Below are 70973 nucleotides of genomic sequence, written 5' to 3' on the forward strand. Positions count from 1 at the left end.
AATAATAATAAAAAAAAGACAATATACAAGGGAAAAAATTTACATAATAGAAAGGTAAAGAGAGAGAAAATAATAATATAATAATAAGAAGAAGAACTGTTCAAAATAAGTGGCAAGTTATAAACAATTTGCAGTGTGTAGGGGACCGAAAAACCAGATACAACAGGTGAGTAATAACGTGCAGAATGTGTTGTGTATGATTTGAGTGTCATTTGGTGTTTAAGGTCCGTATGGCCTGAGGGAAGGAGCTCCTTCTCGGCCTCTGAGAGTGATGCGTTCGGCGCACCGGATCACTCTATGGAGGGCTTTCCTGTCCTGGGAGCTGCAGCATCACACCAGGCAGTGATGCTTCCAGAGAGCACAGACGCTCCTGTGGCAGAGGAGAAGATTTCAGCAGCACAGTGGAGATCTTGAATTTCCTCAGCCGCCTGAGGTGATGCAAGCGCTGCCTTGCCTTCTTCACTAGGCTGGTGATGTGTGGAGACCTTGTCAGGTCCTCTGAGATGTGAACTCCAAGGTACCTGTAGCTACTCACTTTCTCCACCGGGGTCCCGTAGATCGTGAGTGGTGTGTAGTGGATCCTCTGCTTCTCCCTCCTGAAGTCCACCACCATCTCCTTGGTCTTTGAGACATTCAGGTCCAAGTTGTTGTCCTTACACCATGATGACGGCAGCTCCACCTCTTCCAGATAGGCTGCCTCGTTGTTCTTGGAGATCAGGCCTGCCACCACCGTGTCATCCACAAATTTCATGATGATGTTGGAGCTGTGAGAGGCTAAGCAGTCGTAGGTGTAAAGGGAGTAGAGCAGAGGACTCAGGACGCAGCCTTGGGGGGTGCCGGTGCTGAGGGTTCGGGGGCTGGAGATGCGGGTTCCAACCTTCACCACCTGTGGTCTGTCAGTCAGGAAGCTCTGAACCCAGGAGCAGAGAGAGGGGCTCAGCCTGAGCTTGGTGACCAGTCTGAGGGGAACTATAGGGTTAAACGCCGAACTGTAGTCAATGAACAGCAGGCACACATAATTCCCCTTGCCAGCGTCCAGGTGGGAGAGGGTGGAGTGGAGTACGTGGGAGATGGCGTCGTCAGTGCTCCTATTAGGCCGATAGGCGAACTGAAGGGGGTCTAATGAGCTGGGCAGAGATGAACAGATGAAGTCTTTGATGAGTCTCTCAAAGCACTTCATCACCACGGAGGTCAGTGCTACAGGGTGGTAGTCATTTAAGCAGGCGGGGTTGGTCTTCTTGGGTACCAGGATAATAGTGGACGTTTTGAAGCAAGTGGGGATGACAGAATGGGCCTGGGCCAGGTTGAAAATATAGGTGAACACAGGAGCGAGCTGGTCAGCGCATGATTTTAGCACCCGCCCGGGGATGCCATCTGGGCCGGCTGCTTTCCTGCTGTTCACTCGTCTCAGAGCTCTCCTCACATCGTGCTCTGAGACGGAGAGTGGGCGGTCCTCCTCGCCGGTGAGGTCGCCTGCTTCAATTGCACTCGCGCTAGCAGCAGTGCTAGCACTGTCGTGCTCACATTGCTGGCCTCGAAGCGTGCATAGAAGGTGTTTAAATCTTCCACCAGTGAGGAGTCCACGTCAGCCGAGGTGTGCATTCGTTCTCTATAGTCCGTGATTGTCCGAAGGCCTTGCCACATGCGTCTGCTGTCGCGGTCGCACACTTGAGCCTTCACTTTGTCCCTGTATCACCTCTTAGCTACTTTCAGCGCTTTTCTGAGCTTGTAGGACGCCGCTTTGTACGGTGACATGTCTCCAGAGCTGAGCCCTTCGTTGTAGGCAGCATTGCGTGCGTGCGTGCGTGCGTTCAGAGCCTCATGGATAGTTTTGTCAACCCACGGTTTCTGATTAGGAAAGACCTTAACAGTCACCACAGGAATTATATCATCTATCAGCTTGGAAATGTAGCACGTCACCACTTCCGTAAACACATTCACGTCATCAGAGCTCGCCCTGAACATGTCCCAGTCTACGTCACTCAGCGCGTCCTGCAGTGTGGCCTCTGATTGGGCATTCCAGCGTCTGACCTCTCGCGATACTGGAGGTTCCTGTCTCAGCCTTTGTTTATATTTTGGAATGAGGAAGATGGTGGCGTGGTCAGACTTACCAAAAGCTGGGAGAGAGGTGGCTTTGCAACCGTTCTTGAAAGGAGTGTGACTGTGATCCAGTGTATTTTCACCCGTGGTTGGACATGTAACGTGCTGGAAAAAGTTCGGCATAACCTGTTTGAGGTTCGCCTTATTAAAGTCACCAGCCATGATGAGGGCTGTGTTTGGCGTAGGGTTTGTTGATTGTATCATGTAATATGGTGAGAGCGGTGTCCGTGTCCACCTGTGGTGGAATATAAACGGCAATGGTGATGACCATAGAGAACTCCTGGGGCAGGTAGAAAGGGCGACAGAGGATCGCTAGGTGTTCAAGATTGGGCGAGCATGAGCGCGGCAGAACAGAGACATTCCTTGGATCACACCAGTTGTTATTGGTCATGAAACACACCCCACCACCTTTTGATTTGCCGGATTCCTTCATCCTGCCCATGCGAGACAATGAGAATGTTTCGGCTGATTGAACGGCATGATCTGGCACCTCCGGGGAGAGCCATGTCTCCGTGAAACAAAGGATGTTGCAGTTCCGCATGTCCCGTTGGAAGTGGATCCGGGCCCTGATGTCATCCAGCTTGTTATCCATGGATTGAACATTTGCAAGCAGGATACTGGGCAGGGGTGGACAGTGTGGTCCCGCTCGCAGCCTGTTTCTGACCCCGGCCTGTTTCCCTCTGTGTTTCTTCAGAAAACATTACACAAGAAGATAGTTAAAATCATTTTTAAGAACTTAGTCAAGAAACATCTTTTCACAATATAAATTTAATACTTACATGGCGAGTAAATAATATCTAAAGTATCAAAGGGTGAAAGAAGAGTACACTGTAAACAATTGTCCCGTAAATTAACAGTAAAATACTGGCAGCAGTGGTTCCAGTATTTTACTGTAGAAAGCAAACATCACCAGAAAAGATAACAGGTAGGCTATTTCAACTTACGTATTGTATGGTGATAGTGGATAGTACAAGTATACCCAACAGAAGAGTCCAGAAATGGCTTCTCGGCATGTGCCTCTTGAAATACTGTACTGTACCGTATGTTTACCGTTTATTCAAACATCACTCCCAAAATGCAATGCTATTAACGGTATGTTACAGTATTTTATGGGAAACAGTACAATGCCCAGAAATATTGCCCAGAATGCATTGTTTTCTGCAGTATATTACTGTTTTAAGTGAAAACAGTAGGGCTGCTAACGCAAGGCTGCTGCCCCCACCATCCGGACATGGTTAAGCAGAGGACGACAAGACGAGACGACAAGACGAGACGAGACGAGACGAGACAAGACTTCAGTTGAAAACCATTTTACTCAAATATTAAAATTGATGGCAGTACGATGGTGCAGTGATTCTTTTTATTCACCAACACCATGTCAGGTAGGTTAACTGGAGACTCCAGAATGATCACAGTTGGGAGAGGTTGTCCACATACAGAATGAACTGTTGAATTTGCATGTTGACTAGAACTGGTAGCAGAGACCAGGTCTCTCCTGGACTGCTTCTCTGCATGGCTCCCTGTCAGATTCAGAACAGAATTTAAAATTCTCCTTCTACCATCAAAGTCCTCAACAGTCAGGCTCCTTCATCCCTGACAGAGCTCCTAGTCCCCTATGATCCAGCTAGAACCCTTCACTCCCAGGATGCAGGGTTCCTGCTGGTTCCTAGAGTTCTAACAGTAGAATGGAGCAAGAGCCTTCAGCTATCAGGCTCCCCTCCTGTGGAACCGTCTCCCAGTTTCAGTCCAGGACCCAGACCCCCTCTCTAGGTTTAAGAGCAGACTTAAGACCTCCTTGTTGATCAGGCTTATAGTCAGGACTGCTTAGGCTGGCCCTTAGATCTGCTGCTCTAGGCTCAGACTGCTGGGATCTCCCATGATGCACTGGGCTTCTCTCTCCTCCTCCTGTCCTCAGACGTGTTACTGACTCCTCTTCTTCTCCCCTCATCCCAGATCCTGGTGCTGCTGGAGGAGGCTCCAGACCTGGAGAGGCTCCAGCTGCCACCCGTAGCTCCACCTGCTCACGTCCCCGTCTGTCCATCAGTCTCTCCTCCTTTCTCTCTCTCTTTATCTCTGTCCCTCTCTTTCCTTCTGTCTTCCTCCATTCTCTGTCTTTGTCTCTGTCCATCAGTCTCTCCTCCTGTCTCTCTCTCTTTATCTCTGTCCCTCTCTCCTTCTGTCTCTCTGTCTTCCTCCATTCTCTGTCTTTGTCTCTGTCCATCAGTCTCTCCTCCTTTCTCTCTCTTTATCTCTGTCCCTCTCTTTCCTTCTGTCTCTCTGTCTTCCTCCATTCTCTGTCTTTGTCTCTGTCCATCAGTCTCTCCTCCTTTCTCTCTCTCTTTATCTCTGTCCCTCTCTCTCCTTCTGTCTCTCTGTCTTCCTCCATTCTCTGTCTCTGTCCTGCTCTCCAGCTCGCTCTCCGTCCCCACTGATCCTGGATCTGCTCCACCTTCCTGCTGGTAAAGGAAGGTTCTGGTGGCTGCTGTTGCAGGATGTGCTGCTGATGGAGAATTGTTGGGTGGAGGTTCATTGATAACATTTTTGGTATTTGGCGCTATGGAAAAAAATTGACTTGACATGACTCAATTGTCCAGTTTGATCCCCCTTCTCACCTGAAATAGTAACACAACCCCCAACCCTGGAAAAGGATAATTCCATTGCAGTGGATGGATGAAAGATGGATAAATAATAGATAGATGGATGAATAATGTAAAAATGGATGGATTGATTGATGGATGATGGATGATAGATGGATTGATGGATGATGGATGATAGATGGATTGATGGGCGGATTGATGATGGATGGCTGGATGATATATTGATCATGGATAGATGGATGGATGATTAAAATAATATAATAGCAAAGTGTTTGTGTGGCTAAAATGTTCTTGTTGGCTGAATGTTGCAGCTTCTTCGTGGTGTTTGACAGTAAAACAGACACCCAGAGGCACCGTCACACTTAAGTCAATAAGTTTGAGCATTTGGACGATGTTTGATTTTTTTTTCATCATTGTCATTACTCCGCAACGCGCTGTCGTTCCTCTACACATTCACGCATGTGTGGAACATTAATTTCATACTTTTAGAGTCGAATATGAGGCGTTTCACCGTGATTCCTTGCCAACAGCACGCGAACGCATCCCTCGCCTGTAATTGGTCAGAGATCGTTCCTGATGCTCATCTCCCTTGCCGATTGGCTGCTTCTCGCGCCACTAAAACACATTTCCCGCCCCAGAGCGGGGTTAGCGTGTGTGTACGTGTATGTGACGTAATGAGCAGATCGTTAATGCCATGATGGCGGCGGAGCGGGGCGTCGGTCCTGGTTCTTCACCCGGTTGCCCGTCTGAAGCGGCAGATTATTCGGTGCTGGTGGTGGTCGGAGCCCTGCGGACCGCCGGGCTGCTGGAGCGGCTGTTGCGGCAGATAGACTCCGGTGAGTTGGGTCTTGTTCCGGCGCCAGAGATCGAGAGTTACTGAGCGGCAGGGCGGGAGGTCCGCTCTGTCCTTCACAATAAAACCGCGGAAGAGCCGTTGGCGGCGCTGCTGCCACCGGCCCCGGGCTCCCTGCGCCGTTTCGCCGCGCTGCTTTTGGTCTCATGTGATCAATCATTGATGATGTCGTTGGCACTAGCATGCTAACAGACGCTAACGTGGCTCCTCAGCTCCTCATGGGTGTGACACACACTCTGCCCTCGGGCAGCTGTCGAGGTTTGCCGGACAAATGTAACGGTGTTATCTGCGGGCTCCGGCGGTACATCAGGTTCATCGCCGAGGTTTCGGGTGCAACGAGGCTGAAACTCCTATCAGCTCCTCCATCACATCAAGTGAGTGGTTCGAGAGTGAACGTACAAAAATATTATAAGAACTCGTCAAATTTGTTGGTTACATGTGAAAATGCCATTAGTCCCTTAATTTAACTTGAAAACCGGATGTGGGATGTGGTGTTTCGTTAAGCTGTTTTCACTAAAAGTAGGTTAGCTGCGGAAAACGGTATAAAACTGTTATAATGTTCTAATGTAATGTTGCGATAGATCAGAACTTGTTGTCAATGCTGGAATCGTCTGACTCGTCTCATGATTATTTATTTGAACAGAAAATAAGCAGCTACTCCTTCACTAATTAACTTTGAGAGTAAAATGGCCACCATCTTGCTCCAAGCGGTCACATGTCACATGGTGAAACACTTGATGCAATTTTTAATCAAACAAGTGACAACGATTATTAATGAAAATACGTTTTGTCAACATCTGTCACCTGCTGTCCCACAGTGGGCCGTTACCTGACCATCAGGTGAACCGCCAGCAACTTGGCATGTCTGACTGGAAAGGACAAACACAAGCAGCTACTGACCAATAAAAGAGGAAGTCAGTCACATCCGTTTCTTGTTTGCTTCGTAGGAAACTGACTCTTGACAGACATGGAAGACATCTCACTCTCTTTAAAACTCCTCCCAGTTTCCTGTGAGATGTCAAAATTCATACGGGGGATTAGGACACTGTTCAGGTCATCAAATGTGACAAGCCGATCTTTGGTTCAAGTTTGACCTTTGTTGCCAGGTCAGATGAATGCAGGAAACAGCTGCTACTCCATGATATCATGGCGCCCAGCAGCCGTGATGTTTCCTGACCTTTGAATGAAGCCTGTACAGCCAACGTCCTTCTTTGTTACACAGCTGAAGGTATTAAAAAGTGTGCGTGTGTGTGTGTGTGTGTGTGTGTGTGTGTGTGTGTGTGTGTGTGTGTGTGTGTGTGTGTTTTTCAGGCATGCGGTGTTGGCCCATTGATGTGGATGTTTCAGTTCTGGATCAGCAGCTGAAGCTTTTTGTCTCCAGACACTCGGCCTTCCTGTCAGAGGAGGTCAGAGGTGAGAAACTCATGAAAGATCAACGTGTCTGAATCATCATGGCAACCCTGAGTCAGGAGTTCACTCTGAGGCCATATCTTGGCTCACCATGTCGGTGTTTGGAAGAAGCCATTTTTGCTGTCTTGGTGCTTGCGGAGAGGGTGGCGGGTTCAGAGTCAGTATGATCTGTTAGGTACTTGAATGTTGGGGGGTTAACGAACACATGACGAGGATGAAGACAGACATTATGTTATCAAGTTTGGATAAAAACACTGTCTTTGTGTGATTAAAAAAAGCCTAAATAAATGATAATTTTCTGATCAATGATGATGACGACAATGATTTAAAACCTTGGTCTCTCAAATGACAACAACCATAAGTTTATGGATTGTTTAATTATAACTCATTTGCATATTTGGAAAACACAAACTCAAACTCCAAACTTTAATTCATTCTATTTGTCTAACAGAAAAACAATGATGTCAACTGACTTCGCATATGTGGTTGGCTGATTCAACCATAGCGGCAATGGTTAAAGATGGTGGTCTGATGGTGGTTTCTGCCCACTTGTTAAGCGGATCAGTTGGTTGATCATTTTATTGTGGAGAAACTGAATGTTTATTTATTGCCAGTAATCAGCTGACTTGTGTGACTGGCATCAGTGTGATCAATTGTAACTGCTTTCTGACCCCACAATGAAAACAAGCCTGAGCTGGAAAGGTTAGAGTGAAGCCTCTGATGGGATGACATCATCTCACTGTCGGATTGGGAGAGAAGCCCTTTTTAACAGCGCGAGACACAAGCACGTTTGTTTGATCCAAACACAAACACCATCAGCTGAGAGTCTGCTGAACAGCCTGCAGAAACACTCGCGTGTGTGTCAAGTGAACTGATGTTTCTTCAGCTGCTGAGCCTAAATCCACATCTGAACACTGAGAAAAAAACAAACTGAATTCAACACCAGGCTGATGCGAATCAGTAGTACTTTCTTTTTTTGAAACAATTTGCAGAAGTGATGCCAATATTTCCGTTATAAACACAGACACAGCAGGTCAGGTCTTCACTGGATTAGAAACATTCTGAGCAATCAGTTGGTCGTGGTTGACATAATAAAAGACCCTTAAGATGTTTAGAATAGATCCTTACTGGAACAGCAGAGCTGCAGCCCACCAGCAGCAACTGGTGGCTGTCGGTGAGCCGTTGCTTGTTGCACCTTGTCAAGGCAGCACTGAAGGTCAGATGTCGGTGCTGCTGCTTGTGGGTGCTCATACAGACACGAAGACATTCATAAGACCACCCGTCATAAAAATGAGGAAAAAGTGTTTTAGAAATCTTTTTTGTTTAAAACCATTTGGCAAATAACTAGCCCTAACAACTAAAGAGTCCTTTTCACACAGAATAAATAGAAACTAATAGTAACTAATGTTCCGTGTGGCCTCCTTTGGTCTTGATAGCAGCTACGTTCTTGCTGGCTTTGTTGTCTGAACGTTCCAATAGTCTCTGTTGTTGCTGAGCTCCAGATAGTTTCTAGCTGATCCCTCAGACTCGCTTTAGAGCAAACCTCTGTGCCATCAGTCTTTGAATCTAATGGCTTCCGTTAGTGTGGGGGATCCCAAGGTTCTTGCAGCTTTCCTGAACATCTGCTGCCTTCTGGTAGTTCAGCCCATTGGTTCAGATCATCTTCACTCTCTGGTCCAGTCTCAATCACATTCTGATGCCTCTGCTGTAGATCCTGATGATGTGGATCATTAAGCTCATTCCTGCCTACAGCTGGATGTCATCGTGTAGAGGAGGAGACTGGCTACTGATCCGGTTCTGAAGTGGATCCACCACCAGTCTTAGTGGTGATCTGGCTGAGGGGTTCAGGTCTTTGCAGAGCAGCAGCAGGGGTGGTGCATCGCCTTGGTATATAAAACACCTGATGGTCACCTGTGCAGCTTAGGGTTGTTCTCAAGAGCTCCATTGATTTCTTGATGAAGGTTCTGAGGTTCTGTTGATGTTGGATGTTTCCCAGCTCTCCAGTACCATGTGAGTGTCACTGAGTCAGAGGCTCTAGTCCATCCAGGTGGTGCCCAGGTTGGTCTGTCTGGTCCAGCAGTCTTGGGGGTCCGCACTATCCACCAGGAGCTGGTGCTGGGCTCCCCTGGTACTGCTACCAGTTCCTTTGTCGGCCCCTCATGTTTTGGGTCATGTACCTTTTCTGGGAAATGGTGCGTATGTAAATGCATGTAATTATAGAAACCCAGTAATGCCTTGTTAACTAACCTTGTCAAAGAACAGGGCTAGCAGGAAGATTCACTCACACAGGTCTGAGTTGTCAGTCTCTTGGAAAATTGACAGTTATTGATTGATCAGTTTGTTGTTTTTTAATCAATTTGGGTTTGTTTGTTTTTTTTAATGCCCTTTGGAAGTATGTTTCTCCTCAATGAAAGAAGAAACTGCAATCCAACCACAATTCTGATAAACAATCCAGAATTGTGGCTGAGGTTCAACATGACTACTGAGGTTCTTCGTGAGAGCAAGGAGCACAGAATATGAAATATGCAGCATTGCATTTCACAATCAGTTCAGTTTCTTATCGGTGAAATGATACAGGAAATGATGATGCCATTTCATTCGTGTGTCTGTCTCTGCATATGTTGTGCTTCAAGAGTCTGTCTGTTTAAAAACTGTTGGGTGCCAACTAACTCTGTAAAATTGTTTTTCCTGCCTGTTCTGGAACATTTCTAGAGAAGAAGCTACAGGATATAGTGTTGGGTTTTTGTTTTTTAAACCCATACACTCCTGCAGTTGTTCCTGTCAGAAACATTGTTTTCTGACCATTTTGGTACAGCATTATCTTCTGAATCTGACTTTTCATGGTTGTCCTCCTCGACCTTTGTAATTTGCTGCAATGAAGTAAAGCTGGACAATATGGCAAAAATGTAATTTTCTATCAATTTCTTCATAATCTCTGTATTTTCATGAGTCTTTAGTTTTTCATTTGGGTAAAAAAAAACACCTCTTATAAATTATAGCAAATTCAGGGCCACAGTTTTGCTTACAAACATGGGAGGCTTGTATTTGGTTTCTTGATTTGACAGGTTACATTTTAATGACATGTAGAGTAACTGCATTTTGTTAACCAACTGCTGCAGGCTCAGCAAAATCAAACAAATTAAAAATATTTCGTTAAACACTTAAGGGGAATTTGCTTGACGCTGTGTCGTGACAGACAATCAGTGATGATATTTTCCTGATGTCACTGATGTCCCATCTTTAAATCAGACATGGCAGTCAAACCAGCAACGTGTGAATCCTCTTAGCTCCTAAAACACAATTTTTAGGGCCTGAGCCAGTCCCTGGCGAAGACCCTGTTATGTTTCGAAGTCACACTCGCCACTTCAAAAGTAAATTTGACCCCCTAAACATGCATGAAAACTCACCAAATTTGGTAAGCACATCGGGTGCGGCGAAAAATTCGATAATTAAAAAAAAAAAGAGGCCTCAATAGCGCCACCTACATACACATAAAACCACGCCACAGACTGTAGGAATGTCCTACAGACATGGGACAAACACCACTGAACTCGTCTCATCAAGACGGATAAATCATACACTCACACCCCTGACCTAACTGTAACAGGATGTCCACAATTTGGACACGAATGTCTAATTTTTGACAATTTTGCGCCCCGAACAAAATCTATCTCCTCCTAAACCGTAAATGCCAGGGCTTCCAAACTTTCACACATTACTCTCCCAACTGTGCTGATTAAAAGTTGTTCAAGGTTAATATACTACGCGCTCGGTTTGGATTTTATGAGCCGTCAAAGTGGGGGAGACACTTTTCGCCTTACAATGGAAGTCTATGGGGAGAGCGTGTCCTCTCAGGGTACATACTCTCAAACAAATGCTTCTCACATCTACACCATACATTCCACAGCTTTTAAAAACACACCACTGTATTCCTGACAAAAATCCCTATAAAAATATGGTATTTTGTGTGACTTTTGACCAACGTATGCTGACTTATTCACCTTTTACACACTACATTTCTCTTAATCCTCCGCTCTCTCCACTCCAGCACAGATCAGACACAGTGCAGCGGGGGAGGGGTTCTTAAAGGGCCAGCTGGCAGCTCTGCTCTCAGCTCTGCTCTCAGCTCTGACACAGATGGCAGAGAGCGAGCAGAGAAGGGAGGGGCTCTTAAAGGGCCGGCTCTCAGCTCTGCTCTCAGCTCTGACAGAGATGGCAGAGAGCGAGCAGAGAAGGGAGGGGCTCTTAAAGGGCCGGGTCTCAGCTCTGCAGTCACACTGTGCAGCGCACTGAGGCTCGTATCTCCTAAACTACAAGGCCTAGGGATTTGCCGATTACACCGTTGGATTCGGGCCGGTGTCAAGGACGCGGCCATAGGCCGCGCGGGGGCTCAGGCCCTAACAACACTGCTTGCAGCTTTAATTTTTAATTGTTTCTTTATTAAAGTTCACAGTATAGCATACATATAATCTTCATGGGTTACATTCTTTTGTTTTTCATTTGTACAGTCTGATCAATGCTATTTATTTATTTTGAATATATTTTTTCCTTTTTTTTCCTTTTTCTTCTCTCATATGTTTCTTCGTGAAGTATCAATACTTATCTTATAACAACGTAAATTAGAATAGAACATGGGGTGTCATATAAAGATACAAGAGAAAACAAAAAACAAAAATAACAATACAAAAAAAGACTAAAAAAAAAAAAACCTCTTAAACATAAGCCAGACCTTTTAGGGAGATATACGTTTTCCACTTCTTCCAAATGTCCTCAAATGTACTGTCCTGGAGCCTCAAACAAAAAGTAATTCTTTCCATTACATAGATTTCATATGCAATATCACACCATTCCTTAACAGTTGGGGTATCTGGTTTAAGCCATTTCTTTGTGATAGCTTTTCTAGCAGCTAGACTCAGTATTCCAAAGAGTTTCCTATTTCTAGTGTTTGTGGTTATTGATGTCAAGAGTCCGAAAAAAAGTTCATCCCAGTTGAAAGTAATTTTTTTCTCAAATATGATTTCTAGTTCAGAGTGAATCTTATGCCAGAAAGGGAGTACCTCTGGAGAGTCCCAAAACACGTGATAGTGATTGGCATTCTGAGAACCACACTTCCTCCAGCAGGTGGAGGTTCCTGAGAAGTGAGATGACTGGACAGGAGATTAAAACACAATTTTAAACACCACAGGATCATGTTATGAACACACATGGCATAAATAAATGACATTTCTAGGTCTTCCAAAACTGATACAGAGCAGAAATTCTGATTTATATCTGTAGAAAATGGCAAGCCCTCCCCCTTCCTCCTGACACCAACACTACTAGCTAAAGCTAATGTCTACTTTCAAGCTTCAAGGAAAGTAAGGAAACACCTTTACAGATAAAATTCTTCCTTTGCTGTCTGCAGTGAATACCAGATGGTATAATATTTAAGAATATAATAGATAAATAATAGTACCCAATAAAGGCAATTTTAAAAATCAGCCTATGAAAACGAAGTACGAAATATGAAGGGAATATTATAATCTAACTGATAAATTCAAAACACAGCTGCAAATAAACAATGAAAATACTTGTGCTGACCAGTGTGCCAAACTGTGGCTGTGTGTCATCTAACAGACAAGCATATGATGTTATTAAACTCAACGTAAAATTTCCATACCTGTCAAGGATCCACAACTGGATATAGTAAAGTAGAAATGTTTATGCGACTGTTGTTAGGGACAGAAAAGCCAAGTCCCTCCCCCGAATGAGCTAATGCCAAGTTAACATGAGCAGAGTCAACTCTGACTCATCCATGATATTTTTGTTCATTTTACTGGACTATGTTGTGAAAGTGGAGGGAGGAAAGTGCCTCATGTTTGCTGTGTTTAGTGTATGTTTGCATACTTATGGAACAGTGGCGCGAAACTGAGCAGCTAAGTGTGTGATTACGTGGCTGGTTAGTTTGTTAGCTGTAGGTATGTCCATCTAAATGAACCATGTTGACATGTTTCTGCCTGCAGGTCAGCGGACTCTGCAGCACCGTGGCGCTGTTCTTGACACGCAGATTGTGGTGAATCCAGCTCATGACTTTGTCTGCTCAGAGGTGAGGGGGGATGGAAACAAAGATTCTCTAGTTCTTCCGCCTAACAAATGTCTTTGCTCCTCAGATCACGTCTTATCCTCATCTGGACTGTGCATTGATGAGATAATGTGACTCTGAAACACCATTTATTCCCTCAGTTCCACATCATTGAAACTGTCCTGGACTGTCTGAAGCAGCTCATCGATGAATGTTGCTCTGAAGTGTCACTATCAATTTTCTCAGATTCCTGGAATGTGACAGTAAAAGTTCCAGCATCACTGACTAATAAGAGTCTTTCCTGTTTGTGGAGGTCCGACGGCTGCTCTGTGATTCATCTCGCCACAAACTGTTGGTTCTAGCTGGACAGTGTGTCGAAGAGACAGGAGAAATCGTGTTGCAGAAGGGCTCCTTCTCATTCGATGACTTCATCCAGATATTTGTTGATGAAGAGGTGAGCTACTGACATTCCCTTATTACTTCACATGGAGTCTCCATTGCACTACATTTCCCAACCCTGTCATCAAGTCACTATTTCCTCTCTTATCAACATTGCAATGCACTTAAAGTGCCTTAAAAATGTAGAAATGTCCTACATAAAATCTAATCCTTTACCTTTTCTACATTTCCAAACAGCATGGGGTGAGGAAAATCGAAGGTTACACATGTAACCGCGGTTCTATTAGTTTCGGATGACTGCCAGAGGCAGTGCTTTCAGCACATGGATGTCCATTACACGTACGTGCAGGTCAAATATTAATACCAGCAAATTCAACTGTGACCTGGGTGACGTCCTCCATGTGCGCTTGCACAAAAGGCAGGTCCACCCAGGAAGTGACCTCTTGGCAATCTTCTCGTGTATATTCTAAGTTACTGCCAAGCTCTGGCGGTCATCTGAAACTCAGAACTGCAGTTACATGGGTAACCCTTGTTCCATTTAATTTCTCCTGATGGCCAGAGGCAGTAGCACATGGATGACTCGTACCAACAAAGTCATGAGGAGTACCTACCTGCTTTTAGAGATGCCGTAACAAGGTAGGGAGTATTGCTGTAGCCACAGGGTAATGGGACATGACATTTACCCTGTAAAACCCCTTGTAAATGTGGAGCCTGATGCCCAGGAGGCTGCTTTGCAGATGTTTGCGAGGAGAACACCCCTCAGGGACACCCATGATGTGGCTACACTCCTTGTGTGCTCAGACATGTCGGGGAGCTGGGGAGCCACTATGCATGTAAGCATTTTGAATCGTCTCTGCTATCCACTTAGACAGTCTCTGCCTGGACAGTGCATGACCCCTTTTTGGACCCGTGTGACAGACAAATAATGCGTCTGTCTGATGGAATGCTGCCATTCTTGTGATCTAAGTTCTAAGGGTGTGCACTGGGCACAACACACCTACGCTCCGGCCCTGTCCCTCCTCGAAACCTGCTAGGCTGAAGAGCTGGCTAGTAAATGTAAGGGAAAGAGTCTTTGGGAGGAAGGAGGGGTTCAGCCATAGGGTGACCGCACTGCCTCCAGGATGCCACAGCAGGCACTCCCTGCTTAACCAATAAGGCATGTAGTTCCCCTACTCACCTTGCCAATGTAATGGCTAGGAGTAAGGTGGTCTTCATTGAGCCTTTGCAGACGGTGGAGCTTAGCTGGCTTTCAAACGGGGCTCCACTGAGTGCTCGCAGCACTGCCCTTCTGAAGCACCCGGCGAGCTGCTGGATTCTGTCAGTTCGCTGTTGAGAGGGGACAGCCCTCATCAATTGCGAATCTAGGGTCATGCCCAAGAACATAGTCTCCTGACCAGGAATAAGGGATCTCCTCTTGAGGCTCACTGAACCCTAGATCCGTTCCATGTGCAATCAATGTCGTAACATCTATGCGGGCCTGCACCTCTGACTGGGAGCAGATCAACCAATCGTGGTAGGGTAAAATGAAACCCTAACCCTAATCCACAATCAGCAACTACACGTGTCTACTTCAAATCACAATTGAACCAACCTGCTTCCGTGAGAAGATGCAAGAGGTCACTTCCTGGGTGGACCTGCCTTTTGTGCAAGCGCACGTCGAGGACGTCACCCAGGTCACAGTTGAATTTGCTGGTATTAATATTCGACCTGCACGTATGTGTAATTGACATCCATGTGCTGAAAGCACTGTCTCTGGCAGTCAGGAGAAACGAAATAGAACTCCTTTTAACCAAAAGTTACAGACTACAACCAGACTCGGGACAATTTGAACCTCAGTCATGTGGTCAGGGACCAACTCAAGATCTCCTGCCAGCACATTGGTCAGAAGCACAGACAGGAGGAATTAACTTAGCATACATGTTTTTGAATAGAAAATCCCAAATTAAACAACACAACAGGAAATAATGAAAATGCATACATATTACTAATGACTAATTTAAAGTTCAGTGTCAGAGTTCATGGGTTTAAATGCTTTTGAAGTGTTTTTGAACAATAGATAAATCAAAGCGAAACTAAAACTAAACTCATTAATGTGCTGAGGACCCCTGTAAGACCCTCAAATAACCTTGGGAGTCCCTGGACTCCACTTTGAGAAAATCGTGTCATAAACAAGATCTTTGTTTGTGCCTTAATAGGTTGGGGAGTTGTTAAGTTCTGCAGACCCGGCAGTTAAGGTCTGCCTCACTCTGAGCTGTCCAAACTATGGGCTTTGGAAGGACTCTGAGTTGGAGAAACACAATCTGCAAGACCTTATAAACATCCAGATCAACCCTCCCTTGGTCCTCCCAGAAATGGAAGGTCTGCAGGAGTTCACAGAGTACCTCTCTGAGTCACTGGAGCCCGAGTCACCTTTTGACCTCCTGGAGCCCCCCAACACCGTGGGATTCCTGAAACTATCTCGACCCTGCTGCTACATCTTCCCAGGCGGAAGAGGAGACTCTGCCTTCTTTGCTGTTAATGGTTTCAATATTCTGGTAAATGGTGGCTCTGACCTCCGATCCTGCTTCTGGAAATTGGTGCGGCATCTGGACAGAATTGATTCAGTACTCCTCACCCACATCGGTGTGGACAATCTTCCTGGGCTGAACAGTCTGTTGCTAAGGAAAGTAACTGAGCAGGAAGATGAATCAGCTGCATGTCAGACTGAAGAGGACTGGATGAAAAACCTAATTTCCCCTGAGATTGGTGTCATTTTCCTCAATGTTCCAGACGGACTGAAGTCCACCCAAGGAGATCCCATTGAGCTGCGTAGTGCTGACGAGGTGGCACTCACCCTTAAGCACTTACAAAGACTTTCTATTATACCAGAACCTTTAAGCCGACCTCATGGTCCCAGTATTGAACCAGTTATATTGTTTCAGAAGATGGGAGTTGGCCGCCTGGAGCTGTACACACTCAACCCTGTCAGCGACAGTAAAGAACTTGAAGCTTTTATGCAGACTTGGACTAAAGGATCAAAAGGATCAGATCTTCCACTACCATGCCTAGTTTCCATTTGTGCTTTGCTTGTTTGGCATCCTTCCAGCCCTCAGGAGAAGATTGTTCGTGTCCTTTTTCCTGGGTGCACGCCGCAGTCCAAAATTCTAGAAGGACTTGAAAAACTTAAACATTTCGATTTCCTCAAAGTTCCTGTGGTATGCTTGAAGGACCTAGAAATGGCTAAAAGCGAGAAACAGCCAAAACGTGCTGAGAGTCGGGAAAGCCTTAAATCCCAGTCTAAGGATCTCAGAGCCTGTAGTGCCTTGCAAAAAGAAAAGTCTGGACGAGTTGATGCCATAAAACAGGAGGTAAAAATGAAGTCTAAGGCAGCAGGGGATGCTACACTGAAAGAAAAGAAAGATGTGGAAGAAAAGCCCAACAAATTCAAGGATGGTGACTGCAAATTAAAGCCACCAAAACCTGCTGAGAAGCTTGTACTTAAAAAAGACCTGTCAAAAGAGGAGAAGAAGGATGTGAAAAAGAGAGATGAGAAGTCCCCTGTTGCAAAGAAGGAAGAGAATGGGGAAAAAAAGAGAGAAGGTGTGAAGAAGGAAACTCAAGTTGCAAAGTCAAAGAAAGACTTAAAAACAGAACCCAAGAAAGATAGTAAGAAGGATGTAAAATTGGATGAAAAGAAAACAGTAAAATCATCTGCTAAAGAAGGGAAGAGATCAAGTGCAGGATCAGCCGGAAGCACAGAACTGAAAAAAGGCAAGAGTGGCACTGTAAAAAAAGAAGGGACTCTTCCAAAGAAGGACCCTATGAACAAAGGGACAAAATACAAGCTGGTTTCAAAGGAACAGGAAAACAGGAAGGAAGCTCAATCCTCTAAGATGTCACCCTCTAAGGACACAACAGCTGAATTTGAAGGGCCTCGATTGGAAGATGACAACTGGACCGGCGATCAAAAGACCATGCTTTCTAACACAGACAGTGGGAACCAGACCTCAACTACAGAGAGCCCGGAGAAGTTTCGTTGTATGGACCAGATCATGGTTACCACCTCCTTGTCTCCTACAAAAATGCCAAAAAGTGTCCTTGATGTCAACTTTCATCTCAGTACAACTGCATATGGGCTTGCCAGTGGTTCCTTAAGAAATGGACAAGGCTCAGAGGAAAAAGGATTGGTTTCTCTGGTAGATTCTGTCCCCAGCAGTGTTGGGCGGCCCCCCTTCCATCAGTCCTCCAGTGAGGACTTTCAAAGTTCAGGTAAATGATTTAAGTTTAAATGCTGATTTTAACAATGGCTGCAACATCCCTCTATGCCACAGATGGTTTTGTTCAACTACAACCCCATGGATATGAATGTAAAATTCAAATAAAAATGGTAGGCTTACTGTTGGGCTGACAATATAGCCTCCAGTGGAGTTTTTGGAGGGCTTTTCATGTTAAATGTGCCAGGGTTTTGTTTTTGATTTTTTTAAACCCTTTTTCAATTTGTAGTTGGTGCCCTAAAGGTGTTTTTTGCACACCTATGCAAGAAGCCACAAAAAATCAAAAAAACAAGAGATTTTCACCATGTCTGATGTGTGAGCAGTCGTGAGTTTTTGAGCATGTTGTGAGTTTGGAAAAGAATAATAATGGCTTCTAATGTTTGGTACTTGGACCACCACCAGTGCAGCTCAGATATACCAATGCCCTGCAGATACAGAAGTGATTTTTGTTTTTTTGGGTGTGTTTTTTTTTCTCAGCAATTCTCAACTAATTTAGTCAATTTTGCTAATAACCCTTTCCCAATCCCTGTCAAATTGTGATTTCTGATTAAAATCATGAAAAGTCATGTTTTAGGAAAGTAACCAGGAAAGCAGGTCAGGCATTATGTTCTCAGAAAATATGGAACTAAATATTACAAATTATTGAACTTAAAGTTCAGATCAGTAATGCTGTCAAATTTCATCTGTTTCAGTATTTATGAAACACTTCATATCATTAGCATTTGAATTCTTTGAATATAAATGAAATAAAGTTATTTCATTTTTTCTTATTTGAATCAGGATTTATCAGTTTTAGCTCCCTGCAAGGCCAGTTACATTTTTCTGTCCCCCACCCCCATTTGTGATCCTCCCATGCCTGTCGGTCACCTAGGATCACAAGGAGGGAGGAGTTAATAAGAATCCAAAGCTTTGCTTCCTTTGTTAAAATGTTTGTGTGTAACACCAGGTATGTGCATGAATTACCTACCAGACTATTCTACTTGATTTTGACTTGACTTGACATTATTAAGTGGTGGTGTTTTTTTTAAGCTTTCTAGCACAACTATAAGTCTTCTGTTATTTCATACTTCACTATGTTTAGAAATTATGAAGTCATATCTTTGCATCATTTATTGCCCTGATATCTCCATGCTGCGCTCATGTATTTTAATATTTTGTGTGACGCACTTTGGGCTGCATTCTATGTACAAATTGCGCTTTACAAATAAAATGTATCATCTATTATAGGGGAGGATAACAGCCTTGGGTTAAAAGCATCTGGCACGCTCTTGGATGTCTACAATCAAGGAGCCTCTTGCAGAACCTCAGACTTGAGCTCCCTGAGGGAAGGCCTGGAGAACTCCGCATCCTCTCATGATAAACAGTCCAGCCTGTTGACCCTCAGTCCTTTCCAAGACCTGCCAGACTCCTCCCCCACAATGACCTCCATGCCTGCTGAGGTGTGCTCACCTCACTCCACCGAAGTTGATGAATCGCTGTCAGAACAAGTGCTGCCACTGATGGTAGTATCACCCAAAGTGCCTATGGGAGACAGACTCTACTCCAATGGACTTTTTTTTGACTCTGACTCCAACAGAGGGACAACCTTTGACCAGAGGTCTTCCCTTAATGGGCATTGTGGAACCGAATCCAAGGAACATGTTCACGGAATGTCAGAGTTGATCACAGATGTTCCACATGATGTAGATCTCTGCTTGGTATCACCCTGTGAGTTTCAGCACCCAAAGACCCCGGACAACCATCAGCAGCATGTTAACCCCAGCATCCCCTCTGAGAACAACAACTACCCCCAGGACCAGAGTGGCAGTGAGTGTCTCTCAGCCAACAGTCAGGAAACTCCACCCACATCAGTTAGCGATTCCCTCCCAACAGCAACAGACTCTGATGTCCCCCCTGGCTCAGAGGATTGTCCTTCCATCACTACAGACTCAGAGGATGATTCCAGTAGTCTCTTTCGACCCCCTCATCCACAAGATGGTCCCGGTCTGCCCTACTCCTACGGGTCTGCACAGCTCTCCTCACATGACCCACCTCCAGCTCCAATCAAAGATCTGCCCCCATTACCCTCTCAGCCTGGAGCTTGCATGGCTGACACAGAAGCTGAAGCTTTGGGCAAGAATCCAAAGATTTCAACTGCCAAGACCAAGAAGTCAGCAGTGGGGATGCAGAAAGCCACTGCTGGAAGCACCGCACCCCAGAATGGAAGATCCAAGATGGGCAGTACCACAGGGTCTCTTAGGACCACATCAAGCATGGACACAAAGCCATCATTACGAAATTCACTTGGTGGTTCCAGAACTGGAACTGCAAAACCTTTGTTTTCAGGTAGGTCTGCATGGTCTAAACACATAAGACTGTAGAATATTTTTTTATTCAATATCTTTGTGCTTCCAAATGAAGGATGACACCACAAAAATATATAAAGCTGTAGAAAATGACCAAATTGTTGAAGTAAGACTTTGGTTTTTAATAAGCTTTCTCTTTTTTTGGAACACCAAATTTCATTCTTTGGTGATCATGATAATTTAACCTGTGATTTATAAGCACTGTTGACCACAACCATCAGCTAGGAGGCTGAAACCCATAGGCACTAGTGCCAATCCCCTGTGTGTTTGAGTAGTGGAGCAGTGAGGCTTAATCACTGAACAACACTACCTTCTGGCCACTAACATTAGTATGCTCAGTGATCCTGCTAACATGCTTAGTATGTGTTCTTCAGCTCACAACACCTGTAAATTTTGGTGTGTTCTATGTTCACCATTACCTGTTCATGAAAGTTGAAAAAGTAATCATACACGCTAGCAAGGTATTGTCAATGCTCATGTGTACTAAAGGGACTCGATTTTCGCTGCCGTGACCAACAGACAGCATGTTGACATGAGTAAATCAGCCTTTTGATTTTGGAGGACTCAGGTAGAACTGTCTAGTACCTGTCAGCAATTTTTTCCCTTGTAGCAGAATCTTCATTATTGTCTTGAGAAATCGTCACTGAATTTTTTCATGCAGCAGATCTGAGCTTTGATGTCAAAGGGTAATAGAGACTCAGCAGCAGTAGGAGTCTGATGGTGATGTTGTGTGTGGACCCTTCTGATCTCTCATTGCCTCTGCTGTTGTTTGGATCTGCTAACTCTAACCCATATATATTTAGTGTTCATCAACACAAGTTAGGTTTAGCACTATCATATATAGTTGTGATCCAAGATTGTCTGGATTTAGGTCAAGTAGCTCCTGAAGAATTCTGCTCCTATTTGAGGTTCTTTGCAGTGAACTGGTCTCTTGTTCCTCAGCTTCCAAAGCTGCAAGTTCAGAGGCCACTGCAGTTCATGTGGACCTTGCCTACCTGCCATCTGGCTGCGCGTCCTCTACTGTGAACCTGGACTTCTTCAAGCGTCTTCGATCATCATATTACATCATCAGTGGCGAAGACCCTATGAAGGAGGCAGTGATGAGGAGCATCTTGGATGCTCTCCTGGAAGGGAAGAGCAGCTGGCCAAATATCCAGGTCAGTGGAACAGGCCGAGCTAGCTTTTTTCGCTTAAGTTTACAAAGTTGATGTGTCTGATGGTCTGTTTCCTCAGGTAACTCTGATCCCAACATTTGAGTCGCTGGCTATGCACGAGTGGTACCAGGAGACCCACAACAGGCAGAAGCAACTGTCAATCACAGTTCTGGGCAGCAACAGTACTGTGGCCATGCAGGAAGAGACCTTCCCTGCCTGCAAGGTGGAATTCTGAATCTTCAGCCATGTCTACTGGAAACTCCACCCACTATTGAACATGTGGAAGTTGAGGAGAGGACTTTTTTGTTGCCATGGTTACAGCTGGACCAAAAAACTGCAGGCTTTTTTCAATCAGGATCCTTAAATCTTTTTGTTGAATACTCCGTCCCTTTAGTTGAGCTATTTTATTGAGCATTCTCACTCTGAAGAGATGTTTCTGCACTTATGTGATGTCATCATGTGGTTCATACTCGTCACTTCCTGTCGGGGGGGGCGGCTAAATACTCATCTTAATGTGTGTATCACAACTCACCAGGCGTGTGTTTGTCGTCTTACATCTCTTCATCATCTCATGGGTTCCACTTTAGGAAAAACAGGATCACAATTGATTTATTCCTTTCCAACAGACAGGAACATGAAAAAGATGAAGTTGCCTGTGGGACCACTCACCACTGTCACCGGTAACATTTTTCAGTGAGCTCAAGCAGCAACGAGCGTTTGCTTGTCTTGTTTTTTGCTGACAGATGCTGTGTTTGTGCCTGGGCAGCGTTGCTATGTAGATGATCACATTTATTACTTTCACCCATTTAGATTGTAGAAGACTTGAATATATTTGACACAATAACTCAAATTAACCACGAATATTATTTGGATCCAGGTATTGAAGTATGTTAACTGCAACTCTGTTGAGATGTGAATATCTCTTAAGTTTTAGATGAGGCCATGAAGCCTGGATGTTATCCATCATATGCAGCTGTGCCACGCTTGTGATGATGTCATCACATCCGCAGATGGGTTGTGTCTATGGTACTGGTTCTGTAGTCCCATTCGGTACCTTGCCATTGATGAGTCCTCCAGTACTTGTGTGCTAGCATACACATTTGTCTGCACTTTTTTTTCGACCTTACTGAGGGGAATGGCGCTGTAATGAGTGTGGTGGCCACAAGGGGGCACCTTACCTCAATATTAGCCACTTCATTGTGTTGCTGAACTCTGAAGTTGGCAATTCCACACAAATAAAGAAAAAATGCAGTGGATCAAAGAAGTAACATTTGAAAACCATCTACATACTTTATTGTATGATTGTCAGGGCAAAGCTCTCTGCAACCTGTGTTGACTGATGCTATTTGTTTTACTCTTTTAAATGAAGTTAGCTGAAACTAAATTGTCCGATATTATGTTTATTTCTCTGGGGGGGGGAAATGAAGCCAAACAAAATTAAATTTAAGTTATTTATTTATATTTCTTTGTTTTGTCACTAAATTCACATCTGCAGTTTGATGACTTTGGTACGAGCTTTTCACCACATGATCAGCACACTTTAAATCATTTTAGAAGTATTTGATCACATTTGACTCATGAATTCCAACACCTGTTTTCAAGAAAAAAAAAAAAAAGATTTTTACTGAGTGAAACTTTAAGGGCTAAAATTCTAAACTGTATGAAACTTCTCTGAGATTTACTGAAACATTGAGAGGAAATCATGTTTGAAGAAAATATTTCAAAATAGAAAATTAATATTGGAAAATTTTTCTTGACAAGTATGATTGAGACATGTTTTCGATAGTCTTGATTTTGAATGAATTCCAACTGATAATTCATGATTTCTGACCACCAAAGTGAGTTTTTTTCTTCTCATTGAATAGTTCACTGTAAAAAAAAAAAACTCAGATTGTTGCATCTTGTTCAAAGCATTCATAATTAGTGGGTTTTCCTCATGTTTACACACACACAAAACACTCACTTGTAAGTTGCTTTCATTAGATTTTTTTCATTATTGAATTTTGAACACTACATTGAATTCTTTCAAAATAAAAGTCACCCTTTAACCGATGTTTTTTTTAAATGGAGTTAATGTTTTTGAAGTGACGCCATCTAGGTTATGTGACTATAAAAACCTTCAGTTTCACTTGCCATTAAATCTTTTACTCAAACAATTGTCTGGTTTTGATGAAGTGAGATGAACTGAAATGCTGCAGTCAGGGTGAAGGGGGGCATCAATAATCAAATGTTGAGGACACCAAACACCTAGTGAACAAACTTACATTTGACAGCTGAGTCCAGCTACCTGCTTGTATCTCCAATAGACTAGTGAGTACTGACCCAGGTGGTGCAGACGGTACTGCTAGTCCAGGCTGACTGAGTGTTCAACAGAGTGTGGCTCCACAGGATGTTTGGTGGCATTATAGTTTTCACTATTTAGTCTGTATTTTTCTTTTAGCTATCCCTGCGAGGTCATTTGATGGGAACTGACTTTGTCCTCCAGCGGACTCTATCGCTGTGGCTGGATTCTGGATCGGCACAAACTCTTTTTTTATTCAGGTTCAGTTTTGTATTGGACCATCAAGGAGACATCTGTGTATCTTCATTTCTCCAGATGCAGTTTAGGAATTGAAATCCTGATTTCTTTGGAAGTGGCCAAAACTTCAAGACAGGTTGTTTTTTTGTTTGTCTCTCAGTTTGGTTTCTTTTATGCTTCCAAATGATATGAATGTTAGTTATTTCAGCTTGATGATTACAGTGAAATAAATCCTGCCAATTTCAGCTGCTCTTATGTTCATCTCAGAAGCATCTTTGTAACCTCATCAGCCAGATAACCATGAAAATGACCATCTATATTTGGACATCATCTCCAACACCAAACTTGGACGGCCAGGTCTGGTCGGTCCAGAGGGTCAGGTGGGATGGTCTGAGACAAACCACTGAGACAGCTGATGCCACAACCAACCACTCTGGGAGTCTTATGACTGCTGTAACTAACTTGAGTGGACAAATATTCATAACATTGGCAAGGCCACAAATTCTTCACTCATTAAGTGGATTATTGTTATTTATTTTAATCATTTTCAGAAAATTTGTTTGATTTCCTTCAACAAACATGACCCAGCACTGATAAAAATTGATGAAAACCTTTTAATTTCATCCGCTGATGGCTTTGTGTCTGTCCTCGTCCTGTTCGACCTCAGTGCTGCCTTTGATACAACTGACCACCAAATCCTGCTACAGACTTGAACACTTAATTGGCTTTAAGGGAACGGCATTAAACTGGTTTAAACCGTATTCATCAAGTCGATTTCAGTTTGTACACGTTAATGATCACTATGGCCTCCAGCAGCACTGTAAAGAACCTATTTGAACTGGATTAGTCCTTCAGTTCTCACATTTAACAAATTTCTAGGACCACCTTTTTCAACTGTGCAGTTTCTTTAAAATCAGATACAGTCTGTCTCAAGGTGACGCTGAAAAACAAGTCCATGCATCTGTGACTTCTAGGTTGGATGATTGTAACTCTTTATTATCAGGCTGCACCAACAACTGGTTAAAGACTCTCCAGCTAGTCCAGAACGCAGCTGCAGGCGTCCTGACAGGAACCAGGAGCAGGGACCACATCACCCCGTCTTAGCTCCGCTGCACCGGCTTCCAGTAAAATCCAGAACAGAGTTTAAAATCCCTCCTCCTGGAACCGTCACCTTATCGTGGTGGAGGAGTTTCAGTCCCCTAGTGACCCTAGGACAGGGGTGGGCAACCATGTGCCATGGAGGGCCGTGTATTAACACTCTTCTGTGGTTAAAGGTGTGTTAATCAGTGGAATCACATGTTAAAGTGTTTGGTTAGAAGGAAAACCTGCATACACACGGCCCTCCATGGCACATGATTGCCCATCCCTGCCCTAGGAGCTATGCTGTCGGGGGCATTTTGCCCCTGGTAGGGTCACCCAAGGCAGACTGGTCCTAGGTGAAGGGCCAGACAAAAAACAGTTCAACAGACCCCTTATGGGGGTCCGGTGCAATGTGGCCTGGGTGGCAGTCCAAGGCGGGGGCCTCGGCTGTCTGAACCCCAGGCGTGGAAGCTGGCTTTTGGGACATGGAACGCTACCTCTCTGGCGGGGAATGAGCTGGAGCTGGTGGAAGAGGTTGAGCGTTACGGGCTAGATATAGTTGGCCTCACCTCGACACATAGCTCTGGTTCCGGAACCCGAGTCCTTGAGAGGAGTTGGACTCTCTCTTTCGCTGGAGTTGCTCCAGGTGAGAGGCAGAGGGTGGGGGTGGGCATTTTGGTTGCCCCTAGACTCTCTGCCTGTACGTTGGGGTTCACTCCAGTGGAAGAAAGGGTTGCTTCCCTGCGCCTCCGGGTCGGGGAACGGGTCCTGACGGTGGTCTTCGCTTATGCGCCGAACACCAGTTCAGAGTATCCACCCTTTGTGGAGTCCTTGGGAAGGGTACTGGATGGTGCCCAGGCTGGGGACTCCATTGTCCTACTGGGAGACTTCAAAGCTCACGTGGGCAATGACAGCATGACCTCGAAGGGCGTGATTGGGTGGAGCGGCAGGCCCGACCTGAACTCGAGTGGTGTGCAGTTATTGGACTTCTGTATGAGTCCCAGTTTGTCCATAATTAACACCATGTTAGAACATAAGGATGTCCACCGGTGCACGTGGCACCAGGACGTCCTAGCTGGCAGGTCGATCGATTTTGTCGTCGTATCATTTGACCTGCGACCGCATGTTCTGGACACTCGGGTGAAGAGAGGAGCTGAGCTGTCAGCTGATCACCATCTGGTGGTGAGTTGGATCAGGAGGCAGGGGAAGACGCTGCGCAGACCCGGCAGGCCCAAACAAGTAGTGAGGGTTTGTTAGGAACGCCTGGCGGAAGAACCAGTCAGAATGATCTTCAACTCCCACCTCCGGCAGAGCTTTGACCGCATCCCGGTGTGCGGTGGGGGACATTGAGTCCGAATGGGCCATGCTCCGCTCTGCCATTGACGAGGCGGCTGCTGTGAGCTGTGGCCGTAAGGCTGCTGGGGCCGGTCGCGACGATAATCCTCGAACCCACTGGTGGACACCAGAGGTGAGGGGAGCCGTCAGGCTGAAGAAGGAGGCTTACAGGGCTTGGCTGGCCTGTGGGTCTCCACAGGCAGCCAACCGGTACTGGCAGGCCATGCAGCCATGGCAGTCGCCAAGGCAAAAACTCGGGTATGGGGGAGTTCGGTGAGGCCATGGAGAACGACTATTGTCAGCTCCGAAAAGTTTCTGGCAAACCGTCCATCGCCTCCATCAGGCCACGACCTCCAGCTCTTGCTGGGACAGTTCGCAGCCGAATGTGAAGCGGCTGGGATGAGAATCAGCACCTCCAAGTCTGAGGCCATGGTACTCGGACGGAAAAGGGTGGTTTACCCACTCCAGGTCGGGAAGGAGGTCCTACCTCAGGTGGAGGAGTTTAAGTATTTTGGGGTCTTGTTCACGAGTGAGGGTAGGATGGAGCGGGAGATTGACAGGTGGCTTGGGGCGGCGTCCGCAGTGATGCGAGCACTAAACCAGTCCGTTGTGGTGAAGAGGGAGCTTAGCCAGAAGGCGAGGCTCTCGATTTACAGGTCAATCTACTTTCCAACCCTCACCTGTGGTCATGAGCTCTGGGTAATGACTGAAAGAACGAGATTGCGAATAAATGGTAAATGGACTCAATTTTATAGAGAGCTTTTCTACCTTAGCGGCACTCAAAGCGCTTTACAGTGTCGTCTCATTCACCCGTTCACACACACACTCACACACTGATGGTGGAGGCTACCATGCAAGGCGCCAACCTACTCATCAGGAGCAATTATGGGTTCAGTATCTTGCTCAAGGACACTTCGACATGGTCACTGGGGTCGAGGATTGAACCAGCGACCCTTCGGTTGCTAGACGGCCACTCTACCCCTGAGCCATGCCGCCCAAAATACGAGCGGCCGAAATGAGTTTCCTCCACAGGGAGGCTGGGCTCTCCCTTAGAGACAGGGTGAGAAGCTCAGTCATTCAGGAGGGACTCAGAGTAGAGCTGCTGCTCCTCCATGTCGAGAGGAGTCAGTTGAGGTGGTTCGGGCATCTGGTGAGGATGCCTCCTGGACGCCTCCCTCGGGAGGTGTTCTAGGCATGCCCAACCGGGAGGAGGCCTTGATGCCGACCCAGGACACGCTGGAGGGATTATATCTCTCGGCTGGCCTGGTAACGCGTCGGGATTCCCCCGGAAGAGCTGGTGGAAGTGGCTGGGAGAGGACAGTCTGGGCTTCCTTGCTGAGGCTGCTGCCCCCGCGACCCAGACCCACCGGATAAAGCGGAGGACGATGACGACAAGAGTTTAAAATCCTGCTCCTCACTTTTAAAGCTCTTATGGTCAGATTCCATCATATCTGGAAGAGGTCCTAGTCCCCTATGATCCAGCTAGAACCCTTCACTCCCAGGATGCAGGGTTCCTGCTGGTTCCTAGAGTTCTAACAGTAGAATGGGAGACAGAGCCTTCAGCTATCAGGCTCCCCTCCTGTGGAACCATCTCCCAGTTTCAATCCAGGACCCAGACCCCCTCTCTAGGTTTAAGAGCAGACTTAAGACCTCCTTGTTGATCAGGCTTATAGTCAGGACTGGTCAGGCTGATCCTGGACCAGCTCCTTGTTTATGCTGCTATAGACTTAGATCACCAGGGGATTCCCATGATGCACTGAGCTTTCTCCTCCTCTCTGTTGCTATCCATTTTTTTTCACAACATCCTCATGTATCAATCATCCATCAACCTCAACTTCTTCCTGGAGGTGTCTGTGCTCTCTCACCCTACAGGTCACCTGGGGTTGTAGACACTGGGTTGATCACTTTCTGTCCTGGACCAACTACTCACTCACCCTGGCCCTGTGTTTCTCTCCTCTCTACCCCTCCATCTCTCTCTCCTCTTAATCCCCTGCTCCCTTACCCCCCTCTCCCTCTCCATCAGCAAGCACATCCTGCAACAGCAGCATCCAAAACCTTCCTTTTAACAGGCAGGAACATTGAGCAGATCCAGGATCAGTGGGGACGGAGAGAGAGCAGGAGAGTAGGACAGAGACAAAGACAGAGAATGGAGGAAGACAGAGAGACAGAAGGAAAGAGAGGGACAGAGATAAAGAGGGAGAGAAAGGAGGAGCGACTGATGGACAGACGGGGACGTGAGCAGGTGCTAGGTGTGGCAGCTGGAGCCTCTTCAGGTCTGGAGCCTCCTCCAGCAGCACCGGGATCTGGGATGAGGGGAGAAGAAGAGGAGTTAGGAACATAAGTATGATTTACATACAGTGGGGCAAAAAAGTATTTAGCCATCTATTGTTTAAGTTCTCCCACTTCAAAAGATGAGAGAGGCCTGTAATTTTCATAAAAGGAACACTTCAACTATGAGAGACGAAATGAAAAAAAAAATCCAGAAAGTCACATTGTAGGATTTTTAAAGAATTTATTTCCAAAAAGTTCTAGTTTGGTTTCCTCTGACCACATGACCTTCTCCTAGTCCTCTTCTGGATCATCTAAATGCTCTCTAGCGAACTTCAGATGGGCCTGGACTTGTACTGGCTTCAGGAGGGGGACACATCTGGCCCTGCAGGGTTTGAGTCCCTGATGGCGTAGTGTGTTACTGAGGGTAGCCTTTGTTCCTTTGGTCCCAGCTCTCTGCAGGTCCTTCACTAGCCTGTGATGTGCATCACTCCATCACACACAGGCTGCAGACACAGTACCTACAGGCCCTTCTCCTTATCTCTGGGGACTTCAACCACGCTTCTCCTTCCTCCACTCTGCACACTTTCACACAATGCCTGCAACACCAGAGACAATAAAACATTGCATTTGTTTTATGCCAACACCAGGGAGCCATATCACTCTTCTCCCCTCCCACCCCTGGGAAGTCAAGTCAAGTCAATTTTATTTCTATAGCGCCAAATCACAACAAAAGTTATCTCATGGCACTCTACAGGTAGAGCAGGTCTAGAACCACACTCCTTCAATGAATTTACACCCAACAATTCTCCATCAGCAGCACATCCTGCAACAGCGGCGACGAAAACCTTCCTTTTAACAGGCAGGAACGTCGAGCAGACCCAGGCTCAATGGGGACGGCCTTCTGCTTTGTGCCCCCTTGCTGCCTGCTGACCCGATACCGGTGAGCGTGTTACGTCATTTCCTGCCTGTTATACTGTCGCTGTGTTGTTCGACTTTCTAAATCCTCCCTCAGGTGTACTGCTAACTTCATCTCTTTAAGCACCACTGTATACGACGTTTTGGTGTAATACAGAGGTTTCTGTCACTTAACTCTTTAGCAGGACTTTGCTCTGAAATTCCTCGTTCTATTTGTTATATTTGCCACAGGTCCGCTAGCTCACCTTAGCATACTAGCTATGGCCGCTCTCTCTCTTTCCGCCTCTCCCCCACCTCTCCCTCCCTCTCCTGCTCCATGTGCCAGATGTTTAGTTACTCCTCTGCCTCCTTTAGTGTTAATGGTACATGTAAAAAGTGTAGTTTGTTTGTAGTCCTGGAGGCGAGGCTTAGTGAGTTAGAGACTCGGCTCCGCACCATGGAAGCTAGCGCTAGTCCCTTAGCTTCAGGAGCTGCTCAGTCCACCTGAGCGGGTGCGGAGCCACCTAGCCTAGCCACCGCTAGCAGCTCCCCTGCAGCTCCCGAGCAGCCGGGAATTAGCCAGTCCCGCTGGGTGACATCACGAGGGAAACCTAGACGCAGTGAGCCCGTGTTTGCCCACCAACCCTTCATGTTTCCAACCGCTTTTCCCCACTCAGCGACACACCCGCTGAGAGTGAAACTCTCCATGTCGGCTCTGTTGCTCGCAGCCCCGCTGTGAAGCCGACATCAGTCATTGGCAGTTCTGTTCTTGGCAACGTGAAGGTGGAGACACCAGCGAGCATAAAGTGCATCCCAGGGGCCAGAGCGGGCGACGCTGAGGCTAAAGCTGCTGGCAAAACGTGAGGTTAAATACAGTAAGATTGTGATACATGTCGGCGCTAATGACACCCGGCTTCGCCAGTCGGAATTAACTAAAGTTAACATGGCTTCGGTGGGCAACTACGCTAAAACAATGTCGGACTCCGTAATTTTCTCTGGCCCGCTGCCCAATTTAGCGAGTGACGACATGTTTAGCCGCATGCGTTCATTCCATCGCTGGATGTCCAGGTGGTGCTGAGGTAACAACGTGGCTCACAGACAATTGGAGCTCCTTCTGGGGAAAGCCTGGTCTGATTGGGAGAGATGGCGTCCATCCTACTTTGGATGGTGCATCTCTCTTATCTAGGAACAGAGGCCAGTTTGTTAGCAATACTAATCCCTGACAAGCACCCAGAGTTCAGACCAGCAGGCAGAGCTGCAGGTTAGCACGCCCTCTGCTGGTTCCTTGGTGTTGTCACCCACCCAGCCTATAGAAACTGTGTCTGCCCCGAGGCTGTATAAGCCTGCACCCAAATCTGGAGGAGTAACTTATAGCAACTTAGTTAAAATTAAAACCACTGCTCCAGCAAACCAACCCAGTAAAACTATTAAATGTGGTTTGCTTAATATTCGATCTCTTGCATCCAAGTCTCTCCTAGTGAACGATTTAATTACTAATTATCAGATTGGTGTATTAGCACTCACTGAAACCTGGGAGCAGCAAGATGAGTGTGTTAGTTTAAATGAATCTTGCCCTCCTGGTTACATTCACTACCATGTACCTCGCACCACTGGCAGAGGAGGAGGAGGAGCTGCAATCTATCAGTCAAATTTGCTCATTAACCCTCCACCTAATTGTTCATTAATTCATTTGAGAGCCTGACTGTCAGCTTCTCCCTCCCAGACTGGAAAGCAGAGAAACCACTCTTACTTGCTGGGGTGTACCGTCCTCCTGCACCTTATTCTGAGTTCTTAGAAGAACTCCCTGACTTTCTGTCTAACTTGGCATTGAACTCAGACAAAGTCATTCTAGTGGGTGACTTTAACATCCATGTGGACGTCAATGATGATTCTCTGGCCACTGCGTTTAAGTCGCTTCTTGATTCTGTTGGCTTCTGTCAGAGGGTAAACAAACCCACTCACACTTTTGATCACATCCTTGATTTAGTGCTCACTTATGGAATAGAAGCTGACCGAATCACAGTTCTTCCTCAGAACCCCGTCTTGTCTGATCACTCCTTAATTACATTTGAATTTACTTTAACAAATTATATCCTACCTGGGAAAAAGTCCTGCTTCAGTAGAAGTCTATCTGACACTGCTGTTTCTAGATTTAGGAGCTTATTCCAGCAGAGCTTGCTGCCACACCTTGTAGTGATATAATGGGCAGTTATGCTGATTCCACCCCACCCAGGTGGACTATCTTGTGGACAGCACTACAGCAGCACTCCTTGGGACACTTGATGCCGTAGCTCCCCTGAAGAAGAAGGTTATCAACCAGAAAAGAATAGTTCCCTGGTACAGCCCAGAGCTGCGTGCCTTAAAACAGAAGACCAGACAACTGGAAAGGAAGACACATTCCAGCCAGCACGAGGAAGTCCACCAAGCCTGGAAGGAGAGTTTATTAATATATAAAAAAGAACTCCGTAATGCTAGAAGCGCTTACTACTCGTCCCTGATAGAAAAGAATAAGAACCACCCCAGGTTCCTCTTCAGCACCGTGGGCAGGCTCACCAAGAACCATAGTGCTGTTGAGCCATGCATCCCCCAACTCTCAGCAGTAACGACTTCCTTTCTTTCTTTACTGAAAAGATTGTGAATATTAGAACGAAGATTGCCAGTAATGGAGGACAGACTACAGTCCCCATAGAAGCACCTCCCAGACTTGGTGCATACTTGGACAGCTTCTCCCCATCGACCTGTCAGAATTAACTTCTGCAGTCGGTTCCTCCAAGTCAGCCACTTGTCTGCTGGATCCCATCCCAACAAGCCTCCTTAAGGATGCCTTCCCTCTAGTCAACACTTCTATATTAAATCAAATTAATCTTTCCTTAGTCACAGGTTATGTGCCACAGGCCTTTAAGGTGGCTGTCATCAACCCTTTACTTAAAAAACCTTCTCTTGACCCAGATGTGTTAGCCAACTATAGGCCAATATCCAACCTCCCCTACATCTCCAAGATCCTTGAGAAGGTTGTCCTGGAGCAGCTACATGAACATCTGCACAGCAACGAGCTCTTTGAAGCCTTCCAGTCTGGATTCAGGGAACACCATAGCACTGAAACAGCACTGGTCAGAGTCTCGAATGATCTTCTTATAGCTTCAGACAGAGGTCTTGTCTCTGTGCTTGTCCTTTTGGACCTCAGTGCTGCATTTGACACCATCGACCACAGCATCCTGCTACAGAGACTAGACCATGACATTGGGATCAAAGGAACTGCCCTAAAATGGTTTAAGTCCTACTTATCTGACAGGTTTCAGTTTGTTAATGTTAATAATGACCATTCGGAGTATAGCAGAGTTACATATGGTGGACCACAGGGTTCAGTTTTAGGACCGATTCTCTTCACTCTTTACATGCTCCCATTAGGTGACATAATCCAGAAGCACTCGATCAACTTCCACTGTTATGCAGATGACACACAACTCTACTGGTCGATGGAGCCAGACGACACAAGCCAGCTTACTCATCTGCAAGACTGCCTGAAAGACATTAAATCCTGGATGTCCTCTAACTTCTTAATGCTCAATTCAGATAAAACTGAGGTAATCATTTTTGGACCTAAACACCACAGGGACACACTCTTGAATCGGATCTCTACTCTAGATGGCATCACCCTAACTTCGAGTACAACTGCAAGGAACCTTGGGGTCATTTTTGACCAGGACCTTTCCTTCAGCTCCCACATAAAGCATGTGACCAGGACCGCCTTCTTCCATCTGCGAAGTATCGCTAAGATTAGGAACCTCCTTTCCCAGAGTGATGCTGAAAAACTGGTGCATGCATTTATCACTTCTCGGCTGGACCACTGCAACTCTCTCCTGTCAGGATGTCCTAAATACTCTCTAAAGAGTCTCCAGCTGGTCCAGAACGCTGCAGCGAGGGTTTTGACGGGAGTTAAGAAGAGAGAACACATCTCTCCCACTTTAGCTTCTCTCCACTGGCTTCCTGTAGGATCTAGAATCGACTTCAAAGTCCTTCTGCTAACTTATAAGGCTCTCAATGATAAAGCTCCATCCTATTTGAAAGAGCTCATTAGTCCCTGCTGTCCCACCAGAGCACTCCGCTCCCAGAATGCAGGTCTGTTAGTGACTCCCAGTATCAATACAAACAGACTGGGAGGTAGAGCCTTTAGTTACCGGGCTCCTCTACTGTGGAACCAGCTCTCTCCATGGGTCAGAGAGGCAGACACTTTAACTACGTTTAAGTCCAGGCTTAAGACCTTCCTCTATGACAGAGCCTTCAGTTAGGACTGGTTCAGGTAGCTCTGAACCATTGATAGCTATGCTGCTACAGGCTTAGACTGCTGGGGGACACATCAGGTTACATGGAGCCCTTCCCTCCTCTCCTCTCCTCTCCCCCTCTCTCCTCCTCTTCTCCTCGCACATTTTTGGAACTGTCACTACCATTACTTGTTGCACTTTGTAGTTTGGCCTTGGTGTCTCACAGTCTCTCTGTGTTTCCACAGATCCACCAGAGCCCCAACCGCCGCCTGCATCGCCCCCCCCCCCCTTATTCCCTACTGTTACACCGGCCTGCGCTCCCCTCCCATGAACAAGTCTGCCATCCAGTCCCCCATCAAGCTGGCTTGCTCTCCCTGCCTCCCCTTCCATGAACCAGTCTGCCATCCAGTCCCCCATCAAGCTGGCTTGCTCTCCCTGCCTCCCCTACCAGAGGCTTCCTTCTTCAGCTGTTATTAACATTTCCGTGTTTCCCACATTTTGTATTGTAAACTGTTTTCTTGTCTGTACCAACATCTACTGCACGTCTGTCCGTCCTGGGTGAGGGATCCCTCCTCTGTTGCTCACCCTGAGGTTTCTCAGATTTTTCCCTGTTAAAGGTTTTCTATGGAGTTTTTCCTCAGTCGATGTGAGGGTCTAAGGACAGAGGATGTTGTTATGATGCCATGTGAAGCCCTTTGAGACAAACTGTTTGTGAAAACGGGCTCTACAAATAAAATTGCCTTGCCTTGCCTTGCCTTGCCTTGCTTTGACCGGTTGGGGGGAAAGAGAGCAGGAGAGCGGGGCAGAGACAAAGACAGATAATGTAGGAAGACATTTATGCTTAAGGAAAGAGTGGGACAGAGATAAAGAGAGAGAGAAAAGGAAGAGACTGATGGACAGACGGGGACGTGAGCAGGTGGCGCTATGGGTGGCAGCTTGAGCCTCTTCAGGTCTGCAGCCTCCTCCAGCGGCACCCAGGATAGATAATAGGGGACTATGAGCTCTGTCAAATATGAAGGAGCCTGACTGTTGAGGGACTTTGTATGTTAGAAGGAGAATTTTGAATTCTATTCTGAATTTGATAGGGAGCCATGCAGAGAGGCCAGTACAGGAGAGACCTGATCTCTTCTACTAGTTCTCGTCAACACGCGGGCAGCAGCATTTTAGACCAGCTGGAGAGTCTTTAGGGACCTACTGGTGCTGCCTGATAGGAGGGAGGTGCAGTAATCCAGCCTGGATGTGACAAAAGCAGGGACTAGTTTTTCTGCATCCTTTTGAGACAGGATGTGTCTGATCTTAGCGATGTTACGTAGATGAAAGAAAGCAGTCCTAGAAATTTGCTTAATGTGGGCATGAAAGGACAAATCCTGATCAAAGAGAACTCCTAGGTTCCTTACGGTCTCTGCTGGGGGCCAAGGTAATTCCTTCCAGGGTACCTATCTCATTAGATAGGGTGTCTCTAAGATGTTTTGGGCCCAGGACAATGACTTCAGTTTTATTGGAGTTTAATAAAAGGAAATTAAGGGTCATCCAAGTTTTTATCTCCTTCAGACAGGCCTCCAGTTCAGTCAGCTGATTTATTTCATGTGGATCATTGATAAGTACAGCTGTGTGTCGTCAGCATAGCAGTGAACATTAATGGAGTGTTTCCTGATCATGTGACCTAGAGGAAGCAGGTCCAGGGTGAAGAGGACTGGTCCAAGCACAGAGCCTTGTGGAACACCAGAACTGACTGCAGTGGTTTCCGAGGGTTTATCATTAGAGAGTACAAACTGAGATCGACCTGGTAAATATGACCTGAACCAGTTTAGTGCAGTTCCTTTAATGCCAATGACAGGTTCCAGTCTCCGTAGAAGGATATGGTGGTCAATGGTACCAAAGCTGCACTAAGATCTAATCAGACCAGCACAGAGACCAGTCCCTCATCTGATGCTAGTAGGAGGTCACTGGTAACTCTGACGAGTGCTGTTTCTGTGCTAGGATGAATCCTGAACCCTGACTGGAAATCCTCTAATAGGCTGTTGCTATGGAGAAAGTCACACAGCTGTTTAGCAACTGCTTTCTCCAGAATTTTGGAGAGAAAAGGAAGATTTGATGTTGGTCTGTAGTTGGTAGAACTTCTGGATCCAGGATTGCTTTTTTGAGAAGGGGTCTAATTACTGCCACTTTAAAGGACTGAGGGACGGAACCAGATACCAGTGCCACATTGATCATATCTAAGAGGGAGGGGCTGACTAGGGGTAGAGAGTGCTTAAGTAGCTTGGTCGGGATGGGGTCTAGGAGACAGGAGGATGGTTTAGAGGAGGAAATTATTGAACTGAGCTCATCAAGGCAAACGGAAGAAAAACTGTCCAAGTGTGTGTCTGGTCCTCCAGCTGCCTCTAAGGTTCTGGGTTCTAGGGGCCATGTTGTCAGCTGATGGCAGCAGGAGAAGAAGTTTCTCTCTAATCAGGAGAATTTTGTCATTAAAGAAGTCCATGAACTCTTCGCTGCCCAGGGAAACAGGACTACTTGGTTCAGTAGAGCTGTGGCTCTCTGTCAGTCTGGCTCCAGGACTGAAGAGGAACCTGGGTTGTTCTTGTGTTCTTCTGTTAGTGCTGAGTAGTCGGCTGCTCTGGTTCTACCAAGGGCTTTCTTCTAGGTTCTAAGGCCATCTTGCCAGACTCCATGTGACTCCTCCAGTTTGAAGCAGCGCCATCTTCTCTCCAGTTTCTGGTTTCTTGTTGAAGCTGTCAGGTTCCAGAACCGTACCAAGGTGCTTGTTTCCTTGGATTCATAGTTTTCTGTTTTAGTGGGCCAGTAGAGTCCAGAGTTGTTGCTAAGGTGCTGCTGCTCTATGGATAAAATGATCAGTTTGGGAGGGACTAAGGTGGACAACAGCGTCCTCTGTTACAGTGGGACATGACACTGAATTTAGCACCAATGGAACCACTTCCTTAAATCCAGGTGTGGCCTGATCAGACAAACATCTGGAAACTACAGTTTTCCTGAGTGGAGTGTAGTTGATCAGTCCAAATTCCAAAGTGATTGATTGGTGGTCTGATAAAAGCGTTCTGTGGAAACACAACCAGATGTTCAGCTTCAGTTCCACATGTTAGGAGGAGGTGGAGGTGTGGTTGTGACAGTGAGGGGTTCATGGACAGACTGATGGACACCAGTTGAGTCTAGAAGAGAGAGAAATGCAGTACCAGACTGTGGTTATCAACACCCTCATGAATACTGAAGTCTCCTCCAATCATGACTTGATCTGATTTAGAACTAAACTGATAGAAACTCTGAGGATTCAGATCAGAATCCAGAGTCAGGACCAGGAGGACGGTCCTCAATCATCAATCAGAGGCTGGAGAGTTTCCAGGCTGGAGGAGACAAACTGAGAATCAGGCTTTCAGATGAATGGAAACTTCTACTGGTTTGGGATTTATTACTAAACTGGTGTCAACAATGGCAGCACCTCCAACCCTTCTGTCTGATGTTAATTTGTTTACGATAACAGTTTTCAGCATCAGAGGTCTGATATTTAATTGTCCTCCTCTAATTCTGATAGTCTGTTGAGTTAATTTAGTGGTTGTGTTCATTTTAATTAGGTTTTTCTGATTGACTCCTCTACAGTAGAACTGGAGTGAATAAACTGACATGGGGGGCCAGACACAGTCTCTATGGGGGTGTGGGTGGGTAACTGCTCTAATGGAGGCACAGAGAAGCGTGTAAGATGGCAGCTCTGCTTCCTGGTCTGAACTCTTGGAGTTCAGACAATGACCTGAATATCTAAGAGTTTCATCAGTAAACTGATGAATACAGCCTTATTGACTGCAGACTGACAATTCCAGAGACCAAAGGTAGTGGAAGGTGGGCAAGCAGGGCATTTCTGGAGTGCAGATTTCTCTTTCTATCAACGATGTATCTTCTTCTGTACTGATAAGTCACTGGGACATGTGTAAAGCACATGGAGCATGAAACTGGCTGGATAGTAGCGAGACAGACAGTCGCACTAGCCAGTGTCCTTGCTTGACGAACTCCTGCAAATTGACTTGCAGGTCTTCACATTATATGAGCTGACACCAGAGAGGCCGCTGTCACTGATGGTCCAGCACTGCTTGTTCAGTTATATATATCTAAGTGAGTCACAGGTGTTTCCAACTTGAGTGATTACGCCCAGCTGAACTGCTCCTGTCTGATTTCACTTATTAGAGGGTGTGGCCCATGTCAGCTGACCTTACCTATTGTTGAAGAGAGAGACTGAAGCTCCAGTGCTAAGCACTTTATGACCAGAGACTCAAAAATAACACTAGCAGATATCAACCTACCTGAGCTGGCTCAACCTTCTTCTGTCTAAAATTCCAGCACTTATTCATGGATTTATATATATATATATATATACACATATACATATATATACATACACATATATATATACATATATATACATACATATACATATACACACACACACACACACACACACACATATATATATACACACACACATACACACACACACACACATACGGTTTCTTTTACGTCTGTTTTGTTTTGTCTAGTTGAGCGTTGGTTCTATGTACCTGTGTAACGCACCCGGGAAGTGCCATGAAGGCCTGAAGGTGGATTCAAGAAGACGAACCTTTTGAGTTGTTCCGTCTGTTCTCTCAAAGGAAGAAAATGGGATAATGAGCATGTCTGGTTATCTGGTGCAGGTTTGTAATGTTCTGTGTGTTCTTTGTCCCAATAGGAAACATTAAATATTTTTTGGTTATTTGCAAAATTACTTGAATTCTTTCTAGACGTCTTTGACTGATTAGGAAACAACGATTCTCCCTGGAAGACTGAGGTGGATCTCTGGGGGTCCATAAACTCCCCAATGAGAAGTCCTGCAGTCGCATCCGTGGGCTCCGTCTTAGCTCCGTTTCATTCCATGACTGTTGTACTTTTACTTCGAAAACTCACCGTTTAAAATCATCTTGTCGCGTTTGTCTTCTTACTGTTGTTTGTTTGAATTTATGTGATCCGACGTTCCAGCTCCTGCTGGCTCCTCTCTGCAAGTGAGATATCAGCTGCTTCCAGTCTACTGCAGCTTTTATTGCAAAGCCCCCGCCCCCCCGAGCGCACTCACTCACACACCAACACATGCACACCTCCCCCCTCCAGTGATGGGCGTGGCACCGGTCCGGACGGGCTTCAGATGTTCGGGCTGCAGCGGACGGATCTCTCACAAATGGAGTAAGTGGACTTCAACTTCTTCTTCATTCACCTTTCTTAGTTAATTGGTTGGTTGGTTGGTTGGTTTGTTGTGATGGGCGGTCAGTGACGTAGATCGACGGCGCCTGGATGTGAACATGCTGTTGCGTGTCGTCATGGTGCCGCATCACACCAGCAGACCGCAGACTCAGGCGGCTAATTGCCGAGAAACAGAGGGACAAACTGCGCACAAAACTGCGACTAATCTCCGTGAATACTGAGAGAAGGCGCCCCGGCACTGCGGCTGTTGGCGGCGGGAGTGACGTCAGACACTGCGGGTACAAGGGCGCCTGAGGCGGGGCACCGGGGCCCGCCGGACCCGCGGCGGGATCCCACTCTCGTAGCGCCCGGTATTGATCAGTTCTGGCCAATAAGTGGTTCTGATCTTGGATGAATGCGTTCAAAGAGCCTCTTTTTTCTGCTCTGTCATCCTTGACATTCAGCTCAGAACTACTGAGCATGAGTACTCCGAATAGTACTGAAGTGGTAGTTATGTAGTACTTATATAATAAATACAGGGTAAATGTATATGAAGATCTGCTGATTTAGTCTTTAATATACCACACCAAATGTAGTAAAACCTGATAATTAACATGAGACCTTTTGACCACCAGACCGCATGATTGCCATGCCCCCCCAGGCTAGCTGACCACCCGTCCCCCGCCCATCCATCTACTTTACGGTTTGTCTAAGTTGAAGGGCATAAATTACCCCCCCCCCCCCCATGTTACACCAAACAGCAGTATCATGGAAAGTACTCTGATACTGCTGTTTTATGTAATTTCATAGTACAAAGACATGTCAACAGTCTGGCGGAGGGTGTAAGGGTTGCCCCCCCCCCCTTCCCCTCAGATTCTCTGTCAGAGCTGCTGGTCACCATGGAGACCAACAGCAGCTTTGTCCTTTTGACTTCAGCTTCACTCACAAAGTAACAGTACACACAAATACCAGTACGTATAACAGCCATACACACAAATACCAGTACCTCAAGGTAGTCAAGTAATTTTTTTTTGTATGGCGCCAATCAAAACAAAGTTCTCATGAGCCTCCACAAGTGGAGCAGGTCTGGAGCCACCAACTCGTTCAACTGATGGGATGAACCGTCGGAGACTTCGATGCAGAGTAAACACTGGTCACGACCCGAGGAGGCGGTCTCAAAGTATAAAACCTGAAATGTCCCTCTAAATAAAATCTGTGTTTGTCAGGACAACTGGAGACGCCAGCCAGCAGGAGAGACTGCAGCTGATTGCTGTGAGGCCACACACACATGCACGCGTACACACACACACAGGCATACACTTACATGCATACACAGACACACACATGCATGAGATAGTAACCAGTCTGACAGTCTCACTGTGTCCCATGATGCTTCAGGAGAGGAGGAAATGGCAGACAGAGATTGAGAACAAGAAGCGTCAGCTGGAGGACGACAGACGAGCTTTGCAGCACCTGAAGGTGAGACTGTCACCATGGCCACACTTGTCTTTAATCTTCTGTCGTGCCAGCCAATTACAGAGCAGCATCTTGGTCAGCTGACGTGTTTATTAGCTTCAGAATGTGAGCAGCTGAAGATTAAAAATATCTGCCACTTTGAACAGGGATGGCAGAAAAGCCACAGCTTCAAAACTATTTTGAACAGTCAACTGCTGGGTCACATGACCCAGATGACAATTCAGTGAGGGTGTGAAGGGGCTGCTGCCCAGAGGACAGACGTTGTCCTGAAGAACCAAAAAACAGGACAGAAATCACATTTGTTCAGCTGCAGATTCCACTCAGAAAACCTTTTCAAGTCATTTGACATTTCATTTGCTAACATGTTAGCCTAGCCACTCGCTAGCTGCATTAGAACACCAATAATGTCAGGCTTCCCTGTCCCAGTGAACATCAGTCATTTAGCAACATGTCTGATGCAAGATAATGGCGAGCAGACATGAGCACGATCATATTTCGTCACATATTTCATCTGTGTCCAGTCAAAGTCTCTTAGGGAGCGATGGCTTCTGGATGGAGCGCCATCTGCTGGGCCCGAACAGGACGAGGTGAAGACACAACTGCAGCTGCACGAGGCCAAAACCAGGACCCTGGAGGATACTATCAACAGGTCTAATCTGGTTCATATAATCTGGTTTATTCTGGTCAAACGTTTATTAAACTCAGTAAAACTAAATTTCATGTGTGCGTTGCAGGTTGGAGATGGAATTAATTAATATGGAGACTGGAGATGTGTGTCAAAGCATAATACACACCCCAGTGAGTAAACCTGCGCGCGCACACACCCACACTCACAGTATTCTGATTACTTTAGCCATCAGGATGCTGTGGCTGTTATGACCTCTGCAGCCTTGCGGGGGCGCTAGCAGACAGATTTTAAATGTCTCTCTCTCTCTCTCTCTGTATCCAGGTAACATCAGGATCACTCAAAGGTATGTTTCTTTTCTTTGTCTAACTCTCATCTCCATAAACGCATCATCTTCTTCATCTTCTTCTTTGATTGTGTGTCTCTAATCAGCTGCAGAGGTCAAAGGTCACAGCACCTGTCATCAGGACAGACGTGAAGCATCAGGTCAGGTAGCTGAAGGTGAGATGGCTGAGTCCTACTGGCTTCTGTAGCTGTAATCAGATTACAGTAATCATGTTCCAGTAGGGCCATAACAAACTGTCATTAGGAGATTGCAGTTTATTGTATTCAGGTCAGCGTTGTCACGGTTCTGGATTTCACACTTCGATACAATGTTTTAAAAATATTTATTCGATTTGCGATCCTACACAACCACTCAGAATTTAGTGCAAAAATGTTTCTTATTTAAAGAAAAGTAAAGAACTTTATTCTTGATGTAGAGAACTTTTTCAGTCAGCTCGCGCTCGCTAACAAGACAACACGTCAAAGTGAACAGCGATCGATGTGGTGACCCTCACCAGCACTCCTTCAAGTTCTGCCGTCACCAGCCTCTGGACTTCTGAACCTGCTCAGGTCCGGTGTCTGTCTGGGAGGAGCTTTGCTACCTTCGTCGTGTTCGCTCCTTTGTCGGCTCCGTTCTGTTGCATCTCTTGCATGTGGGCTTGCTGCTGTCCTTTGGCTGTCCTCGTTCATCCGACTCGAATCCAAACAACCTCCAAACAGCACTTCTGCCGTTTTGTTGATTTATTAAAACTGGTTGGTCCTGCAGACGCCATCTCATGGCAGCTGACACACGTAGAGCGACGACACGTGTGTGTCAAATTGTGTGAGTGAGGCAGGAGGGGAGGGGCTGCTGCACCACGGCTCGCCCCCCAGGGCAGCGCTCTGTTTGTGTGTGTGTGTTTGTGTGTGTGTTGGCAGCGGCAGCACATGCGTAAACCAAGGAGGGAGGTAGAGTATCAATACATGATACGATGGAAAAGTCATTTTGTACCGTTTTTTATTTTTCAAAATTGATATTTTTGACAAACTAATTCAGATTACAGCAGATCTATAGATGAGATTAAGTCCTCTCACCAGGTATGATGATTATTGTCATATCAGTATTCTGACCACATCATTCAGATCATAGTAATCCCCTAACAGTATTCCATTGACTGTATTGATGTTACAGTAATAAAAGTAACTGTAATCCTGTTACTCCAGGAAGATTACTGTCGTTAACAAGTAAGCAACTGATGACCTCACTCTGGCAGCTTCAGTCTGTACTCTTGTTTGTCTCTGTGCCTGCCTCCTTTTTTCCCATGAGCCCTTGCAGAGGTCAGAGTTCACAAAAGTCCTGGAATGAACCAAATGAGAGAAATGACGGAGGAGATGAAGAAAGGTGAGTCAAAGAAAAGAATCCCGACCCAGAGAGTCATCTCTGATTGGCTGCTGGGAAACTGATGAGCCAACATGGCCACCTGCTGGATGACAAATCATCATTTCCTGATTTCTAAGCAGCTTCTACATCTTCTTCATTCCTGGATCCTAGTGAAACCATCCCAAACAGAACGCCTCTCCCCCAGGTGCTTCTTACTGGGGGTCAACATGTCGTTCTCTATTTGGGACAAACAAGTAAACATGGATGCCATAGTTCATGTAATGAAATACAAACATGGCTTAGTGCGCAGACACATAGTGGCAGTCGGGTCAGTTACCTCTTCCTGTTTCTTCTTTGGTGGCTGCTGGCTTTACCTCATAAAAAGTTGTCTGTTGCCACTTTGTTTATCTAATTGGAGACAACAGGTGAGCGACATGTCAGAGGTCACAGGTGTTATTGCTGTCCAACATTTAACCATCTTTCAAACTATTGAGTGTTTGTCCAATTGAACTAAGCTCCTCCTTAGTCCTACTTTCAAACACAGTGAACTCGTGTCATCTAATTGACTTAAGTACGTGTTTATAATACACTGATGCTTATGATGGAGTGTAATACTACCCGGTGTTCAGCAAGCTGCTTGTAGATGTCAAACCAGCATCATCTAAGTGACAAAAAAGGCTGTTCGCCAATAAAAAGGCAAACAATTTCAGTTTAACTGCTAATTATACGCGAAGGGTTGCTGTTCCATCCCCACTTCCCCCGGTGACAATGTCCAAGTGTCCTTGAGCAAGATACTGAACCCCTGATTGCTGCTGATGGCCCTGTGATGGACTGGTGACCCGTCCAGGGTGAACCACGCCTCTCACCCAATGTCAGCTGGGCTAGGCTCCACCCCCACATGACCTGTAACATATAAGAGGTAGAAAATGGATGGAGGGATGTTAATTATAAGATGGCAGACTTAGATAAAAACCATTTGGCAGTAACTCAAGAAAGGAATCGCAAAATACATTTTTCAAAACATAGTAAATAAAAGAAAGTAATTGAAACGATGAACATATGTCCGTGTGTATCTCTCGCAGTTTGTTTCCCTCTACCAAGCATGGCGGGACATGCAGAGACGTTTGGGTGGTAGGGTGGGTTCTTTCACAGCCAACAGCAAAGCAGCAAGCAACATAAACTGCAGGGTTAGTAAGTGATGTCATACATTAGTTTCTCCCTCGTCTAAATGCTGGTGTCAGTCACTTTTCTGTGCTTAGTTTTGTTAGATTTATCCAGATTTCCACTGCACACTCCAGAACTTTTTCTGAGGAAAGTAGCTTGTAGCTTTTGCGTACCCTAGTGTGCTACTTGTGAAGCTATTTAACTAAGTAGTGACGCTACCAGCACACCACTGGGAAATGTAGTTTAATGTTAACATTTCTACTTTAAATGGCGCTACTGACGATACCACATTCAGTTATGTAAAACAAACTTAAAAGTCTGAAAATTGAAACTGATTTTAAGATTGAGTGTTAAAAACATGTCAGAGACCTTTTAGATTTGTGTTCAGACCAAACCTGAAGCAAACTCCCGGCTTGTGTTACAATTTCTAACATTCATGATATTGTTGGATGACGTTTGTATTTGCCTCTTATCAGCCAGAGCAAATCTCAAAGTGCTTCACGAACATTAGATTATGGTTTATTGCAAACGGTTAGCGTGGAGTAGATTGGAGTCGTGCAAGGCTTCCCAGGTGGAGATGAGGCTGTCTACATAGCTGAGGTTTTAGACATGAGACAGGAACTGTGAGGTCACAACCTTCTACAGGACTTTGGCGAAGAAGGGGAGGGTTGAGATTCGTCTGCGGTTAGACAGGACATCTCAGTCCAGAGAAGGGTCCTTGACTTAAAATTGTGCAGGTGTAGCTTTGGGAAAATTTGGTTATGATGGTCAGACATAAAGACAGTGTACATTACTGATGCATGACTCCATGACTCCACCCTCTGTGAAAAAAAGTCCTTCGATAGTCCTCTGCATGGACGCCCCTCGATTGTCCTCTGCATGGACGCCCCTCGATAGTCCTCTGCATGGACGCCCCTCGATAGTCCTCTGCATAGGCATCCTTTAATAGTCCTCCACACCTAAGGAGCTGGATAGTCTTCTATTTAGATGTCCCTGGATAGTAATCTTCATAGACATCACATAGTCCTCTACATGGATGCCCCTTGATAGTCCTCTACTGAACGTCCCTCGATAGTCCTCCATATATACCCCCCTCAGTAGTCCTCCATATGGAAGACCCGATAGTCCTCAACATATGTCCCTTGATAGTCCTCCACATAGATGTCCCATGATTATTGTCAACTGGATGTCCCTTGTTAATCCTCCACATGTCTCTTGATAATTCTTCAAATACATGTCCCACGATCGTAGTCCACATAGACTTTCAACAGTCCTCCACATGGACTTTCAACAATCCTCCACCTGGACTTTCAACAGTCCTCCACATGGACTTTCAACAGTCCTCCACATGGACGTTCCTCGATAGTCCTCCACATGGACGTTCCTCGATAGTCCTCCACATGGACTTTCAACAGTCCTCCACATGGACTTTCAACAGTCCTCCACATGGACTTTCAACAGTCCTCCACATGGACGTTCAACAGTCCTCCACATGGACGTTCCTCGATAGTCCTCCACATGGACGTTCCTCGATAGTCCTCCACATGGACGTTCCTCGATAGTCCTCCACATGGACTTTCAACAGTCCTCCACATGGACTTTCAACAGTCCTCCACATGGACTTTCAACAGTCCTCCACATATTCGTACCCGATGATCCTCTGCCCCACCGCCATTGAGAGTCGAGAGAATAAGGACATAGCCAGTGATTTTGTATGTCTTTCCATTTGGTTTGAACACTAATTTAACTAACCAGTAAACTACAGTACATGAGATGTGTGTGTGTGTGTGTGTGACCTCTGACCCCTAGCTATGTACTCGGTGGAGATTAAAGTAGAGCGGGACAAAGTGACTGGAGAAACCAGAGTTCTATCCTCTCACACCAAACTTCCTGTGGACTTCTCTTGCCAAGGTGTAAAAGTTTACGAGGATGAAAGTAAAGGTAATGTCATCAAATATGACCCTGGAAGTGACCTCTGAACTCTAGCAGATAGTGCTTTTGACGCAGAATTTAGAATCTAAATAAAACCTAGAGCATTAGTAGGTGTTCTCAGCTGTGTCCTTGTTCTTTTTCTGCCTGTCAGTGGTCCACGAGATGAATGGCGATGATGGTGTTCATCTGCTCAGCTCCTCAGAGGTTGATGAGCTCATCCACAAGGCAGAGGAGGCTTCAATGGTGTCACAGATGGTAACCATCGTCCAGACTACAAATGTTGCAGAGGAAGCACAGCCAGAACCACTGCAGGCTGTGGCACAGACAACCCAGCTCAAGGCTGAACCAGACAGCCAGCCAAGCCTGGCAGAAGCTAGTGCTGAGAAACCTGTCACCATGGTGTTCATGGGTTACCAGAACGTGGAGGATGAGGATGAGACCAAGAAGGTTCTGGGTCTGCAGGGGACAGTGAAGGCTGAGCTGGTGCTCATTGAAGACACAAACGGGAAAACCTCACCAGGAGGAGGAAAGGACGCTGCTGCTGCTCAGCTGACAGCTCCGCCAACCTCCACCAAAGCTCCAGAGACGATGGTGGCGAGCAATGGGGAGACGGCGGGGGACACAGCAGGAGGTGTGGTGGCAATTAAGGAGAAGCAGCCATGTAAGTGCTGCAGTATCATGTGATGCTGAAGGTGCTGTTGCTTCCTACTCAAACCATAAAGACCGAGATGTTCCAGGGCAAGAACTGTAGGAACTAACTCCCCCCACTGCCTGCAGCCCTGCCTCAGCTACATGACATCAACTATTGCTTCTCCATTCCCATCAGTTTTTTACATTTACTTTTCTATTTTTCTCAAAGCCTTTTTACTTCCCATGTTCCTTGACATGTTGTAATGCCTTAAATCATCAAGTTAATATTAGCATTAGCCCATGCCATCTCAAGATTTGTAACCTTTGACCTCTCTGAATAAGATCTAATCATAAAGAAAGAATTCATTGTAGTCACAATTCTTTTGTTCTGTACCCTTCTTCTTCTGAAAGATTCTACAGTGTCTGTCACTCTTTTTAAAGAGCCAATAAAAGGGAGCTGATCGAGGAATCAACTAAACCACGTGAAATCTGACCTTGTGGTCTCATCACGTCACCTGAATCCAATATAGCCAGTTTCATTCAACATCACACTTCCTGATCCCTCAGATCAGCAGCCAGTGCCGCTGCAGATCATGAAACGCTTTTTTGTTTCAATCAAAATGTTGTCACTGTCGTGCACAAACCCTCTAGGTCCTGAACACTGTTTTTTTTTCATGGCTTTATCAAAAGAGTGATTGGATACTCGCGTTTCATTTTGCCAGATGTGGAGCTAGTTGGCCGCTATAACACTGATTATACATCATACAGTTATAGGAACATTCCATCGCGCCATTTGGCTTTCCAAGGTAGCTATGTGTTTGTCTCAAGCATGTTGATGATTTACTGAAAACACACGACCCAATGACAGATGATGAAGACATCCAGAGCAGTTGAGGGTTCAATATGATGGTCCAGGCGTCTGGAAGCCATTTGATCACATTTATACTTGCTGGGACAACACAAATGGAAAAACTTGAGTGTGATCACTCTTCTCATTTTCTGTTTGTTGGGGCATCTGATCCAAATCAAGAGAAGCAAACGAGGTTTGCGACTAAAAAACAATAGAGACAATTCTGGTTAGAAAGCTGCATGAGGTCATGTTGTGATTTTCTCTTCAGCTGACATGAAGCCGCAACACAAGTTTAAGTGGCTTCATGTCTTCCATCAACAGATCTAAACTGATTTGCAGCTGACGCCATGACCAAGATGGCTGACCAAAGCAGCAGACAAAGCCTGGAGACTAAATGGGACATGAGCGACATCAGCTGGTCCTGTTTCCCATCAGTAGAAGAAAGATGTATTACTTGTCCTGAAGATGGCAGCACAGCAAAGTGTGTCAACATATGCTCTCTGGACGGTGTTAAACCAACACTTCTGCTATTATGAAGTGTTCATTGGTGTCAAACCTTACAGACTGAATGTTTGCCCAGCAACTGCTACTTGTCAACCAACCATGCAAAACTACAGCATATTAGATGTCTCCTGTCTGTCTTCACATCACTCAAGTCTTTACGCTACACATGTTAGCAGTTCTTCCTGTTTAAGAGTCAAAGTAAGCGAACACCCACAAGCTAGAAGGATCCAGACCGGGGTTCATCGTGACACAACGGTGTTGAACTGATCCAGGAGTAAATACCTGATGTTGTGATGTTAGCATGAGTGTCAGTAACTCTGTTAACATGAGTGGGTTTTTTTTTTAAAGGAGATACGCCCATATCTGTAACTTGGCCAGGGTCCTTATCTGTCAGTAATCCTGAACAGACAAACCTGAAAACTCCTGATCTGGATAGTTTCAGATACATCAGTTCCCATGACTCTCAGCTGTTGTTATGGATACAGTTCCATTTGTAACCAGAGCTGTTTAATTTGAGGGTTACACATTCAAACATGGCAGTACTTTTAAGCTGCTGAATCTCAAAAAAGAGATGTTTGCTATCATCAATGTGTCAGCTACTTTATTACTATCAGTTGCAGTTCTTTAATCTACTTTAGCCTCATTGTTTTATGCCAGAATCACAAAGTGTTACCCTAATATGCCCTTTATTTAAGCAGTATAGAAAATGGTAATGTTCATTATATACACATATATGAGTAATAAATGATAAACATCTTTGCATTTATGCATGATTGCTATTGATACTGACACTTTTTTTTTAAATAGCCGGTATTTTGTTTCATGTTAATTTATGATTTCATAATATCCACAGATGAGCTTCCACAATCCTGACAGTGTAGCTTTTCAGCCATGATGATGCCTCTTACCACATCCTACTTACTAGCGGTCACCTAGTACATACAACATCCCACCACTGCTGTTTATGTAGATATTAAACATAAATCATAGACAACATAAACATTGTTGTCTGCACTCTGTAAACTGACAGGTTCATGGTAACATCCATCCTTCCTGTGACTGCAAGATAGAAATACACAAGGCAACACAGGTCCAGGTCCAGTCTGTCCCCGCTTCTATGACCCTAGTGCTGTCATGACTAGCTGTCATGACTTCAAGTCATAAACTGCACCCAAACTAGAGAGACACAATGACAGAGACACACTGAGAGACAGACAGACACACTGAGAGAGAAATAGACACCAGGAGACAGACAGACACACAGAGAGAGGAAGATGCTGAAGCAGCATCTTCATCATCAATTTCTGCTGCTACATGATATTGCCCATGAAGAAATTCTAATCTTGACCTAAAATGCAAATATGTTGACAAAAAATGTAATGCAAACAATTTAAGACTTTGTCAGATTGCATATGATTATGTGGTTTTTAATTTCTTGACTATCAGTAGACTCATCATCACCCAATAATGATTAGCTGTCACAAGCTTGACGGTGCCACTCCAAAATGGTGCCAGTGTGACCCATCTACCTACCTACATACCTACCTCCCAACTAGGCCTGCATGATTAATCGTATTTTCATCGTCATTGCGATGTGAACATGCGCGATAAACACATCGCAAAAGCTCCTCTGAAATGCGATAAATTTTGTTTATATATGCCATGCTTTCACACGCATGCTGACATTTGGCCAATCAGATGCAGCCCTGGATACACGGTCCATGCATGCACACCGTTTAGCCAATCAGATGACACCCATAGGTAGGCAGACAAGTCAGGACAATGGCGGAGGTCAGAGAGCAGAGCAGTGAAGTTGCAGAGGAAATGCTTGTGGCTAAGAAAAATAGCAACTCCTCAATTTGGCAGTACTTTGGATACAAAAAAGATGTTTTGCAGACTCAGGTTCTGTGCAGGACCTGCAGTGCAGTAGTAGCAACATCTAGAGGTAACACCACCAACCTCCATCCTCACCTGCTGCACCACCATAAAGAGCTGCACGAGCAAATTGATATTTAACCCTAACCCTCTACCTACCTACCTACATGCTTGCCTACCAACCTAAACACCTCTCTACCTACATGCTTGCCTACCAACCTAAACACCTCTCTACCTACCTGCCAACATGCTTGCCTACCAACCTAAACACCTCTCTACCTTCCTGCCAACATGCTTGCCTACCAACCTAAACACCTCTCTACCTACCTGCCAACATGCTTGCCTACCGACCTAAACACCTCTCTACCTACCTACCTACCTACCTACCTGCCAACATGCTTGCCTACCAACCTAAACACCTCTCTACCTACCTACCAACATGCTTGCCGACCAACCGAAACACCTCTCTACCTACCTGCCAACATGCTTGCCTACCAACCTAAACACCTCTCTACCTACCTGCCAACATGCTTGCCTACCGACCTAAACACCTCTCTACCTACCTACCAACATGCTTGCCTACCAACCTAAACACCTCTCTACCTACCTGCCAACATGCTTGCCTACCAACCTAAACACCTCTCTACCTACCTGCCAACATGCTTGCCTACCAACCTAAACACCTCTCTACCTACCTGCCAACATGCTTGCCTACCGACCTAAATACCACTCTACTGACCTCCCTACCCACCTAAATACCTCTCTACATACCTACCTACCTACCAGCATATACAGTAAACTTACCTACCTGGCTAAGTACCTAGCTACTTACCTACCTACCCCCCACCCTAAATAGATACATACCTACCCGCCTACGTTCCTACCGACCTTACTTCCAAAAGATCTACCTACCTACATGCTTGCCTACCAACCTAAACACCTCTCTACCTACATGCTTGCCGACCAACCTAAACACCTCTCTACCTACCTCCCTACATGCTTGCCTACCGACCTAAATACCTCTCTACCTACCTACCTACCTACATGCTTGCCTACCAACCTAAACACATCTCTACCAACATGCTTGCCTACCAACCTAAACACCTCTCTACCTACATGCTTGCCGACCAACCTAAACACCTCTCTACCTACCTACCTACATGCTTGCCTTCCAACCTAAACACTTCTCTACCTACATGCTTGCCTACCAACCAAAACACATCTCTACCTACATCCTTGCCTACCAACCTAAACACCTCTCTACCTACCTGCCAACATGCTTGCCTACCGACCTAAACACCTCTCTACCTACCTACCTACATGCTTGCCTACCAACCTAAACACCTCTCTACCTACCTGCCAACATGCTTGCCTACCGACCTAAATACCACTCTATTGACCTCCCTACCCACCTAAATACCTCTCTACCTACCTACCTACCAGCATATACAGTAAACTTACCTACCTGGCTAAGTACCTAGCTACTTACCTACCTACCCCCCACCCTAAATAGATACATACCTACCCGCCTACCTTCCTACTGACCTTACTTCCAACAGATCTACCTACCGACATGCTTGCCTACCAACCTAAACACCTCTCTACCTACCTACCTACCTACCTACCTACCTACCTACATGCTTGCCTACCAACCTAAACACCTCTCTACCTACCTACCTACCTACCTACCTACATGCTTGCCTACCGACCTAAATACCTCTCTACCTACCTACCAACATGCTTGCCTACCAACCTAAACACCTCTCTACCTACATGCTTGCCGACCAACCTAAACACCTCTCTACCTACCTCCCGACATGCTTGCCTACCGACCTAAATACCTCTCTACCTACCTACCTACATGCTTGCCTACCAACCTAAACACCTCTCTACCTACCTGCCAACATGCTTGCATACCAACCTAAACACCTCTCTATCTACCTACCTACATGCTTGCCTACAAACCTAAACACCTCTCTACCTACCTGCCAACATGCTTGCCTACCAACCTAAACACCTCTCTACCTACCTGCCAACATGCTTGCCTACCAACCTAAATACCTCTCTACCTACCTGCCAACATGCTTGCCTACCAACCTAAACACCTCTCTACCTACATGCTTGCCGACCAACCTAAACACCTCTCTACCTACCTCCCGACATGCTTGCCTACCGACCTAAATACCTCTCTACCTACCTACCTACCTACCTACCTACATGCTTGCCTACCAACCTAAACACCTCTCTACCTACCTACCTACCTACCTACCTACCTACCTACATGCTTGCCTACCGACCTAAACACCTCTCTACCTACCTACCAACATGCTTGCCTACCAACCTAAACACCTCTCTACCTACATGCTTGCCGACCAACCTAAACACCTCTCTACCTACCTCCCGACATGCTTGCCTACCGACCTAAATACCTCTCTACCTACCTACCTACATGCTTGCCTACCAACCTAAACACCTCTCTACCTACCTGCCAACATGCTTGCATACCAACCTAAACACCTCTCTACCTACCTACCTACATGCTTGCCTACAAACCTAAACACCTCTCTACCTACCTGCCAACATGCTTGCCTACCAACCTAAACACCTCTCTACCTACCTGCCAACATGCTTGCCTACCAACCTAAATACCTCTCTACCTACCTGCCAACATGCTTGCCTACCAACCTAAACACCTCTCTACCTACATGCTTGCCGACCAACCTAAACACCTCTCTACCTACCTCCCGACATGCTTGCCTACCGACCCAAATACCTCTCTACCTACCTACCTACATGCTTGCCTACCAACCTAAACACCTCTCTACCTACCTACCTACCAGCATATACAGTATACTTACCTACATGGCTAAGTACCTAGCTACTTACCTAAATACCCCCCACCCTAAATAGATACATACCTACCTACCTACCTGCCAACATGCTTGCCTACCAACCTAAACACCTCTCTACCTACCTGCCAACATGCTTGCCTACTGACCTAAAGACCACTCTATTGACCTCCCTACCCACCTAAATACCTCTCTACATACCTACCTACCTACCAGCATATACAGTATACTTACCTACCTGGCTAAGTACCTAGCTACTTACCTACCTACCCCCCACCCTAAATAGATACATACCTACCCGCCTATGTTCCTACCGACCTTACTTCCAAAAGATCTACCTACCTACATGCTTGCCTACCAACCTAAACACCTCTCTACCTACATGCTTGCCGACCAACCTAAACACCTCTCTACCTACCTCCCTACATGCTTGCCTACCGACCTAAATACCTCTCTACCTACCTACCTACCTACATGCTTGCCTACCAACCTAAACACATCTCTACCTACATGCTTGCCTACCAACCTAAACACCTCTCTACCTACATGCTTGCCGACCAACCTAAACACCTCTCTACCTACCTACCTACATGCTTGCCTACCAACCTAAACACTTCTCTACCTACCTACCTACATGCTTGCCTACCAACCTAAACACCTCTCTACCTACCTGCCAACATGCTTGCCGACCAACCTAAACACCTCTCTACCTACCTGCCAACATGCTTGCCGACCAACCTAAACACCTCTCTACCTACCTCCCTACATGCTTGCCTACCGACCTAAATACCTCTCTACCTACCTACCTACATGCTTGCCTACCAACCTAAACACCTCTCTACCTACCTGCCAACATGCTTGCCTACCAACCTAAACACCTCTCTACCTACCTACCTACATGCTTGCCTACCAACCTAAACACCTCTCTACCTACCTGCCAACATGCTTGCCTACCAACCTAAACACCTCTCTACCTACCTGCCAACATGCTTGCCTACCGACCTAAATACCACTCGACTGACCTCCCTACCCACCTAAATACCTGTCTACCTACCTACCTACCAGCATATACAGTATACTTACCTACCTGGCTAAGTACCTAGCTACTTACCTACCTACCCCCCACCCTAAATAGATACATACCTACCCGCCTACCTTCCTACCGACCTTACTTCCAACAGATCTACCTACCTACATGCTTGCCTACCAACCTAAACACATCTCTACCTACATGCTTGCCTACCAACCTAAACACATCTCTACCTACATCCTTGCCTACCAACCTAAACACCTCTCTACCTACCTACCTACATGCTTGCCTACCAACCTAAACACATCTCTACCTACCTGCCAACATGCTTGCCTACCGACCTAAATACCACTCTATTGACCTCCCTACCCACCTAAATACCTCTCTACATACCTACCTACCTACCAGCATATACAGTATACTTACCTACCTGGCTAAGTACCTAGCTACTTACCTACCTACCCCCCACCCTTAATAGATACGTACCTACCCGCCTACATTCCTACCGACCTTACTTCCAACAGATCTACCTACCTACATGCTTGCCTACCAACCTAAACACCTCTCTACCTACATGCTTGCCGACCAACCTAAACACCTCTCTACCTACCTCCCTACATGCTTGCCTACGGACCTAAATACCTCTCTACCTACCTACCTACATGCTTGCCTACCGACCTAAATACCTCTCTCCCTACCTACCTACATGCTTGCCTACCAACCTAAACACATCTCTACCTACATGCTTGCCTACCAACCTAAACACCTCTCTACCTACATGCTTGCCGACCAACCTAAACACCTCTCTACCTACCTACCTACATGCTTGCCTACCAACCTAAACACTTCTCTACCTACATGCTTGCCTACCAACCTAAACACATCTCTACCTACATCCTTGCCTACCAACCTAAACACCTCTCTACCTACCTACCTACATGCTAGCCTACCAACCTAAACACCTCTCTACCTACCTGCCAACATGCTTGCCTACCAACCTAAACACCTCTCTACCTACCTGCCAACATGCTTGCCTACCGACCTAAATACCACTCTATTGACCTCCCTACCCACCTAAATACCTCTCTACCTACCTACCTACCTACCAGCATATACAGTATACTTACCTACCTGGCTAAGTACCTAGCTACTTACCTACCTACCCCCCACCCTAAATAGATACATACCTACCCGCCTACGTTCCTACCGACCTTACTTCCAACAGATCTACCTACCTACATGCTTGCCGACCAACCTAAACACCTCTCTACCTACCTACATGCTTGCCTACCGACCTAAATACCTCTCTACCTACCTACCTACATGCTTGCCTACCAACCTAAACACCTCTCTACCTACCTGCCAACATGCTTGCCTACCAACCTAAACACCTCTCTACCTACCTGCCAACATGCTTGCCTACCAACCTAAACACCTCTCTACCTACCTGCCAACATGCTTGCCTACTGACCTAAATACCACTCTACTGACCTCCCTACCCACCTAAATACCTCTCTACCTACCTACCTACCTACCAGCATATACAGTATACTTACCTACCTGGCTAAGTACCTAGCTACTTACCTACCTACCCCCCACCCTAAATAGATACATACCTACCCGCCTACATTCCTACCGACCTTACTTCCAACAGATCTACCTACCTAAATACCTACCTACCTACAAAATACTTACATACCTACCAACCCATCTACTGGCATACATTCTTACCTACCTGGCTGCATACCTGGCTACGTGCCTGGCAACACGCCTGGCTACCAATCTACATACCAACCTACCTACTTACGTACCGGCCTGCCTACCTACCTATCTACCAGTGACGTGTGTTGAGGTTCATGTCTGGTGAGGCACTGACGTATTTAGTCACATTTACAAACATATGAACCCACAGTGTATCTCATTCGAAAGGAAACAGTTTGCGGGTTATGTTTTAATTCTCATTTCAGCATTCTTTACAAATACAAACTGTAGCACACAAAATGCGGATTTAATAAATAAAAAAAAACGTTATCATGGTCTTACCATCTAGTCCACACATTGTCAGAAGTTGAGTAAAGCAGGCAAGAAAAGCAGAAAAGGCGGTTTCTTGCTAGACAGCCATTCCTCTCATGTGTACCACTCCGTTTGAAAAGAGCGGGTCTGTCCCGTAGTCAAGCTACGGAGCTCCAGCGTTGGTCTGCCTTGAATAATTACATCCTATTTCGATTGAAAGTCCAACTTAGAAAACTGTCTGAGTTAGGAGATGTTATCCTCCTCCACTGGGAAAAACACACAAACTGATGCTGACGACACTTGCTCATAAACTAGTTGACTGTCACTTATTCTTTCACATGATCGCGTTCGCGTCAGCATCCCTGGGATCACGAGTGCCCCCTACAGTGAGGCTGGAGAACTGCGTGCCTCACCGAGCGCCTCTTCCCAGCCGTTCTGCGATTTCTCGGCACATGAAAGACACATTAAATAATATCAGCTAAAAACTACGGAAATTTAATTCATAGAGTTAAAGTGTTTGAACATTTTAATGACTTCATACAGGGAGACAGCCAAGTATTGTACAATCCATGTACGTATGAATGCCTCACCACATCTCAATGCTAAATGGGAAAATTCTGCAATTTTGAGTCAAAAATAATCTAAAATTGGTGGAGATAAATGGAAAATAACTTAAATCACTCAAAAAATGGAACTATTGATGATGTCAAGTGAGGCCCTGACTACACGTCACTGTTATCTACCTGCCTACTTATATACCTGGCTACCTACGTACCGACCTACCTATCTACCTACCTTCCTAAAAAAAAGTAGTTAGTTAGCCACCAACTGTTCAAGTTCTCCCTCTTGAAAAGATGAGAGGCCTGTCATTTTCATCAGAGGAACACTTCAACTATGAGAGACAGAATGGGGGAAAGGATCCAGGAAATCACATTGTATGATTTTTCATGAATTGATTGGTAAATTCCTCGGTAAGATGAGTATTTGGTCACCTACAAACAAGCGAGATGTCTGGCTTTCACAGACCTGCAACTTCTTCTTTAAGAGGCTCCTCTGTCCTCCACTTGTTACCTGTATTAATGGAACCTGTTTGAACTCATGATCAGTATAAAAGACCCCTGGCCACAACCTCCAACAGTCCCACTCCAAACTCCACTATGGCCAAGACCAAAGAGCTGTCAAAGGACACCAGAAACAAACTTGTAGACCTGCACCAGACTGGGAAGCCTGAATCTGCAGTAGGTCAGCAGCTTGGTGTGAAGAAACCAACGATGGGAGCAATTATCCTTCTGACTTTCTCCTACACATTTATTGAATCAGTCTTATGGTTCTCAGTGGTCTGCTGGTTCCACTCCATCAACCTGCAGGAGAGGAACCGCCTACATAGCATCGTCAAGGTGAGTTCCAAGATAATTGGACTTCCCATTCACTCCCTGATGGCTGTGTGTGAGCAGCAGGTCCACGACATGGCTGCCCAGATCCTGAAGGACCCCTCCTACTCTCTCTTTCCAGCGTTCGAGAGGCTGCCATCCGGTCCCAGGCTACGGTGTCGGCCTGCAGGACCCAGCGGAGGAGATCCACCTTTGTCCCCCAGGCTGTCCTCTTCCTGAACTCCTTGACCTCCCTGCACTCTGACCCCTGGTACCACCCACAAGACCGCCACTGGCCACTTGTCATACACCGATTGTACGCCTGTACTTCCTGTATGTGCTGCAACTGTATTTATACTCTATTCATGCTACGACTCATCCTGTACATACCACAAACTTTGCAAAGTACTTCTCATTCACTGATGTAATTATACTACTTATCTATTGTGCACTACTACCTCTACTGTACTACAACTTCTATCTTGTACTTCACAAAGCAACTGCTGCCAACCCTGGGAGGAGTAGACTTCCTGGCACTTCCTTACTTTATGTAAGTTGTTGTGCTGTTGTTGTGTTGTTTTGCTGTTGTTGTTGTGTTACCAACTGTTCCACTCTGCTCCCTAAATTGCTGCCCACAGGAATAAATTAAGTTTTCTGAATCTGAATACCTACATTACTACCTACTGTACCTACAAACATCCTTACATACCTACATACTAGGCCTGCATGATATGAGCAAAATGTGTGATGACACTCTTCAATATTGCAATGATGATATGACTTGTGATATCTAAGAAAATATTTTGGTTTGCAGTTTCAAGTTTCACAGTTCCTGTCTCTTTAAGATTTTTCAGCTTTAATACATTCCCTGCTTTTAGGTACTCTCAAATACTAAATAGCTGATGACAAATAAAAATTGGATACAAAATATTTTTGTGCATGCTTTTGAACAAAAGCAACATAATAATTTACACATGATATTATATCTTTTAGAAATACAAATTGAAGTTAATTTCCCTGCTCTTAACAAAAACAAAAATATCTCTTAAAGTAAAATAATATCAGGGAGAAAAGAGAAATAAATTACCTGTGTACAATTGGTGCAAAATTTTCCACTACAACAGGATTCTGAAATATGAAATAACTGGAATAGGAGGGTTAATTGGAAAACAAACAAAAAATGAAGAAAAAATATCTACTCTTAGGGTCAGCAACTCCCTTTATTATTCTCTCAGGGTTAGTTCTTAGCCAAGAACACCAGCATGTTAACCTTGGTAGGTTTCAAACATGCACGCTGACATGTTACCACTTCTATCTCTAACTTTACTTTAGCTGCAATGTAACTCTTCTAATTATGTTGAATGTCTTTTTATGCTTGTTTTATGTAAAGCACTTCGAATTGCCCTGTTGCTGAAATGTGCTACTCAAATAAACGTGCCTTGCCTTGCCACATTTCCTGATGTGCTAAAGAGCCTCTCCAAGGGTGAACTAGTGGCAGGTATGCACAGATACCGTCGCGCTAGTTTACTCAACATTGGTGAAGTTTCCACCAAGCCAGCGGGTCTGCCTCACTGTCAATGGTGGGGGACAGTCAGTAGCTGTTGACCCTCACCTGCATTTGTGGATGATGTGGTGGAGGTAGGACCTGGATTGCTTTTGAGCAAACTGCCAAGTGATTGCTTTGCCCTCTTGTTGATGGGTGGATCCATGCTTTGGACGAGGTATAGAGCTGTTCTATATGAAAGGTAACTTTATATTTACTTCCATTATGATCTGTCGCTATATAGAGAATGAAACAAAATTAACATTATCTTCTTTGGGGCGGGGCGGCCCCCTATTACAATGGTAGGTAAAACACTGCTCTGATAATAATGTCACGTACACCAAATACACTCACCGATAGGAAGATGCAATCTGTGGCCAAAACACTGCAGTCTGACCCAGTGGTTCAGCTTGATTGCCTTCACAATATTCGGGCTGTTGTCAGTGGTGACACAGGTTAGCTGCTCCTCCCGTGGAAGCCAGCTGGTCAGAGCTTCATATAAGCCAAACGCGATGTTCTCTCCAGTGTGTTCTCCTGGAAAATACTGTGTCTGTAGACACCGTGCTTTCAGCTGAAACTCCCGGTCCACCAGGCCAAGCTCTGACTCCACCGTCATCCTACGTGTCTCATACAGTTTCAGAATAGCAATATCGGAAAAATAATTCCGTCGGTCAAGTTTGTTGACTAGACTCACAAACCCGGGTCTGGTCACGGTGTTAATGGGCATCATGTCCTTGGCCACATAGCGCGTTATGGCCTCCGTAATTTCAGTGTCGCATTTAGAGGACTTTTCATATGGAGTCGCCCTCACAAAACTCTGAGCAATGGACTGCTGTGTTGGTCGCGCTTTTTTCCTGCTGCGCGGCGTTTGCGCTATAGATTGACTGGCCTTAAATTGCTCGTGCAGCTCTTTATGGTGGTGCAGCAGGTGAGGATGGAGGTTGGTGGTGTTACCTTTAGATGTTGTTACTACTGCACTGCAGGTCCTGCACAGAACCTGAGTCTGCAAAACATCTTTTTTGTATCCAAAGTACTGCCAAATTGAGGAGTTGCTATTTTTCTGAGCCACAAGCATTTCCTCTGCAACTTCACTGCTCTGCTCTCTGACCTCCGCCATTGTCCTGACTTGTCTGCCTACCTATGGGTGTCATCTGATTGGCTAAACGGTGTGCATGCATGGACCGTGTATCCAGGGCTGCATCTGATTGGCCAAATGTCAGCATGCGTGTGAAAGCATGGCATATATAAACAAAATTTATCGCATTTCAGAGGAGCTTTTGCGATGTGTTTATCGCGCACGTTCACATCGCAATGACGATGAAAACACAATTAATCGTGCAGGCCTACTACATACCCATCTACCTACCTAGCTACCTACCTGCATACATACTTAGATACCTACCGACATATGTACTTACCCACCTACATACATACTTACATACCAACCTGGTTCAACAGTGGAACTCAACAGAACTGTTTCAAATTCTGGACTGCTTGGTGGATCATTCCAGTCTTACAGTTAGACAGGTCAGACAAAACTCCGCTTCTGGAATGACCCACAATGTACAAAGTGAATTACATCTTTCTTTTAAGTAAAAGCTCATGGTGAGATTATACTGACAGTGTAAACAGAAATAACAATGTTTGAAGTCCTGGAATTAAGAGTGTAAATGTTAGTACACTTGGCTTGATTTCATCTGCCCAAAACAGAAAGACAAACATATTTGGATATGATTTTGAGGATGTTATGATTCTTTCAGGTTGTGCACTGCACAAAGGTGATAGAGACCTGTAAGCCAACATCATCAGCTGGGCCTAAGATGGTGGGAGCTGCCCAGTACAGTACCAGCAACCTCCAACAGCACACACACACACACACACACACACACACACACACACACACACACACACACACACACACACACACACACACAATCTCAAGGAAGTTGCAGGAAGGTTTGTAAACATGACTGTGTTCTGTGTTTGTGTGTGTGTGTGTGTGTGTGTGTGTGTGTGTTCATGGAGGGGGTGGAGTGGTCAGTCATTGTTTGTTTCTGTCGGTCAGCAGCATTCCTGACAATTTACGCTGCTCAGCAGCACACATGCACATTCACTGAACACACACACACTTTCTCTCTCTCTCTCTCTCTCTGTCATTCATCCATCAGCAGCTGAGCCCGCAGGTGAGTCAGTCGTCTGTTGCTGTGACATCATCATCACCTGTTTACTGTCAGTGATCGGCTGATCAGCAGAGGAATTAACAAAAACAGTTGGTATCTCAGCTCTGCCCTTTTCCACTTGATCATGATGCCTCTCTCTCTCCCACAGTGATTGACTCTTAACTTGTTAATGTTTTCTGATGCCAATTATTTGATGTCATCACTGATGCTTGTCGGCTGATGCAGGTGGAGACCGAACAGTTTTCTCATGTCCTGTCTGAAAATAATCATGAAATCATCATGAATTCTTTTAAAACCCTAAACATGAGCCGCTGCAGGTGTGTTCTTTTGTGAATCGTGAGTGCAGATGTCTCCACCTCCCATCCTGTACATCCTTGAATGATGAGTCAGCAGAAAAACATCAAGGGTTCACAGTTTTAGTGTCTTCATTGACAACATGTTCAATCAATCAATCATATTTTATTTTTGAAGCCCAAAATCACAAAGCCAATGTTTTCTCGTGGGGTTTTACAATCAAAACATGGCAGTGAGAGCTTCCCTGGCTCTTTTTACACTGTCAACCTGCAGATGGTGAGGAAGAAGCAGGTGAGGTGACAGAGGCTGTGATGTCACTAGATGATGTGCAGTTGCGTTCTGGCCTGTAATTCTTCCCTCCACAGTGACGACAGTGTTATTAATCACTGTTCTAGCCTCCCCTCTGATGATGTCATCATACCCATGCTTTGGAGATCACTTATTAAATATTGATCAAGCTCAGATTGATTGGAGGTTCTAGTTAGTGATGATGAATTGATAATAAATTGGGGTTCTATTCTTCATCTGTGTGGTATGTAGGTCCAAGTTTACTCATAGGCACAAACATTATCTGGCAGGTGGGTTGTAATTGGTTGCTGCTGGCTGTGTGACTGACATCATCATCATCATCATCATCATCGTCGTCATCATCATCACCACCATCGCCATCACGTTATCCTCCAGACCAGAACCAGCAGGATGTTCAGGTACACGGCTCCCTGGCAGGTCATATGTCATAGTCTGGACCAGGATGTCAAGGTAAGTGTTGCCATCAGCGCTTTGTGTTTATATTGAGCAGTTGTGATCAGCAGGGGGCAGCAGATGACTGGAGAGTAGCTGATTGGCTGGCAGGTCACGTCGCAGGGTTAGTTGCCAGAACTTACCAGGGGTTCTCAAAGGGGGATCCAGGGTCCGTTCCTTACTTTAATTTGTCTTTCACATTTTAAACACACTACTCTGACCTTTAAATACATAATAGAAATTATAAAAAGATAATTGATACTTTTTGAGAACATTCTGCTCAACTCAATTGCTTAATTCTTAAATATTAAAGATCCACACATGAACAACTCTTAAGTCTCACCTGACTATAATTTGCTCAGAAAATACTGAAGAACAGCACCGCCTGCTGACGTGTCAATGCCAGCAGTCCCACCTCTTAAAATCACAGATGGCTGACACTTTGACAAGTGGTGACAAACATTACTGATGGAGCAAAACTCAAACATTGTAGGTGTTTCATTGTTGGACTTCAGTCCAGCATTGTTAATGAGGAATCACTATGTTCAAGTATATGGATGCTAGCAAGTGCACTCGGTACCAGAGCACCTTAAGCCCATGCTTGGTGATTGCATCATCACACCTGAGACCACGAATCTTAGACACTTAGGTCAAAAGAAGGGCAAAGCTGTCAGAAGACCACCATCAGGTGTAGAGTTGGGTCAGATGGCGGGGAGGCCTCTGGATAGACTTGGAAAACTCAAATGTGTGGTGCAAGTGAACTGGGAGCATCTGAAAGTGGTCCCAGTCCAGATGCCTGCAACTCTCAACCCTGAGGAGGCTGGTGGCCTCAGACTCTTTGGCACCTCCAAGGCTGTAACCCTCAAACTTCCTGGTGGAAACACCTGGTCTGGCTGAAGAAGGAAGTCTTTAGAGACATTTTATTCCTGGGAACTTTGGAGGAAATTGGGAGGTAAGAAAAGTTAAGATACTTTGTTGATATTGTAACAAGTACAACACACTGTCATGCCGGCAGGTGCCCAGGAAGACTCAGAAGAATTACCAGTGATCAGTACTGGTACCAGTTGTTGCACTTGTGAGACAGAGTACTCAGGTCTGCACAAAAGCCCAGTTGGGCTGCAGGTCTGAAGGGTTTCTGTTCCTCGAGACCTCCTGGAGACCCTAACCACACCAAGATGAGGAGACAAAAAGGAACAACACAGTTAGTCCTGATGTGTAAGGCGTGTCAGAGAACTCAGGAGGATCTTCAGCAAACACATCCTAGTTTACTTCAAACCATTAAGCCTCAGAGGCAGAAGTTGGTTGCCCTGAGGACCAAACACCCGAACAGCAGACCAGCACCAGAGTCTATGTGGTCCAGGCAGTAGGATCACACTGATCTGTACACCAACACATACCAGGGGTGGCCCAGACCAGGAGAGCCTCCAGCTCAGGTCCAGACTCTGCTGTCCCCCCTACACCTGGAGGAGGAGGGATGTTCCTCTGAGGACAGCAGGTCCAGATCTGGACCAGAGGAGACAGAGAGAAGTCATCTAGTTTCTTGAACAGAGGAGGAGGCCTCATCTCCACCTGTCCCCCACCTGCAACACAGTCCTGAGTGTGTGTAAGGTTGTGAGGCATGTGTGTGTGTGTGTGCATGTGGTGTGTTTTTGAGTGTGTGTGTGGTGTGTGTGCGCACACACGTGTAGTGTGTGTGTGTGTGGTGTGTGTGTGTGTGTGTGTGTGTGTGTGTGTGGTGTGTTTTTGAGTGTGTGTGGTGTGTGTGCGCACACACGTGTAGTGTGTGTGTGTGTGTGTGTGTGTGTGTGTGTGGTGTGCGTATGTGGTGTGTTTTTGAGTGTGTGTGGTGTGTGTGTGTGGGGGGGGGGTGGGGTGGAGTCTGACTGCAGGTTAGAAGCTGAACTTTGTCCCATTAGTGGGTTTTTCTTCTCTGCTGCTGGAAACTAACGTCAGGTAAGAAAACAGAAGCTGGATAATCAGCAGATGTCTTTAACAGAAAACCCTCACTAGTAAAATCAGCTGTAATGACAAGAAACATGTTTAATGTGATAATTTTATTAATCACGGTATTCATGTTATAACCATGTGATAGTTATGTTACAGGATTTACAATCATGGTAAAATCAGATTATTCATTCTTATAGTATTAATCTCATTAACATGTAATATGCACATTGTGTTTATTTTGTAATTATGGTCATTCTAAACTTGTTACAGAATTATAACCATGTAATTCATGTCACAATCACATGATTAATGTTCAGATCATGTAATGATCATTTTATTCATGTTGTAATCATCATATTATAATTTGTTTACATGAGGGAGCCGATGCCGGTGCTTCCTGCTGGCTGCCGATGTCATGGCAGCTTTGATGAGGAGTGAAGCTTGTGAAGTTTGTCCTGATGGTGTTGACTTTTGTCTCCTGGATGCCAAAGTGTTTTTCTGGCATGTTATCAGCTGACGGCAGAGTCCAACTGCTGGAGGGGCAGCTTATCACGCCCCTACAGTCACAGGCCAACACTAATGTCTCGAATCGCCATGCTCCTTTAGTCTCAGTCTCAACACATGAAGATACTTTCATTGTTGAGGATTCCTTAATATATAATATATATATCATATTATATATATTATAATATTTTCAGAGATATTTTCAATTCATTTGTAAAAAAATGAGCAAAAATATAAAGCAACACTCATTTTTCAGTCAAATGTCAAAGCCCAAAAATTGTTTAGGTTGTGATCACTAGTTGGTTGGCTGATCACATGACTACAGAAGATGAGTCAGTTTCTTCTGTCACATTTAAATATGAATTATTTTATGAATTATTGGTTTGAACCTTCAGTTCACCTCAACATTCTTTTCTAGCAACTTTTAGTGCTGTAATAAACTCAGTTATCAAACTTTATTGATGTTCCTGAACATCTTTGAAGCAAAAAACACAGCAGCTCAGTTGCCATAGCAACCAGCCCATCTTCTCTGCTGTCTCCATAGAAACATCCTCTCCCTTGTCTCCATAGAGACCTGATTACTGTCGTTTCCATGGTAACATCTTTTCTCTTATGACAGAGAATCTCATCCGGCCGTCAGGGTCTTCTGACTCTGCAGAGTTTCCAAACTTCAGGCTCCTTTCAGCACTTCCCTCTGTCAGAGTCTCTGCCTGCTGCTAGTGCTGCAGCGCCCCCTGCAGCGATGGACAGTGTTCCAAGGAGATGGGTACTGAAGCCTTTGTCCCCAGTACTGCAGTCATCGGACCTGCGCACCATAACTGGGCCCGCCCAAGACAACAAACCACCCTACGCCACTGAAAGTGTCTCCGTATCTGGCAGCATGTCCTCCGTGCTCATCTCTTCCCAGCATGAGGATGAGGCTGCAGATGTGGTTGTTCGAGCCCGGCAGGTCTCGGTGTGGCAGGATGGGGAGAACAGCAGTGACGAGTGGCATCCCAGCACTCCCAGCACTCCCAGTACTCCCAGCAGCAGCTCTGGCTCTCACTGTGGGTTCTACTCCTTTGTGGAGGATCCAGTAAGTCCTGAGGCAGAGCAAAACCAAGCTTGGATGGTCTCGTCTCAGCGGCAGTCTCAGTTGGCAACCCTGAAGGAGGACAAGGCCTTCAAACTTCAGGCCTACACTCGCAGCAGGAAGCCTGAAAGTTTGTTCACAGAGGGCAATGGAGATTTGCCGTATATGCTGGACCCAAAGAATCGTGTCATAGTGGTTGGTGAGGATGAGGAAAAGCAGCTGCGGAGGGATATCATTCGCAGCCAAGCCCCAAAGAAGAACACAAAGTTCACTGACCAGCTGAGAGTGCTGGAGAACCTGGATCTGACCAGACCAACAAACAAGCTGATAGAAGGTTTGAGTGTGAGCCACAGTCCAGGTAGCTCCAAACCAGAACCTGGCTGGCCCGTTGAGTCTGGGACTATCAACATGGACCAGATCAACTTCAGCGCTGCCCAACAGCAATTCCGGCAGCTGGAGCAGGAGAGACGGAATGATGTAGCCTGCCCCATGAGGTCAAACATAAACCTGCATTCATCAGTGGAAGAAACCATGATTTCTACATCACCACGTGAAAGTAAGACCTCCACAGGGCGAAAGGTGCCACTTAGCCCGACTGAGGAGAGTCTGAGCAGCACCCTTGTTGACCTGGACTTTGCTTTGGGGGAGTTTTCACCGGAGGTGGGAGGGTGCTACACCAGCAGTGGAGGTGGGCACCATGACAACATTCACAAAAACAGCAGGAATGGAAAGTCCTATGAGACCCCTATTGAGAGGGAAATCCGGTTGGTTCAGAAACGTGAAGAGAAGCTACGTCACACAAGAGGCCTAAAGAACAATGACAACCGCTCAGAGATGGTCGAGATCAAAAGCAATTATCTGCAGTCAGTGCTAATGGCCAAAGAGAAGAATCAAGTGTGCCTCATCCTCAAGCAAGAAATCAATAAGGAGGACCTGAAGAAGGAAGATGAAGATACTCTGCCACCACTAGACCTGCAGGACCAAGACAAGACTCAAGTCTCTCCATCCCCCTGTTGTCCTCATCGACACCCTGACCACACAGACCCCATCAGTCACATGACATCAGCATCCTCCTCCCTAATGCCAACTGTATCACTGACACCTCAGCAGGACATGACCTGGGTCACACCTTGGACATGGAGGGAATCCACTGGCCTGCAGACCAGAGCTCACCAAGGTCCAAATGTAATTGAGAAGGAGATAGAGGAGGCTCTGCGACGGGAAAAGGAGCTGCAGGAGTTGAGGGAGTCCCGGGAGCAAACACTCTTCTCTCCAGCTCCTCTGGTGGAACAGGCATCCAAGATGGCTGCCAGTCAGTTCTACCCCCCCAAGAAAACAGGTGTGTTACTTCACTTTGAGTTTGATTTTCGTTGCTTCCACACCCAGGAGTACGAGACAAAAACACAAAAAGAATGCTTTTAAAAGCTATATAGCTTATATCTGCATGCTGAATGTCCACTTTATGGTCATGTCACAGACTCGCAAACATTATTGTCCATTAAAGGGTTAAATGCTTGAAGGAGACATTTTAGTTTAAAAGCTGAGTGCAGCTGGACAGTGTTTGTGTTGGTTTACAATTTCTAATTTGTCTGATCAACGGAGCAAGTAAATCTTCTTTACTTTGAAAGTATCCAGTTTGACGTTCAATGTCTTTCCGCTGGGAACATGGTTGCCCTCTGGTGGTCGTAGTTGTGATTATGCGAGCTCAGCAAAATGTGACATCCTGCTGACACAGCCGTCAGATCAGAAATCATTTAGTCATGTGACCTGACACTGTTGATTACCTCATAGCTTGCTCAGCTAGCTTAGTGGGCTGTAGCTGCATGTTTATATGGGCAGGTCACACTGCACACGAGCAGAAACTATAAGACCAAAGTTCAGAATGGACGTTGGCTAATCAGTCACCAGGAGTGATGCCTGTTAAACGCTCCTGTCACATGACCAGGAGGACAGTCCTCCAGCACAGCCTGGTCCATACCTTGCAAGTTGTGGAGACAGTAATACGATTACTCCTGCAGTAATGGATTACAACTGCAGTAGGGAACCACTCATCTTATACTACCATGTTCATGTCTTTACAGGAAACTACCTTATAATCAAAGTACTTACTCATCCCGAGAAGATCAGAGGTCAACACAAGTCCTGCTGAAATCACAGTGACATACATGATGTCATTTCAGGTGAATCTGGCAGACTGCCCTCCTCCCCTCGTCCCTTCATCCTTCGGTCCCCCATTTCATCAGCGACCGCCCATACTGCCCCCCCCTTACGAGGCCTGACAAAGACACTGCTGCAAGACTTTGAGGAGCGGCGAGTCAAACTGAAACTGGACGAGAGTTCGGTCAGTGAGACAACGTTTCTGGATGGAAACATGTTGGTGATGGGCAAAATCATGACATCACTGTTTGCCTTTCAGTACGCAGGAATCCAGCCTATCGACGATGTCAACAATGAGGTAATTCAGATCCTGTCAATAATCTGTCCCAGTGGATCAATCACACCTGCAAATTGTTTTTAATTGATTGGAAAAAGAAAACAACAGGTTTAGACATATATACGTATATATATATATATATATATATACATATATACGTATATATATTATATATATACACAGACACATATATATATATATATACATATATATATATATATATACATATATATATATATATATATATATATATATATATATATATATATATATACACACATATACATATACATAGTCATGGCATGAAAAGCCTGCTTGGAGCTTTTATTCTATCCTATGAAGATGAATTTAAGAGGAACTAATTATCCTTGTGTGTGGCGGCTGTAGATATTTGTTAGAGCTCAAGAAGTCCTGTCAGGACCAAAGCCAACAGAGTCAGGGCGGCACTAACGAACAACCACCAACGACTAATGATGGTAGTAACAACAGCTGATGATGAACCTTTCTAAAGAGCAGAGAGCAAACATGATTCTTTCTAATAAGATGAAGATCAAAGAGAAATAAAACCTGTTGTGCTGCAGGTATTTTTAACCTGGTGGTGGTGATGCATGTGTGTATGTGTGTGTGTGTGTGTGTGTGTGTGTGTGTGTGTGTGTGTGTGTGTGTGTGTGTGTGTGTTTGTGTCTGCGCGCTAATATGATTGACATATTCATAATTTTAGGTTGTGGAATCCACTCGAGTTGCTCGTCACAAAAACCAGCGAGCTCTGCGCTGGGAGGCCGGTGTTTTTGCCAACTGGGAGGACCAGTGAGACCAGAACCACAACCGCAACCATCTCTGGTTCACCCAGTTTATTCAGTCTCTTCAGTGACTTTGCACCTTCAGCAGTTTAAAATGTTTTACCATTGAAGAGAAGGCAGCTGCTGATTGGTCATCACCTTAACCAATCGGCTGCCAGCACAGAAAGAAGACGTGAAAGCAGCAGATGTCAAAATAAAAGTTAGGCAGTTTGTTGGATCTGATGAAGGTTTTGGTGTTTTATTTTGATGAGACAGAAAGGGAAGTTTCTGATTGTTTAAAAGTGAAAATAAATAAAAATAAAGTTCAGTCTGAATTATGTTGACGTTTAAATGTTTTCAGTTCTGTGAGGTGGGGGTTGCACGGCTCAGAGGTAGAGAGGCTTTCTAGCACCCAAAGGGTCGCTGGTTCGATCCCCACTTGGATGGATGGATGGAGGGATGATGGATGAATGGATGGATGAATGGATGGATGGATGATGGATGGATGGATGGATGGATGGATGATGGATGGATGATGGATGGATGATGGATTGATGGATGGATGGATGGATGGATGGATGGATGGATGGATGGATGATGGATGGATGATGGATGGATGGATGGATGATGGATGGGTGATGGATGGATGATGGATGGATGGATGATGGATGGGTGATGGATGGATGATGGATGGATGGATGGATGGATGATTGAGGGATGGATGGATGATGGATGGGTGATGGATGGATGATGGATGGATGATGGATGGGTGATGGATGGATGATGGATGGATGATGGATGGATGGGTGATGGATGGATGATGGATGGATGGATGGATGGATGATGGATGGGTGATGGATGGATGATGGATGATGGATGGATGATTGAGGGATGGATGGATGATGGATGGGTGATGGATGGATGATGGATGGATGGATGGATGGACAGCTCTGTGAGTTTATCTTTAATCTGACATTGTATTGAATTTACACTCTCACATTCAAACACAAACACACAGATATAAACACGCACACGCATACAAATCTGATCATTGCTGGGAGATCGGTTATAACTACAGGTATTGTCATCATCTACCGCTTTATCCTGTTGGCCCGGGTCGCCTGGGCAGCTGCCACACTAAGGAAACCCAAACTGTCCTCTCCAGCGTGTCCTGGGTCGGCCCCGAGGCCTCCTCCTGGTCAGACATGCCTGGAACACCTCCTGAGGGAGGCATCCTCACCAGAGGCCTGAACCACCTCCACTGACTCCTCGACTCTGAGTCCCTCCTCAATGACTGAGCTCCTCCCTCTAGACTCCTCCACCATGATAGGTTGAGGGTTCCAGGATGAGAACTGCAGGTATATTATTACTACAGGTTTTACTTCATATTAATATGACAGTTCATTACTGTATGTTAATAATACTAACCCTTACTACAGATAATTACTTGATATTATTGATAAGGGTTATCAATACATATTCATATTACAGATTATTGATACATTTTAGTACCATTTATTACAAAATAACATTCTTACAAATTATCCATCCCTCCATCCCTCCATCCATCCCTCATCCCTCCATCCATCATCCATCCATCCATCCATCATCCATCATCATCCCTCCATCCATCCATCCATCATCCATCCATCCATCCATCCATCATCCATCATCCATCCCTCCATCCATCCATCATCCATCCCTCCATCCATCCATCATCCATCCATCATCCATCCATCCATCCATCCATCATCCATCCATCCATCCATCCATCCATCCATCCATCCATCCATCCATCCATCATCCCTCCATCCATCCATCCATCCCTCCATCATCCATCCCTCCCTCCATCTTCTCCCTCTCCTCCTGTTCAGGGTGGTGGGGGTGGAGCCTATCCCAGCAGCCTTCCCCCTGGACAGGTCACCAGTCCATGGCAGGACCAACACATAGAGACAGACAACCATTTGCCATCCCAGCCACACCTACGGCCAATTTTGTAGTTATTACAAAATATGATGACTACATATAATAATAATAATATAATAATAACAATAATAATAATAATAATAATAATAATAATAATAATAATAATAATAATAATAATATAATAATAATAATAATAATAATAATAATATGTATGTACATATATTTGGAGTCTCCATGTTCTCCCTGTTCCTGCTGGGTTCTCTCTGGTACTCCAGCTTCCTCCCACAGTCCAAAGACATCAAGAGGGGACCAGGTTAATCCAGACTCTAAATTGACCGTAGGCGTGGCTGGGAGAGTTTATCAGAGTTTAATAAAGGAAATGATGGTCCTCCATGTTTGCTGTCCTTCAGACAGGCCTCCAGTTCAGTCAGCTGGTTTGTTCCATGTGGATCATTGATGAGTTCAGCTGTGTGTCGTCTGCATAGCAGTGAACATTAATGGAGTGTTTCCTGATCATGTGACCTAGAGGAAGCAGGTCCAGGGTGAAGAGGACTGGTCCAAGCACAGACCCTTGTGGAACACCAGAACTGACTGTCGTGTCTCAGAGGAACCATCATTAACTAGTACCAACTGAGATGACCTAGTAAATATGATCTTCCCTATTCTGTTACCTGTGTTATGTAGGACCTCTTCACCTTTTCTGACATCTTGTGGTCAGTTGATTTCTTGTTTCCACCCTAAATATCAATGATTAGGCTATGATTTGCAGGTGTGGGTCTCTTTACCTATTTTAAGGCATCACAGGTTT

The 70973-nt window shown here is 45.5% G+C and overlaps 3 protein-coding genes and 2 long non-coding RNA genes across 13 annotated transcripts; 3 read left to right on the top strand and 2 right to left on the bottom strand.

The window, feature by feature from the left end:
* Positions 1-3984: 3984 nt before the first annotated feature.
* On the top strand, positions 3985-23237 carry map1sa (microtubule-associated protein 1Sa). Of its 4 annotated transcripts, none has more exons than XM_086223298.1 (8): positions 3985-5533; positions 6862-6963; positions 12963-13045; positions 13335-13475; positions 15616-17668; positions 18901-19998; positions 20961-21175; positions 21252-23237. In XM_086223298.1, the coding sequence occupies exons 1-8, from the start codon at positions 5392-5394 to the stop codon at positions 21405-21407; spliced, it is 3990 nt and encodes a 1329-aa protein (XP_086079424.1). In that variant the 5' UTR covers positions 3985-5391; the 3' UTR covers positions 21408-23237. The 4 variants fall into 4 exon arrangements, with proteins under 4 accessions (XP_086079424.1, XP_086079425.1, XP_086079428.1 ...); XM_086223299.1 differs by lacking the exon at positions 3985-5533 and adding an exon at positions 5568-5924; XM_086223302.1 differs by lacking the exons at positions 3985-5533; positions 6862-6963; positions 12963-13045 and adding an exon at positions 13658-13759 and having other exon boundaries at positions 13358-13475.
* A 13021-nt stretch (positions 23238-36258) lies between these two features.
* LOC147249320 (uncharacterized) lies at positions 36259-38564 on the bottom strand. Its single transcript, XR_015119196.1, has 3 exons — positions 38474-38564; positions 38092-38167; positions 36259-36696 (listed from the first exon to the last, which is right to left on the bottom strand). It is a non-coding gene; the product is annotated as an uncharacterized LOC147249320 (long non-coding RNA).
* An 86-nt stretch (positions 38565-38650) lies between these two features.
* palm1a (paralemmin 1a) lies at positions 38651-46732 on the top strand. Of its 2 annotated transcripts, XM_086223969.1 has the most exons (10): positions 38651-38746; positions 39970-40015; positions 40142-40222; positions 40741-40868; positions 40954-41017; positions 41169-41190; positions 41277-41345; positions 42475-42549; positions 45502-45633; positions 45776-46732. In XM_086223969.1, the coding sequence occupies exons 1-10, from the start codon at positions 38709-38711 to the stop codon at positions 46306-46308; spliced, it is 1188 nt and encodes a 395-aa protein (XP_086080095.1). In that variant the 5' UTR covers positions 38651-38708; the 3' UTR covers positions 46309-46732. The 2 variants fall into 2 exon arrangements, with proteins under 2 accessions (XP_086080095.1, XP_086080096.1); XM_086223970.1 differs by lacking the exon at positions 42475-42549.
* LOC147249322 (uncharacterized) lies at positions 42157-55687 on the bottom strand. Of its 2 annotated transcripts, XR_015119195.1 has the most exons (4): positions 55406-55687; positions 43147-43431; positions 42866-42936; positions 42157-42765 (listed from the first exon to the last, which is right to left on the bottom strand). It is a non-coding gene; the product is annotated as an uncharacterized LOC147249322 (long non-coding RNA). The 2 variants fall into 2 exon arrangements; XR_015119194.1 differs by having other exon boundaries at positions 42866-43431.
* Positions 55688-63372: 7685 nt separating this feature from the next.
* On the top strand, positions 63373-68587 carry misp (mitotic spindle positioning). 4 transcript variants are annotated; one of them, XR_015119179.1, is made up of 6 exons: positions 63373-63456; positions 64574-66365; positions 67108-67127; positions 67207-67367; positions 67443-67481; positions 68182-68587. XR_015119179.1 is itself a non-coding variant. In XM_086223844.1 (5 exons), exons 2-5 carry the CDS (start codon positions 64697-64699, stop codon positions 68269-68271), a joined length of 1959 nt encoding a protein of 652 aa, XP_086079970.1. In that variant the 5' UTR covers positions 63373-63456; positions 64574-64696; the 3' UTR covers positions 68272-68584. The 4 variants fall into 4 exon arrangements, 1 of the variants encoding a protein (XP_086079970.1); XR_015119178.1 differs by lacking the exon at positions 67108-67127 and adding an exon at positions 67848-68041; XR_015119180.1 differs by lacking the exon at positions 68182-68587 and adding an exon at positions 67848-67866.
* The last annotated feature ends 2386 nt before the right edge of the window (positions 68588-70973 follow it).

The sequence above is a fragment of the Aulostomus chinensis genome, chromosome 14 (genome assembly GCF_037954235.1).
Source record: "Aulostomus chinensis isolate RoL2024-O1b breed Wild chromosome 14, RoL_Achi_v1.0, whole genome shotgun sequence".
NCBI classification, from domain to species: domain Eukaryota; kingdom Metazoa; phylum Chordata; class Actinopteri; order Syngnathiformes; family Aulostomidae; genus Aulostomus; species Aulostomus chinensis.

What these genes read in the sequence shown, in the direction of transcription:
- misp (XM_086223844.1), top strand. Translation starts at nt 64,697, where the DNA reads ATGGACAGTGTTCCAAGGAGATGGGTACTGAAGCCTTTGTCCCCAGTA. An exon ending in CTACCCCCCCAAGAAAACAG is followed by an intron (nt 66,366 to 67,206) that starts GTGTGTTACTTC and finishes ATGTCATTTCAG; the next exon opens with GTGAATCTGGCAGACTGCCC. An exon ending in TCGACGATGTCAACAATGAG is followed by an intron (nt 67,482 to 68,181) that starts GTAATTCAGATC and finishes TCATAATTTTAG; the next exon opens with GTTGTGGAATCCACTCGAGT.
- map1sa (XM_086223298.1), top strand. Translation starts at nt 5,392, where the DNA reads ATGATGGCGGCGGAGCGGGGCGTCGGTCCTGGTTCTTCACCCGGTTGC. An exon ending in CCTGTCAGAGGAGGTCAGAG is followed by an intron (nt 6,964 to 12,962) that starts GTGAGAAACTCA and finishes TTCTGCCTGCAG; the next exon opens with GTCAGCGGACTCTGCAGCAC. An exon ending in GCAGCTGGCCAAATATCCAG is followed by an intron (nt 21,176 to 21,251) that starts GTCAGTGGAACA and finishes CTGTTTCCTCAG; the next exon opens with GTAACTCTGATCCCAACATT.
- palm1a (XM_086223969.1), top strand. Translation starts at nt 38,709, where the DNA reads ATGTTCGGGCTGCAGCGGACGGATCTCTCACAAATGGA. An exon ending in ACGGATCTCTCACAAATGGA is followed by an intron (nt 38,747 to 39,969) that starts GTAAGTGGACTT and finishes TGTGTTTGTCAG; the next exon opens with GACAACTGGAGACGCCAGCC. An exon ending in TTACGAGGATGAAAGTAAAG is followed by an intron (nt 45,634 to 45,775) that starts GTAATGTCATCA and finishes TCTGCCTGTCAG; the next exon opens with TGGTCCACGAGATGAATGGC.